The sequence below is a fragment of the Neopsephotus bourkii genome, unplaced genomic scaffold (assembly GCF_033783945.1).
Source record: "Neopsephotus bourkii isolate Nb327-2 ecotype Australia unplaced genomic scaffold, CSIRO-AGI_Nbou_v1 NB_485, whole genome shotgun sequence".
Lineage (NCBI taxonomy): Eukaryota > Metazoa > Chordata > Aves > Psittaciformes > Psittacidae > Neopsephotus > Neopsephotus bourkii.
Window position 1 is genome coordinate 102,897 of NW_026900986.1, and position 72,089 is coordinate 174,985.

Sequence of the window (72,089 nt, forward strand, 5' to 3'; positions counted from 1 at the left end):
TCTGGTGGTTGCTTCCACCATGGTAAGCACACGGCGCTTGCCTTGGCGGGTTGGTGGCAGTGTGATATAATCAATCTGCCAGGCCTCCCCATATTTATACTTCAGTCATCATCCTCCATACAAAGAGGCTTTAACTGCTTGGCTTGCTTAACTGCAGCACATGTTTCACACTCATGAATAACCTGGGCAATAGTGTTCACTGTTAAGCCCACCCCTCGATCCCGAGCCCATCTGTATGTTGCATCTCTGCCCTGATGGCCTGGAGTGTCATGGTCCCAGTGTGCCAAAAATAATTCACCCTGATGTTGCCAATCTAAGTCCATCTGAGGCACTTCAATCTTAGCAGCTTTATCCACTTGTTGGTTGTTCTGGTGTTCCTCAGTGGCCCGACTCTTGGGTACATGGGCATCTACATGACGTACCTTCACCACCAGGTTCTGCACCCAGGCAGCAATATCTTTCCACAGTGCAGCAGCCCAGATAGGTTTACCTCTGCGTTGCCAGTTGCTCTTCTTCCACTGCTGCAACCACCCCCACAGGGCATTTGCCACCATCCATGAGTCAGTATAAAGTACTGGCCACTTTTCTCATTCAGCAATGTCCAGGGCCAGCTGGATGGCTTTCACCTCAGCAAACTGACTCGATTCACCCTGTCCTTCAGCAGTTTCTGCAACTTGTCGTAGAGGATTCCATACAGCTGCCTTCCATCTCCGATGTTTGTGTAATTAGTGCAGCCCATTTACTCCATGTAGCATCAGTTGCATGATGTGTAGAGGAGACCCTGCCTTTGAACATCCAGCCCAGCACAGGCAAACAGGGTGCCAGGAGGACCTGTGCTTCAGTGCCAATCACTTCCGAAGCAGCTCGAACCCCTTCATAGGCTGCCAGTATCTCTTTCTCAGTTGGGGTATAGCTGGCCTCAGATCCTTTGTGTCCCAGACTCCAAAAGCCGAGGGGTCTACCTCGGGTCTCCCCTGCAGCTTTCTGCCAGAGGCTCCAGGGAGGACCATTGTCCCCAGCTGCAGTGTACAGTACATTTTTTACATCTGGCCTGGTCCGGACTGGTCCAAGGGCTACTGCATGAACTATCTCTCGTTTAATTTGTTCAAAGGCTTGTTGTTGCTCAGGGCCCTATTTGGAATCATTCTTCTTCTGGGTCATGTGATAGAGTGGGCTTACAATCAGACTGTAATTTGGGATGTGCATTCTTAGAACCTCACAACACCTAAGAAAGCTTGTGTTTCTTTCTTATTAGTTGTTGGAGACTTTGCTGTTATCTTGTTGATCACATCTGTGTGGGGATCTGGTCCATCTTGCCATTTTATTCCCAAAAAATTAATCTCCTGTGCAGGTCCCTTGACCTTACTCCATTTTATGGCAAAACCGGCTTTCAGCAGGATTTGGGTTATTTTCCTCCCTTTCTCAAAGACTTATTCCTCTGTATCACGCCACACGATTATGTCATCAATGTATTGATGGTGTTCTGCAGTTTGCCCTTGTTTCAGTGCAGTCTGGATCGGTCCATGGTAGAGTGGTGGATGTGGTCTACCTTGACTTCAGCAAAGCTTTTGACACGGTCTCCCACAGCATCCTTGCGGCTAAATTGAGGAAGTGTGGTCTGGATGATCGGGTAGTGAGGTGGACTGTGAACTGGCTGAAGGAGAGAAGCCAGAGAGTTGTAGTCTATGGGGCAGAGTCTAGTTGGAGGCCTGTAACTAGTGGAGTGCCTCAAGGGTCGGTTCTGGGACCAGTATTATTTAATATATTCATCAACGATCTAGATGAGGGTATTGAGTGTACTGTCAGCAAGTTTGCTGATGACACTAAGCTGGGAGGAGTGGCCGACACGCCAGAAGGCTGTGCTGCCATCCAGAGAGACCTGGACAGGCTGGAGGGTTGGGCGGGGAATAACTTGATGAAATATAACAAGGGAAAGTGTAGAGTCCTGCATCTGGGCAGGAACAACCCCAGGTTCCAGTATAGATTGGGGAACGACCTGTTAGAGAGCAGTGTAGGGGAGAGGGACCTGGGGGTCCTGGTGGATGACAGGGTGACCATGAGCCGACACTGTGCCCTTGTGGCCAAGAAGGCCAATGGCATCCTGGGGTGTATTAGAAGGGGGGTGGTTGGTAGGTCGAGAGAGGTCCTCCTTCCCCTCTACTCTGCCCTGGTGAGACCTCATCTGGAATACTGTGTCCAGTTCTGGGCCCCTCAGTTTAAGAAGGACAGGGACCTGCTGGAGAGAGTCCAGCGCAGGGCAACTAAGATGGAGCATCTCCCTTATGAGGAAAGACTGAGGGAGCTGGGTCTCTATAGTTTGGAGAAGAGCAGATTGAGGGGTGACCTTATTAGTGTATATAAATATATAAAGGGGGAGTGTCACGAGGATGGAGCCAGGCTCTTCTCAGTGGCAAACAATGAAAGGACAAGGGGAAATGGGTACAAACTGGAACACAAGAGGTTCCACTTAAACCTGAGAAGAAACTTCTTCTCAGTGAGGGTGACGGAACACTGGAACAGGCTGCCCAGGGAGGTTGTGGAATCTCCTTCTTTGGAGACATTCAAGACCCGCCTGGACACGTTCCTGTGTAACCTTATCTAGGTGTTCCTGCTCCGGCAGGGGGATTGGACTAGATGATCTTTTGAGGTCCCTTCCAATCTCTAACATACTGTGATACTGTGATATGGTAGGGCTGTGTTTCTAGCCCTGGGCAGTCGGTTCCAAGTTTACTGGACTCCCCTCCAAGTAAAAGCAAACTGTGGCCTGAACTCTGCTGTCAAAGGAATTGAGAAAAATGCATTGGCAATATCAATCGTGGCATCCCACTTGGATGCCTTTGACTCCAGTTCATATTGAAGTTCTAGCGTGTCCGGTACAGCAGCACTCAACGGTGGTGTGACTTCGCTCAGGTCACGATAGCCCACTGTTAATCTCCACTGTCCGTTAGACTTTCGCACTGGCTACACGGGGCTGTTCAAGGGTGACCGGGTCCTTCTGATCACTTCTTGTCTCTCCAGTCTACGGATTAGCTTATGGATGGGAATCAGGGATTCTCAGTTGGTGCGATATTACTTTCGGTGCACTGCTGTGGTCGCGATTGGCACTTGTTGTTCTTTGACCTTCAGCAACTCCACAACAGAAGGATCCTCTGAGAGACCAGGCAAGGTGGACAGCTGCTCAACTTCCTCTGTCTCCAAAGCAGCAATGCCAAAAGGCTATCAGTACCCTTTTGGGTCTTTGAAGTACCCTCTCCTGAGATAGTCTATGCCAAGGATGCATGGATCCTCTGGGCCAGTCACAATGGGGTGCTTTAGCTGTTTCCTCCCTGTCAGGCTGATTTCAGCCTCCAGTACAGTCAACTCTTGGGATCCTCCTGTCACTCCAGCAATAGAAATGGGTTCTACCATTTGGACAGCTTGATGGCATCAGGGTACGCTGTGCTCCGGTATCTACTAGAGCCTTATACTTCTGTGGGACTGATGTGCCAGGCCATCTGATCCACACAGTCCACTAAACCCAACTGTCCCTCACCCCCACCTGGCTGGAGGCAGGTCCCCTCTAATAGTGATCACAGCGTTGGTTACTTACATCTGGTAGACAGGGATTAGTCTTCTTTATCACAGGAGCTGGAGTAAAATCAGCTCTTCCGCTCCATCTGGGAACCTGCTCACCAGAGACTGAAGCTGCAGCTTTCATGGGAAGATCATCCTTGACCTTTGTTCTCTTCTTCAGTTCACGCACCTGTTCCTCCAGAGCTGAGGTAGGTTTTCCATCCCATTTCATCATGTTTTCTCTGTGATCCCGCAGGTAAAACCATAGGGTGTCTCGTTGCATGTACCTCCTTTATCTTCTCTCTCGAGCAGTAGGACGCCTTTTGTTAATAGCTGAGACGTGGGTTGGTACACGTGGGGAGCTGTATAGATCAGAGAGATCATCTCTCAATTGTTTGAACTCCTGGGACAGTTTTTCCACAGCTGAAATGATGGAAGGGGTGAGATTGTCTTCGAATTCGCGGAGTTGACCAATCAGTTCATCCACTTTTAGTGGTACGATGTCATTCCAGGTTACTATTGCCAATGAATGGGCATATGATGATGGTGCATTCCGTGTAAATTTCCATCACATGGGTCGTGTACATTCTACTTCATCTGGATCTATGGGTACATCCCCGTTATTTGGCTTGATGTGATAGACCATCTCTACAACGGCTGATTCCCTCAGAGACTGGATGCCTTTCTCTACAGTAGTCCACTTGGGAGAACAACTCATAACATCGTCCTTGTATGGAAACCTTTATTTCACTGCTGCCAAGAGCCGCTTCCAAAGGCTGAGGGACTGTTTCTCTCTTGCAATTACTTTGTCAGTTCCCCCTTCCCTAGCAAGTGATCCCAGCTGCTTGGATTCCCTACCTTCAAGTGCGTGACCGTCGGACCCATTGTCCCAGCATCGGAGCAACCAGGTGATGATGTGCTCCCCTGGTTGACAAGTAAAATCTTTTCACATATTCCGTAGCTCGCTTGAGGTCCAGGGTCTAGACATCACCTCTTCTTCCTCTTCTTCCTTTGATTCACATTCTAATAACTCCTGGTCAGATGCTGTCCCGGGTGGTGAGTACATTGTTTCTTCATCTTGCTTAATCTTTCTTGCCTCTTCTTTGCTTTTCCCTGTGCGTACATGGGAAACCGATATTGGCATGAATTGGTCCTTTGGTGTAGCTTCTGTACTTGGAGTTGGAATAGCTGCGCTGTCTGTTGCGGTCAGAGTTTGAGTAGCTGCTGTACTTGTCACTGGGGCTGGTGTAGCTGCTGTACTTGGAGTTGGAATAGCTGCGCTGTCTGTTGCGATCAAAGTTTGAGTAGCTGCTGTACTTGTCACTGGGGCTGGTGTAGCTGCTGTACTTGGAGTTGGAATAGCTGCGCTCTCTGTTGCGGTCAGAGTTTGAGTAGCTGCTGTACTTGTCACTGGGGCTGGTGTAGCTGCTGTACTTGGAGTTGGAATAGCTGCGCTGTCTGTTGAGATCAAAGTTTTAGTAGGTACTGTACTTGTCACTGGGGCTGGTGTAGCTGCTGTACTTGTAGTTGGAATAGCTGCGCTGTCTGTTGCGGTCAGAGTTTGAGTAGCTGCTGTACTTGTCACTGGGGCTGGTGTAGCTGCTGTACTTGGAGTTGGAATAGCTGCGCTCTCTGTTGCGGTCAGAGTTTGAGTAGCTGCTGTACTTGTCACTGGGGCTGGTGTAGCTGCTGTACTTGGAGTTGGAATAGCTGCGCTGTCTGTTGCGATCAAAGTTTTAGTAGGTACTGTACTTGTCACTAGGGTTGGTGTAGCTGATGTGCCTGGAGCTGGAGTAGCTGCGCTCTGTTGCTTTGCCATCAGATCCAGGGACATTTTTTTCCTTTTGAAGGTGCTGGATAGTGTTGAAGAGGGCTCTGTAAGCATAGGCCAAGCCCCATCACGTTGCCATGATTTGTCCCTCGCTGGTATGACCAGGACGACAACATACATCATTTAAGTGTTTTACTAATTTTTCTGGATTTTGCACTTGTTTAGTGGTGAAATTCCAAAGCACTGGAGGGGCCCACTGGACTAGATACTTGCCCATACTATCCCACACACCCTGCCACTCATGACTGCCTGGGCACGCTGCAGCCTCATGTTCAACCATCTGTCAGTCAGCACCCCCAGGTCTTTTTCTGCCAAGCATCTTTCCAACCACTCTTCCCCAAGCCTGTAGCATTGCATGGTGTTCTTGTGGCACAAGTGCAGGATCCAGCACTTAGCCTTGTTGAACCTCATGCCATTGGCCACAGCCCATTGATCCAGCCTGTCCAGATCCCTCTGCAGAGCCTTCCTATCCTCCATCAGATCGTCTAACAGTTTGATAGATTTGGCTTGGGATTTCACTGCATTTCCTAGAAATGTAAGATCTTACGTTGGTTGAAGTTTAGCTTCACATACAAAAATTTATTTAATTAAAAGAAAAAGCAACAAAAAACAACACAGCACGCAGTAGTCTGTGTTCTGTTTACATTTGTGCATATGGAAACTTTTGATATAATACGAATGAGAAATATATAAATTCAATTTTTATATATACAGTGATCACTGGATTAAGTGTTCCAGAAAAATTAATCGCAGCCATGAAGAAACTATGGAGAAAATCAGTGTGGTGAACCTTGATAAACTTTTGGGTAACATCTCAGAGATAGAAAAGGTAAGGGATGAAGGTCAAAAAAAAATGTCAAAACTGCAAACTATAAATATTTTGTGATATTTTAATAAGCTTTTCAAGTGTAAGTTTCTTCTACGTGGTATTGGCTGATTCATACTAATATATCTTGTAATACCAACTTTGGAAAGTGTTTGTATTGACTATCTCAGAGTAATATGAGTTACTTCTGTGGAGTCTGAGAAGCCTTTGTTTCTGTGCTATAATTTTAATGGTGCTGAGGCCAATTTTGGCTTCTCAGGAAAAGCATGGAAGTGTCTTTTTGTATCAGAAGCTGGTATTGGAGATAACAGTATTACACAGCTTTGCTGGACTATCCTTTCAAAAATTGTTCCTTGTTCTAGAAAAATGTCATTGCCATAGCAGGAGCATCTGTTCTTATATTTCATATGCATCGAGCTGTCTTTATTTTAGGTACACGTCAGATTGAGCCACTGAGGAAAATCAGTATTGTATTTCTTGTTAAACCTACATTGGCCGTCTTCCTGGTGATTGATACTGATCAGTAAACCCATACTAGAGAGAATATTAAAGGGGATCCTGAAGTAAATTTAGTGTTTCTCATGGAAAAAAAATAATATACCAGTTCCCATGCAAACCCATTACTCACCCATTACCCACCCTCCCTAGGGAAGTGGTCACAGAACAGTTGATGTTAATATCCACCTTACTTTAAGATATTTTTGAGTGCATGCAGTACCTATGAAAGAAAAACTTTCCCTTTGTATTTTCTTTTTTTTTTCCTCTTCATCTGTTTTCTTTTGATTGCCTATTGTAAAAATGAGTGAAAATCATGCTTTACAAATCTGTTTTTTTGTGGTTTGTTTTTGGTTTTTTTTACTTGATTTTATTTGGGGGGGGGACTTATCCTTATTTTATTAATTGCAACTTTGGAGAAGGATATTTTTGCAAGAATGACTTACAGATCTTATTAATTTAAATCTCACTGTCCTGGGTTCAGCAGTAGCAGCCATTTTTCTCCTTCTTAGCAGCTGCTGCAGTGCTGTGTTTTTTACTTTAGCCTGAGAACAACGCTGATAACACTGATGTTTTTAGTTGTTGTTAAGTAATGTCTACCCCAGTCAAGGACTTTTCAGTCTCATGCTCTGCCAGGGAGGAGGGGCATGGGAAGCAGGGAGGAAGCAGAGACAGGATGCATGACTCAAACTAGCTAAAGGGGTATTCCTTACCACAGCACGTCATGCCCAGTATATAAACTGGAAGAAGTTACCCAGAAGTCCCAGATCGCTGCTCAGGTTGGTCTGTGTATTGGTTGGTGGTTGGTGAGCAATTGTATTCTCTTCCCTTGTTATTTCCCCTTATCATTATTGTTATTGGTGGTAGCAGTAGTTGTTCTGTGTTATACCTTAGTTACTGGACTCTTCTTATCTCAACCTGTGGGAGTTACATTCCTTTGATTCCCCCCCCACCCCCCGGGAGCAGGGGGAGGAAGAACAGGGGGGAGTGAGTGAGCGGTTCTGAGTTGCCAGCTGGGCTTAAATCACGACACTCACTTTCACCACATAAATAAGATTAAAGATTTTTAGCCTTCTATTAGCAAACCATAAAACTTCAGAAAAAGAAGATTGGGCATTTAAATCAAGAATAATTTAAATTATGTCATATTTTAGATTTGGCTTATTTAGCAATGTTATTATCCCATGTTTCTACTTCAGGTAAGGTAATGGCATGCAAGAAGAAAGCCTGATGTATATTTTGTTAGTAGCAATTTAAACAGTTTGGTGTGTATAGGAATTATAGTTTATTTTTGAAAGATGCAGTGAACGCAGTGTATAGGACAGGGGTTTGAAAAATTATAATAAGCTAGTTATTATTGGATGGATCTGTGAGTTTCCAGATAATGTATTAGACTCTCTGGAAATCTCTGTTATACTCAGCAATCTATAAAGGGAGGAAGACTGCAGCACTAGGGAACTTTTCTATACAACACTATCTACAACTAAATGTTTTAATAAAGGAAATATAAAGGCAAAATAAATTACTTTCCTACTTTAAATGAGGATTTTCTGCTGCAATGTTTTAGTTCTTCAAGGTTGATGAAAATATCAGTGTGATGATAAACTTCCACAGCCTAAATGTTTAATTTATTAATATTTAACTAAATTTATTAAAATTTTTCCTACCTTAAAATATCTTCCTTTTGTAAATCCATTTGGATAGCTTACAGAAGCTGGCTAAATACTGTTTTTAAGCCTCTTTCACATTTAAGTTTTACACACAGTGAGTATTATAAATTGATAAAAATTGTATGAAGGCATGGAAAATAACAGTAAGTACTGAAAAAAATAAGCTTTGAATAATTGAATTCTACTACCTAAAGGTAGTAAAAATGAACATGAATAGAAAATCCATTATGGACTATGATAAATGGTGTTTTCCTAAAATGTCATTTGTCATTAGTTTTTACGTGTTTGTCCTCCTATAAATGAATGGCTGTTATTGCTAAAATATTTATTCTTCAGAGTAGGAACTTTTCAGATGTAAGTGGAGGAGATCCATCCTCTATCAAATATTTCTCTGACTTTCCCTCTGAAAATGTGGTAATTTCAAATTCAGTCAAGCTACTGACTTCAGAAAATTTCACTTTGTACATACTCCCTAGAAACTGTACAACTGGCTACTAAATTGTCAAGACTCACATCAACACCCCCAAAACTGATCAAGACTTCTATTGTATCTACAAAGATGTTGTGGTTTAAGTTCAAACAGCAGCTAAGCACCCTGCAGCTGCTCACTCACTGCCCCCTCCCCCTGGTGGGATGGGGAGGAGAATCAGAATGCTCCTTGAACTCTGACAGACTTGGTTCTGTGACTACTTCCCTAGGGAGCCTGTTCTGGTGACCACCCACCCTCTCAGTGAAGAACCTCTTCCTAATGTCCAATCTGAACTTCCCCAATACAGTTTCACTCCATTTCCTCATGTCCTATTGCTGGTCACCACAGAGAGAAGATAAGCACTTCCCCCTCCACTGTCCCCTTGAGTAAGTTATAGACTACAATGAGGTCACCCCTCAGCTTTCTCTTCTCCAAGCTGAACAAATCAAGTGACCTCAGCCACTCCTCATAAGTTTTGCCCTTGAGGTCTTTCACCATCTTGATTGCCATCTGGACACACTCTAATAGTTTGATGCCCTTCTTATACTGAGGCACCCAAAACTGGACACAGTACTTGAGGTGGGGCTGCACCAGTGCAGCATAGAGCCTCCCTTGACTGGCTAGCTATAGCGTATGTGATGCACCCTAGAAGCGTTGGAGTTGTCTAGGAGTTGACCCTTTTGGCTGCTAGGGCATACTGTTGACTCATATTAAACTTGCCATCAACCCAAAACCCCAAATCTCTTTCCACGGGCCTGCTCTCCAGCCTCTCATCCACCAATTTGTACATATAACCAGGATTACTCCATCCCAGGTGCAGAATTTGTCACTTGCTCTTGTTAAATTTCACACAGTTGGTGATTGCCCAGATCTTTATTCTATCCAGACCTCTCTGTAAGGCTTCCCTACCCTCAAGGGAGTCCACAGCTCCTCCTAGTTTAGTATCATTGGCAAACTTACATAATGTAAATTTGATTCCTGTCTCCATATCATTTATAAAAACATTGAAGAGCACTGGCCCTAACATTGAGCCCTGGGGAACCCCACTGGTGACTGGCAGCCAGCCTGATGTAACCCTGTTTACTATGTCTGTGAGCATGACCCTTCATCCAATTGCTCACCCAACACAGTGTCCAAAGAAGAGCAACATAGCAGGTCTAGAGCACAAGTGTTATGAGGAGCAGCTGACAGAACTGGATTGTTTCATCCAGAAAAAAGGAGGCTGAGGCAAGACCTTAACACTCTCTACAACTATCTGAAAGGAAGTTGTAGTGAGGTGGATGTCAGTCTCTTCTCCCAAGTAGCAATCCATAGAAGAAGAGGAACTGGCCTCATTGTGCCGTTTGCTTTTCCCGGAGGCTGGTGCATGACAGGGGATGTGATATACCCACTCAGTGCCGTGCTCTTTGGCCCAAGTGTCTATAAGTTTGTTCCAGAAATGAATCCCATTGTCTGACTAAATTCTCTCTGGGGTGCCGTGTCACCACATTTATTTCTCAAGTCCCAGGTTAGTGTTCCCGGCAGTGGTGTGGGGCACAGTGTATGTTTCCAGCCATCTGGTGGTTGCTTCCACCATGGTAAGCACATGGCTTACCATGTGCTTATATTTCTTAACCAAGAAATATAATTATTTATGTTGTCTTAGAGTACCAGTCCCACCAGTCTGACATGCCATTCCCAATTCCCAAATAATTTTAAAATTTCAGAAGGTGCCAAAATATGCATTCAAAAATGCATCTGGCTCATTTTTTTCAGTGGGCAAAACATTTCTGGTGATCAGGTGAGCCACAACATTTGTCATATTGATACCAGTGGAACAGCTCAGCTTGGGGCATGATAATCACAGTGCTGACCTTACTTTTCCCAAATGTTGACCTTATTGTTCTACACAGACATCTGAGCTGCTTATGGATTAAGCACTTTAAGTAAAACTACTGATGTTAATTTGTCAAAAAATGCTGTCTTTGTGAACTGGCAGTTCACTAGAAGCTCAAGAAGCCTGTATGGAAGGGCAAGGTAAACATTTGGGCACAAGAATGTCATTTCAGTGTCCCAAGCTTATCTGATCCTTTCCCTCCTTCCCTGACACCACATTGCTTCCTTGGAAAAGGAGATAATACAATCAAAAGAAAACAGATGAAGAGGAAGAAAAAAAAAAAAAGAAAATACAAAGGGAAAGTTTTTCTTTCATAGGTACTGCATGCACTCAAAAATATTTTAAAGTAAAGTGGATATTAACATCAACTGGAAAATAGTTACTTTAATGCAGTTCTCAAAATATATTTGGGGCTTACATGTATCTTGTTTATGCAAATGAGATGGATTCCATTAAATGACCCAAGATTAAGCATTACTGTTTTTCACACAGTATGTTACATCTTTGCTATTTTATTTTTGTATTTTATATGACTGAAAATAATGAAAATATTTCTTAGAACTTTCTGAATACAAGCAAAAAAATGCTATTTTTAAAAAATAACCTTCATTTACTGATTCCTCTTTTGATTGGCTTAAATGTTAACAACCTGATATATTTTTCTAGCTGAAGAACCAGTAGGATATTTGCTTCATTAATTTCTGATATTTTCTAGAAAATTTTAAAGATTGAAGATGTACTAATATCTTTTGATCCAAGTTTTACATCTTGAGTTTTAAATTGATATAAAAATTAATATTTTCACAATGCTGCAGTCACAAACCTGTATTATTTGCCATTCCATTATAGAGAAGAACAGTGCTTCACCTGAGACCCTGTGCTGTTGAAAGTTTACTCTGTAGAACTAAGAATGCTGATTTACATCACTAGTTATAAATCAGTTTCTTCTCAGTTCTGTAGTCCACAATCTGGGTCAATCCTCAACAAGGTTCTTTCTACTGCTTTGCATAAGAGGCTGTCAGTGCCCTTGCTCAGCACCAACATGAGTAATGGGTTTGCATGGGAACTGGTATATTATTTTTTTTCCATGAGAAACACTAAATTTACTTCAGGATCCCCTTTAATATTCTCTCTAGTATGGGTTTACTGATCAGTATCAATCACCAGGAAGACGGCCAATGTAGGTTTAACAAGAAATACAATACTGATTTTCCTCAGTGGCTCAATCTGACGTGTACCTAAAATAAAGACAGCTCGATGCATATGAAATATAAGAACAGATGCTCCTGCTATGGCAATGACATTTTTCTAGAACAAGGAACAATTTTTGAAAGGATAGTCCAGCAAAGCTGTGTAATACTGTTATCTCCAATACCAGCTTCTGATACAAAAAGACACTTCCATGCTTTTCCTGAGAAGCCAAAATTGGCCTCAGCACCATTAAAATTATAGCACAGAAACAAAGGCTTCTCAGACTCCACAGAAGTAACTCATATTACTCTGAGATAGTCAATACAAACACTTTCCAAAGTTGGTATTACAAGATATATTAGTATGAATCAGCCAATACCACGTAGAAGAAACTTACACTTGAAAAGCTTATTAAAATATCACAAAATATTTATAGTTTGCAGTTTTGACATTTTTTTTTGACCTTCATCCCTTACCTTTTCTATCTCTGAGATGTTACCCAAAAGTTTATCAAGGTTCACCACACTGATTTTCTCCATAGTTTCTTCATGGCTGCGATTAATTTTTCTGGAACACTTAATCCAGTGATCACTGTATATATAAAAATTGAATTTATATATTTCTCATTCGTATTATATCAAAAGTTTCCATATGCACAAATGTAAACAGAACACAGACTACTGCGTGCTGTGTTGTTTTTTGTTGCTTTTTCTTTTAATTAAATAAATTTTTGTATGTGAAGCTAAACTTCAACCAACGTAAGATCTTACATTTCTAGGAAATGCAGTGAAATCCCAAGCCAAATCTATCAAACTGTTAGACGATCTGATGGAGGATAGGAAGGCTCTGCAGAGGGATCTGGACAGGCTGGATCAATGGGCTGTGGCCAATGGCATGAGGTTCAACAAGGCTAAGTGCTGGATCCTGCACTTGTGCCACAAGAACACCATGCAATGCTACAGGCTTGGGGAAGAGTGGTTGGAAAGATGCTTGGCAGAAAAAGACCTGGGGGTGCTGACTGACAGATGGTTGAACATGAGGCTGCAGCGTGCCCAGGCAGTCATGAGTGGCAGGGTGTGTGGGATAGTATGGGCAAGTATCTAGTCCAGTGGGCCCCTCCAGTGCTTTGGAATTTCACCACTAAACAAGTGCAAAATCCAGAAAAATTAGTAAAACACTTAAATGATGTATGTTGTCGTCCTGGTCATACCAGCGAGGGACAAATCATGGCAACGTGATGGGGCTTGGCCTATGCTTACAGAGCCCTCTTCAACACTATCCAGCACCTTCAAAAGGAAAAAAATGTCCCTGGATCTGATGGCAAAGCAACAGAGCGCAGCTACTCCAGCTCCAGGCACATCAGCTACACCAACCCTAGTGACAAGTACAGTACCTACTAAAACTTTGATCGCAACAGACAGCGCAGCTATTCCAACTCCAAGTACAGCAGCTACACCAGCCCCAGTGACAAGTACAGCAGCTACTCAAACTCTGACCGCAACAGAGAGCGCAGCTATTCCAACTCCAAGTACAGCAGCTACACCAGCCCCAGTGACAAGTACAGCAGCTACTCAAACTCTGACCGCAACAGACAGCGCAGCTATTCCAACTACAAGTACAGCAGCTACACCAGCCCCAGTGACAAGTACAGTACCTACTAAAACTTTGATCTCAACAGACAGCGCAGCTATTCCAACTCCAAGTACAGCAGCTACACCAGCCCCAGTGACAAGTACAGCAGCTACTCAAACTCTGACCGCAACAGAGAGCGCAGCTATTCCAACTCCAAGTACAGCAGCTACACCAGCCCCAGTGACAAGTACAGCAGCTACTCAAACTTTGATCGCAACAGACAGCGCAGCTATTCCAACTCCAAGTACAGCAGCTACACCAGCCCCAGTGACAAGTACAGCAGCTACTCAAACTCTGACCGCAACAGACAGCGCAGCTATTCCAACTCCAAGTACAGAAGCTACACCAAAGGACCAATTCATGCCAATATCGGTTTCCCATGTACGCACAGGGAAAAGCAAAGAAGAGGCAAGAAAGATTAAGCAAGATGAAGAAACAATGTACTCACCACCCGGGACAGCATCTGACCAGGAGTTATTAGAATGTGAATCAAAGGAAGAAGAGGAAGAAGAGGTGATGTCTAGACCCTGGACCTCAAGCGAGCTACGGAATATGTGAAAAGATTTTACTTGTCAACCAGGGGAGCACATCATCACCTGGTTGCTCCGATGCTGGGACAATGGGTCCGACGGTCACGCACTTGAAGGTAGGGAATCCAAGCAGCTGGGATCACTTGCTAGGGAAGGGGGAACTGACAAAGTAATTGCAAGAGAGAAACAGTCCCTCAGCCTTTGGAAGCGGCTCTTGGCAGCAGTGAAATAAAGGTTTCCATACAAGGACGATGTTATGAGTTGTTCTCCCAAGTGGACTACTGTAGAGAAAGGCATCCAGTCTCTGAGGGAATCAGCCGTTGTAGAGATGGTCTATCACATCAAGCCAAATAACGGGGATGTACCCATAGATCCAGATGAAGTAGAATGTACACGACCCATGTGATGGAAATTTACACGGAATGCACCATCATCATATGCCCATTCATTGGCAATAGTAACCTGGAATGACATCGTACCACTAAAAGTGGATGAACTGATTGGTCAACTCCGCGAATTCGAAGACAATCTCACCCCTTCCATCATTTCAGCTGTGGAAAAACTGTCCCAGGAGTTCAAACAATTGAGAGATGATCTCTCTGATCTATACAGCTCCCCACGTGTACCAACCCACGTCTCAGCTATTAACAAAAGGCGTCCTACTGCTCGAGAGAGAAGATAAAGGAGGTACATGCAACGAGACACCCTATGGTTTTACCTGCGGGATCACAGAGAAAACATGATGAAATGGGATGGAAAACCTACCTCAGCTCTGGAGGAACAGGTGCGTGAACTGAAGAAGAGAACAAAGGTCAAGGATGATCTTCCCATGAAAGCTGCAGCTTCAGTCTCTGGTGAGCAGGTTCCCAGATGGAGCGGAAGAGCTGATTTTACTCCAGCTCCTGTGATAAAGAAGACTAATCCCTGTCTACCAGATGTAAGTAACCAACGCTGTGATCACTATTAGAGGGGACCTGCCTCCAGCCAGGTGGGGGTGAGGGACAGTTGGGTTTAGTGGACTGTGTGGATCAGATGGCCTGGCACATCAGTCCCACAGAAGTATAAGGCTCTAGTAGATACCGGAGCACAGCGTACCCTGATGCCATCAAGCTGTCCAAATGGTAGAACCCATTTCTATTGCTGGAGTGACAGGAGGATCCCAAGAGTTGACTGTACTGGAGGCTGAAATCAGCCTGACAGGGAGGAAACAGCTAAAGCACCCCATTGTGACTGGCCCAGAGGATCCATGCATCCTTGGCATAGACTATCTCAGGAGAGGGTACTTCAAAGACCCAAAAGGGTACTGATAGCCTTTTGGCATTGCTGCTTTGGAGACAGAGGAAGTTGAGCAGCTGTCCACCTTGCCTGGTCTCTCAGAGGATCCTTCTGTTGTGGAGTTGCTGAAGGTCAAAGAACAACAAGTGCCAATCGCGACCACAGCAGTGCACCGAAAGTAATATCGCACCAACTGAGAATCCCTGATTCCCATCCATAAGCTAATCCGTAGACTGGAGAGACAAGAAGTGATCAGAAGGACCCGGTCACCCTTGAACAGCCCCGTGTAGCCAGTGCGAAAGTCTAACGGACAGTGGAGATTAACAGTGGGCTATCGTGACCTGAGCGAAGTCACACCACCGTTGAGTGCTGCTGTACCGGACACGCTAGAACTTCAATATGAACTGGAGTCAAAGGCATCCAAGTGGGATGCCACGATTGATATTGCCAATGCATTTTTCTCAATTCCTTTGACAGCAGAGTTCAGGCCACAGTTTGCTTTTACTTGGAGGGGAGTCCAGTAAACTTGGAACCGACTGCCCAGGGCTAGAAACACAGCCCTACCATATCACAGTATCACAGTATGTTAGAGATTGGAAGGGACCTCAAAAGATCATCTAGTCCAATCCCCCTGCCGGAGCAGGAACACCTAGATAAGGTTACACAGGAACGTGTCCAGGCGGGTCTTGAATGTCTCCAAAGAAGGAGATTCCACAACCTCCCTGGGCAGCCTGTTCCAGTGTTCCGTCACCCTCACTGAGAAGAAGTTTCTTCTCAGGTTTAAGTGGAACCTCTTGTGTTCCAGTTTGTACCCATTTCCCCTTGTCCTTTCATTGTTTGCCACTGAGAAGAGCCTGGCTCCATCCTCGTGACACTCCCCCTTTATATATTTATATACACTAATAAGGTCACCCCTCAATCTGCTCTTCTCCAAACTATAGAGACCCAGCTCCCTCAGTCTTTCCTCATAAGGGAGATGCTCCATCTTAGTTGCCCTGCGCTGGACTCTCTCCAGCAGGTCCCTGTCCTTCTTAAACTGAGGGGCCCAGAACTGGACACAGTATTCCAGATGAGGTCTCACCAGGGCAGAGTAGAGGGGAAGGAGGACCTCTCTCGACCTACCAACCACCCCCCTTCTAATACACCCCAGGATGCCATTGGCCTTCTTGGCCACAAGGGCACAGTGTCGGCTCATGGTCACCCTGTCATCCACCAGGACCCCCAGGTCCCTCTCCCCTACACTGCTCTCTAACAGGTCGTTCCCCAATCTATACTGGAACCTGGGGTTGTTCCTGCCCAGATGCAGGACTCTACACTTTCCCTTGTTATATTTCATCAAGTTATTCCCCGCCCAACCCTCCAGCCTGTCCAGGTCTCTCTGGATGGCAGCACAGCCTTCTGGCGTGTCGGCCACTCCTCCCAGCTTAGTGTCATCAGCAAACTTGCTGACAGTACACTCAATACCCTCATCTAGATCGTTGATGAATATATTAAATAATACTGGTCCCAGAACCGACCCTTGAGGCACTCCACTAGTTACAGGCCTCCAACTAGACTCTGCCCCATAGACTACAACTCTCTGGCTTCTCTCCTTCAGCCAGTTCACAGTCCACCTCACTACCCGATCATCCAGACCACACTTCCTCAATTTAGCCGCAAGGATGCTGTGGGAGACCGTGTCAAAAGCTTTGCTGAAGTCAAGGTAGACCACATCCACCACTCTACCATGGACCGATCCAGACTGCACTGAAACAAGGGCAAACTGCAGAACACCATCAATACATTGATGACATAATCGTGTGGCGTGATACAGAGGAATAAGTCTTTGAGAAAGGGAGGAAAATAACCCAAATCCTGCTGAAAGCCGGTTTTGCCATAAAATGGAGTAAGGTCAAGGGACCTGCACAGGAGATTAATTTTTTGGGAATAAAATGGCAAGATGGACCAGATCCCCACACAGATGTGATCAACAAGATAACAGCAAAGTCTCCAACAACTAATAAGAAAGAAACACAAGCTTTCTTAGGTGTTGTGAGGTTCTAAGAATGCACATCCCAAATTACAGTCTGATTGTAAGCCCACTCTATCACATGACCCAGAAGAAGAATGATTCCAAATAGGGCCCTGAGCAACAACAAGCCTTTGAACAAATTAAACGAGAGATAGTTCATGCAGTAGCCCTTGGACCAGTCCGGACCAGGCCAGATGTAAAAAATGTACTGTACACTGCAGCTGGGGACAATGGTCCTCCCTGGAGCCTCTGGCAGAAAGCTGCAGGGGAGACCCGAGGTAGACCCCTCGGCTTTTGGAGTCTGGGACACAAAGGATCTGAGGCCAGCTATACCCCAACTGAGAAAGAGATACTGGCAGCCTATGAAGGGGTTCGAGCTGCTTCGGAAGTGATTGGCACTGAAGCACAGGTCCTCCTGGCACCCTGTTTGCCTGTGCTGGGCTGGATGTTCAAAGGCAGGGTCTCCTCTACACATCATGCAACTGATGCTACATGGAGTAAATGGGCTGCACTAATTACACAAACATCGGAGATGGAAGGCAGCTGTATGGAATCCTCTACGACAAGTTGCAGAAACTGCTGAAGGACAGGGTGAATCGAGTCAGTTTGCTGAGGTGAAAGCCATCCAGCTGGCCCTGGACATTGCTGAATGAGAAAAGTGGCCAGTACTTTATACTGACTCATGGATGGTGGCAAATGCCCTGTGGGGGTGGTTGCAGCAGTGGAAGAAGAGCAACTGGCAACGCAGAGGTAAACCTATCTGGGCTGCTGCACTGTGGAAAGATATTGCTGCCTGGGTGCAGAACCTGGTGGTGAAGGTACGTCATGTAGATGCCCATGTACCCAAGAGTCGGGCCACTGAGGAACACCAGAACAACCAACAAGTGGATAAAGCTGCTAAGATTGAAGTGCCTCAGATGGACTTAGATTGGCAACATCAGGGTGAATTATTTTTGGCACACTGGGACCATGACACTCCAGGCCATCAGGGCAGAGATGCAACATACAGATGGGCTCGGGATCGAGGGGTGGGCTTAACAGTGAACACTATTGCCCAGGTTATTCATGAGTGTGAAACATGTGCTGCAGTTAAGCAAGCCAAGCAGTTAAAGCCTCTTTGTATGGAGGATGATGACTGAAGTATAAATATGGGGAGGCCTGGCAGATTGATTATATCACACTGCCACCAACCCGCCAAGGCAAGCGCCGTGTGCTTACCATGGTGGAAGCAACCACCAGATGGCTGGAAATGTACGCTGTTCTCCACGCCAGTGCCCGAAACACTATCCTGGGCATTGAGAAACAAATCTTGTGACACGGCACCCCAGAGACCTTTATAGGGATTGGTCCATGCACTAAGGAATTCTCTCTCTCTCTCTCTGTGTGTATGTATATATATGTATATATATGAGGTAAGAGTGATGGTATATTGAAAATGTGGGATCTGAGCATGACGTGAATGATATGGAATAAGGGGTGGATACTGTCCTGGGTTCAGCAGTAGCGGGCATTTTCTCCTTCTTAGTAGCTGGTGCAGTGCTGTGTTTTTGACTTTCAACCTGGGTACAGTGCTGATAACACTGATATTTTTAGTTGCTGCTTTAGTAATGTTTACTCTGACCAAGGTCTTTCTCAGTCTCATTCTCTGCCAGGGAGGAGGGGAAGCCAGGATGAAGCAGAGAAAGGACACCTGACTCAAACTAGCCAAAGAGCTATTCCATACCACAGCATTTTATGCCCTCTATATAAACTGGGGGAGTTACCAGGAAGGGTTAGATCACTGCTTTTTTTTTTTTTTTTTTTTTTTTTTTGTGCTGTACCTTAGCTCCTGGACTGTTCTTATCTCCACTCATGGGAGTTACATTCTTTCGATTCGCCTCCCCAACCCTCTGGGAGCTGAGGGGAGGAAGGGGGGGAGGGGGGAGTGAGCCAGCGTCTGTGTGGCTGACTGGGCTTAAACCACAACAATACCACAGCACATCCACATACCACAGTGAGGGGGATGTAGGGAGAGAGTGAGCGAGCACCTGCATGATTCTGAGTTACCTGCTGGTCTTAAACCACGACTGGAGTAGAGGTAGCGAATCACCTCTCTTGACCTTCCAGTCACACTTCTGATGCTGCCCCGCATACGGTTGGCTTTCTGCACTGCAAGGGCACACTGCCAGCTCATAATCACTTCAGCATCCCCGAGTACCCACACAGCTCAATCCACTCATCTCTCAGGCTGTATTTGTGCTTGGGATTGCCCCAACCCTGGTGCATAACCTTGCACTTGGCCTTGTTGAACTTCATGAGGTTGGCATTGGGCCACCTCTCAAGCCTGTCAAGGTCCCTCTGGATGGCATCCCTTCCCTCCAGCGTGTCGACTGTACTGCACAGCTTGGTGTCATCAACAAACTTTCTGAGGGTGCACTCAATCCCACTGTTTATGTCACTGAGAAAGATGTTGGACAGTGCTGGTGCCAATACTGACCCCTGAGGAACACCACTGGTCACTGGTCTCCACAAGGACATCAAGCCATTGACTGCAACTCTTGAGTGTGACCATATTCTGGTTTTGGCTGGGATAGTTAATTTTCTTCTCAGTAGCTGGTACAGTGCTGTGTTTTTTTGTTTTAGTCTGAGAATAACACTGATAACACACTGATGTTTTAGTTGTTACTAAGTAGTGCTTACTCTAAATGAAGGACTTTTCATTTTCTTATGTCCTGACAATGAGGAGATGCACTAGAACCTTGGATGGAGTGTAGCCAGGACAGCTGACCTTAACTAGCCAAAGGGGTATTCTATACCATAGAATATCATGCTCAGTATATAAACTGGGGGAATGGTTTGGGAGCTATCATTTGCTGCTTGGGATGGGCTGGGTACTGGTCAGCAGGTGGTGAACATTTTTATTGTCTGTCACTTCTGCTTTGTCAATTTTTATTTCTCTTTTTTTTCCATTGTTCCCTGTTATCATCATTGTTATTGTTATTGTTGTTATTATTCTATTATTATTATATTTTACTGAATTTCAATTATTAAACTGTTCTTATCTTAAGCCGTAGGTTTTACCTTCTTCTGATTCTTCTGAAGGGGGGTGGGGAAGGGGGTAGGAGTGAGTGGCTTCATGGTACTTGATCTGCCAGCTGGGTTTAAACTGCAGCAGTCCTTTGTGGCACACAATGTGGGACATGAAAGGTTGAGATAACGATGTATCTGACCAGAGCGTGTTAAAACAAATTTGTTGTAAGCGTTGATTGTACTGTAATAGTAATTTGTCATGATGTTTCTTCATTTGTTTTCAGAGTTCATGAGTGTGTGCTCATAGACACGCTATGTAATACTATTCTTGTTTTACGTGCTCCCTATGGTAATGTTTTTCCATGGGGCTTGGGATAAGGTTATCATTTCCTTGAACAACATTTCGTTGTTCGGTGCTGGGTTATGTTACGATAGAATCATGTCAAGAATCTAATTTGGTATGCGCACTCAGTATCATCGTCACTTTTTTCCCTCGGGAGCCATGTGGTGAAAACTATTAATAATTACAACTTTGGCCTTTTCTCCTCGAGAGCCAACCTGTAACAGAAACATCTTCCTACAGCTGCCTGCCTGCCTATATCCTCCTCCTCCTCCAGGATAATTACAGTAGTATATAAGAATTTTAATACCCTTTAGATACCCTTGAAATCAGCCTGGTTCTTTTGCTAGGAACCAGCGTGGTTTTGAATATGGTTCAGATCTTGCTTAGGGTTAAACAGCTACCTGTGGCTACTCCAACCACTTTGAGAAACACTGTGGCTCAAAGGAGAAGGACTCAAAGTGTTGCTACTCAAACTCCAGCAACAAGGATTGCAGCTACATCAACCCTTGTGACATGCACTATAGTTACTCTAACCCCAGCAACAAACAAAGGGTTAATGCAAAAGTGCAGTTGCCGGCAGGTAGAAGCAGGCAGGCAGCTGTAGCTGCTGCTGAGCAAGCAGGCGTTCATGTCTGTTGCCGGCCGGAGTTTTTTCGCTGTGCAAAGCAGGGTGAGTGACCTCGGGGGGGGGGGGGGGGGCAAAGAAAGAAAGTTTGATAAGAGCTCAGTCCCCATGTTCAAAAGAAGCTGCCGTCCAATCCGGCTCCTGGTGCACCACAAAAAAAAATCAAAAAACAAACAAAAAAACCCACAAACCCCCCCCCCAAAAAAAAAAAAAACAACAAAAAAACAACCAAAAAAAAAAAAAAACAACCTCCAAACAACAAGATACCTCTCAATCTATTGAGGTATTGAGGCAATTTGTAGAGACGTCACAGACAAAGCCTAAAGAGCACCTGCAACACAGTGGGTGCATGGTAGGAGCCTTGCTTAGTATGTTTAAAGTAACCTGGGGGTGAATCCAAGACTTGGAGGAACAGATCAGTTGAAACAAGAACTGATAACTGAAAAAGCGAGAGGGGTAGTGCAAACACAAGCTTTATGATCCATCACCTAAGCAGCATCAGGGTGGCAGGAAAAAAAAAAAAAAAAGGGAGCAACAAATTCCTCATTTAACCTGTCTGCTTCTCAAGAACTGATAATCTGGAGGAGGGGGTATATTTGTGTCCTCCTGCCTACAGGTCCATGGCGACTGCCTGCAAAGTTTGTCAAGCCTTGCCATGAGCTGGACAGATGAATGGAGGAACCTGATGCCTCAGCTACAGGAGCTGACTGTGAATACCCCAAGCAGAATGAGATAGATGAAGAGAAAAACCAATGATTGTTAAACATCGTTTGGGGGCAACTGAAAAGTAACAGCTTGAATATGTGTGCTTGTAAAGCAGCTATTATTAGAGGCTTTGATTTTGTGTATAAAACCACCTGTATTTACTAGCCAGTTGCTAATAAGAAACTACACCTTGTATTGTATAGATTTGTCACTTGTAAAAGAGATGTTAGAGTATGGAAATTTGCAGTAGCTGTTAAAAAATGCTAAGGCAAAAGCTAGAAATATTCTAATACAATGGTAGCGTTATAAAGCAGGTAATGGAACAAATTAAGAGGGTGAGAGAGCACCACTGGTAAGAAATTTCTTTGGCTAGTTACTCTGCTAATATAAATTTGTGTGTGCCTTGCCATAGTAACGACTTGTTACTGGATGAAGGAGGTGAAACTCTGCATTGACAACAAGGTGCAAGGACTGAGGCTGACCAAATGCCTGCTACCACAATCAAGGGCAAGACTGGGTTGGCCTCTGTGTTTGCCACCAAGAAGAACCTTGAGCTCTGCTGATGGCTGCAACCCAGCAGGCGTGGAGCGGTGGGGACACATGCCATGCCAGACCTTGATGTGAGGATGGCCTCCCCTGTTATCAGAGAGCCATGCAGGAGAAAAAGGGACAGGCCCAGCAGCCTGTAGTTGGCATATGTTGAAAATATGATCTAGCCCAAATCCCCTGCTCAAGTAGTGTCATCCAAAATATATATAAAACAAAAAGGGGTAGATGTAGAGACAGTGTTCTCACGGGAGAATGGATAATTGGTACATAAACTCTGAATAATCCTGAAAGATACAGCAAGGCTGTGAGAGTCCTGAGGAAGCTTAAGCAAGCAAGATAAGAAGCAGCTGTAATTCACTGAGTTAATGAGAACTGTGGTCTGTTGATAAGCTTTCCAGGTCAAGTTCTCACACCTGTGCTTAACCAATTATGTGTTAGTAGCTAAGGGTCTTCAAGACATGTAGGAGAAGGACTCAAACTCCAGTGAACAGCACTGTTGCTACTCAAACTCCAGCAACAAGCATTGCAGCTATTGAAAGCTCCATAACAAGCACCGTAGCTACTCAAAGTCCAGCAACAGGCACTGCAGCTACTTTAATTCCTGTGACAAACACTCCAGCTACTCAAACCCTAGTGACAAGCATGACAACCACTCAGACCCTGGCAATAGGTGATACAAATGAACCAGAAAACCAACCTGTGTTAGTATCAGTTGCCCCTATATACAAGAAGAAATGGACATGAAAGCTCATTTAGTGAAGGAGGATGAAACAGGGCCATAATCAGAACAGGAGGGGAGGCAGAACAAGAGGTAACCTCTCAGTCCCTATCCTTGACTGAGCTGCAGGATATGTGAAAAGATTTCAGCTGTCATCCAGTTGAGCACATTATCACCTGGCTGCTCCCATGCTGGAACAATGGGGCAAACAGTTTCAAATTAGAGGGTAGGGAAGCTAAGCAGCTGGGTTCATTTGCTAGGGAAAGGGGAATTGACAAGGCGATTGCAAGAGGGACACAAGTCCTCTGGAGGCAACTTCTGTTAAGTGTGAAGGAAAGGTATCCCTTCAAGGAAGACGTTATGTGTTGCAGAGTCAAGTTGACAGCAAGGGAGAGAGGTATCCAGCACCTGAGGGAAGTGGCCATTCTAGAGATGATCTATCATAAGTCAAACACTGAGCAGTCACACACAGATCTAGATGAAGTCCGATGTACACAACCCATGCAGCAGAAATTTGTACAGGGTGTGCTGTCATCATGTGCCAAATCATTGGCAGTAATGAGCTGGATAGACAAAGCGGGACTGACAGTGGATGAAGTGATTCATCAGCTCCAGTTGTACAAAGACAGTGTTTCCCCTTCCATCATTTCAGCTGTGGAGAAACTGTCTGGGACTTCCAGCAGTTCAGAGAGAATATGTCTTGCTCCCCATTTGTACTGACCCACATCTCAGCTATTAACAGTAAGCACCCTGTTGCTTGAGAGGGAGGATAGAGTAGGTAACACCACAGGATACCCTGTGGTTTTATCTCCTGGACCACAGAGAGGACATAAGGAAGTGAAAACCTACCTCGACCTACAGGAACAGATATATGAATTGCAAGAAAAAGCAACTGTGAATGGGGATCCTCCCAGGACAGTTGCTGCTCCAATCTCCAGTGGGCAGTTTCTCACATAGAGTGGAAAAGCTGATTTGACTTCAACTCCTATAAAAAGTAATTCTAAATCCCTTTTTACAAGAACTAAATGATGAATCTTATGATTAGGATTAGAGGGGTCCTGCCTCCAGCCAGGTGGAGGAGAGAGACAACTTGGGTTTACTGGACTATGTAGGGGGCTCACACATCAGACACTGTCTTGGGTTCAGCTGTAGAAGTTATTTTTCTCCTTCCTAGTGAAGTGCTGTTTTTTTTTTACTTTAGTCTGAGAACAGTGCTGATAACACACGGATGTTTTTAGCTGTTGCTAAGTAATTTTTACCCCAATCAAGGACTTTTTCAGTCTCATGCTCTGCCAGGGAGGAGTGGAAGCCAGGAGGAAGCAGAGACAGGACACCTGACCCAAACTAATCAAAGGGGTATTCCATACCACAGCATGTCATGCCCAGTACATAAACTGGGGGGAGTTACCCAGAAGGCCCAGATCACTACTTGGGTCAGACTGAGTATTGGTCATCATGTAGTGAGCAATTGCACTGTGCATCACTTGTATTTGTTTTCCCCTTTTATTTTTACATTCTCTCCCCTTGTTATTTCCCCTATCATTATTATTATTATTGGTGGTAGTCATAGTAGTACTGTATTATACCGTAGTTATTGCACTGTTCTTATGTCAACCTGTGGAATTTATATTCTTTCAATTCTCCTCCCCATCCCTCTTGGAGCAATGGGGAAGAAGGGGGGGGGGGGGGGGCGGGGGAGTGAGTGAGTGTCTGTGTAGTTCTGAGTTACCAGCTGGGCTTAAACCCAACAGTTCCTTTTGGCGCCCAATGTGGGGCACGAAGGACTGAGGTACCAAAAATCTGACCAGACTCCCTTTGATCGTATTTGTGATAAGCATTCACAACGTTGATTTATTTGCTCTCAGAGTTGTTGATCTTGGTCTTGGAGTTTCAGCATGTTGTGCCTTTCTTACAGCCAGTATTTGCTGTTTTAGTGTTTATCAGCTGGGATGCCTGGGCTAAGGTTATTGTTTCACTGTACTTTATGGTAAAGACATGTAATAGAGCCACTGAATTCAATTGTATGCTGTTGCCTACTATGTAGCACTTTCATAGCCCACCAACTAGATGTCTTCAGGTAACCAGTGACTGGCCCTGACTTGCCTCCGACCATCACCCCAACAAGGAATAAAATTTGATGAAACCAGATGAGCTCAACAGTGACCAGACGAGTTCCAAGGTATCATCAGCAGGCAAGAATCAAAGAATCATAGAATAGTTAGGGTTGGAAAGGACCTTAAGATTATCGAGTTCCAACTCCCCTGCCATGGGCAGGGACACCTCCCACTAAACCATGTCATCCAAGGCTCTGTCCAACGCAGCCCAGGATGGGGCATTCAGAACTTCCTTGGGCAACACATTCCAGTGCCTTGCCACCCTCACAGTAAATAACTTCTTCCTTATATCCAGTCTAAACTTCCACTGTTTAAGTTTAACCCAGCCACTGCAGTCTCTAATGAACAGTCACTCCCTAGCATCCTTGTAGTTCCCCTTCAGATACTGCAAGGCTGCTATGAGGTTTCCACACAGCCTTCTCTTCTGCAGGCTGAACAGCCCCAACTTTCTCAGCCTGTCTTCATACAGGAGGTTCTCCAGCCCCCTGATCATCCTCGTGGCTGGACATGATCCAACAGTTCCACGTCCTTTTTATGTTGAGGACACCAGAACTGCACATAGTACTTCAAGTGAGGTCTCACGGGAGCAGAGTAGAGGAGTAGCTTTGCAAAGGTGAACGCACCTGGTACTTGCCAGCAGCAATGTGTTTAGCATACTAATGCATATTCATAGCTCTTTCCCCTCCACTCCATTAAATAATTTACATATTCATGAAATTTACATGACCCAAATATAATATTTTCATTCTAATTACACATGCGCTTTCTTCCAGAGTGGGGATTTCTGGTGGTTGCCAACAGTCTTCCTCACTGTGTTTACTGAATGACCTCAGTGCTTGTGCCTGCTCACAAGGTCCTAGTGCTGAGTTAGTGGTTGGTATGTCCTTGCTTCTCTTCTGGTCCAGTCTCGCTCCACGTTTGGTGCCACTCTGCTGTCTTGAAGGCTGACATCTTTGGTCTTTTTTACTGTCTCCTTAGTTGTTATCAGCCCCATGATGTTCCTTCCCCATCAGCCAAACATTCCTTTCTTGCAATGTGGTAGCAAGTTAGAACAGGTTGCTGTATTTTACTGTCCAGGAGGCAGAGATTTTGGAGCATTGCCTGAAGAGGTGACTCATGTCCAAGAGATGCCACCATATATTGAATTATCAGGAGGTGAAAGGCAGTATGCTCTGTTTACCTAGAGATCTTGTCATGTTGTAGGAAACCATCAGAAGTAGAAGACAATGACACCACAAGTTGCTGAAGCTGTCGAAGGAGAAGGTGATTTGAGTGAGTTTGCAGAAGTGAAAGCCATCCAGCTGGTCTTAGAGATTGCTGAATGAGAAAAGTGGCCATTACACTTTCTATATACAGACTCGTGGATGGTGGCAAATGCCCTGTGGGGCTGGCTACAGCAATGGAAAAAGACCACCTGGCAGCACAGAGGTAAATCCATGTGGGCTGCTGCAATGCGGCAAGATATCGCTGCTCAGCTAGAGAAACTTACTGTAAAAGCACATCATGTAGATGCTCATTTGCCCAACAACCGTGTCACTGAAGAACATCAAAACAACAAGTACATAAGCCAGGCTGCTAGAATTTGTGTGGCTCAGGTGAACCTGGACTGGGAAAGTAAGGGATAGCTCAGAGTGCCCATGATGCATCAGGACATCTAGGGAGAGATGCAACACACAGATGGGCTTGTGATCAAAGGGTGGACCTGACTATTGAGGCCATCACACAAGTCAGCCGTGAATGCAAAACATGTACCGCAATAAAATGAGCCACACGAGTAAAATGTCCCTGAAGTAGTGAGCGATGGCTAGGATTTTGATATGGTGAGGCCTGGTAGATTTACTATACTGCCACTAACTTGCCAAGTCAAGTGCTGCATGGAAACAACAACTGGGTGGCTAGAAGCATACCCTGTAAACCATGCCACTGCTCAAAACACCATCCTGGGCCTTGAAAGGCCAGTTCTGTGGCAACAGGACATCCCAGAAAGAATTGAATTGGACAGTGGGACTCATTTCTGAAACAACTGCATAGACTCCTGGGCCAAGAAAAATTGTCATTGACTGAGTGTATCACATCTATCACCCACAAACCTCAGGAAAGATTGAACAATATAATGGCCAAGGAATAGAATCACCGGGATGTAAAATTAGCAGAAGCCGCTTGTCTGGTTAACACCAGAGGATCTGATAACTGACCTGGTCCTGCCCAAACACAGCCCCTATGTACTGTGGGAGGAGATAAGGTCCCCATAGTGCACATAGCTGAGAAAGGCAGTGTGTGTTGCTCCTCCCTTGGGAAAAGGCAAACCCATTTGTAGGATTTTGCTCAAGGACCCTGGTGTACTTGGTGGGTAATGTAGAAGGATGGTGTCGTGGTTTAACCCCAACCAGACAACTTGTGCACTTACTCCCAGTGTGTGGTGCCAGGCTGGATGCAATCGAGGCCCACGTTAGTCGCCCACCTTCCCCAGGGGCTGCCCCCCCCTTCCCCGCTCCCAGAGGGATGGGGAGGAGAATCGAAAGAATGCAACTCCCACGGGCTGAGATAAGAACAGTCTAGCAACTAATGTACAATACAAATCACCACCGCTACCACCAATGACAACAATGATAAGAGAAAATAGCAAGGGAAAGGAGTACAATACCACGCGCCGAACAACGAGTCCGACCCGGCAGACCCCCTGTCCTTCCGGGTAACTCCCAGTTCCCCCCTGGGCATGACGTGCTGTGGTATGGAATACCTCTTTGGTCAGTTTGGGTCAGGTGTCCTGTCTCTGCTTCCTCCCGGCTTCCCCTCCTCCCTGGCAGAGCATGAGGCTCACAAAGTCCCTGGCCAAACCAAAACATCATTTTTATCAGCTTTGTTCCCAGCCCAAAAGTCAAAACACAGCACTGAACCAGCTACCAAGAAGGAGAAAAAATGACTGCTGCTGCTAAACCCAGGACATTATCCACCCCTTATTCCATACCATTCACGTCATGCTCAGATCCTACATTTTCAATATACCATCACTCTGATCTCAGTGCACTTCTATCTTAGTGCATGGACTAGTCCCTATAAAGCTGCTGAGTCCATCTGGTCCATGATGTCAGGCTCCATCTCTTGTAACGGTCTTTCAGAACAGGAGAGGCTGCATGCAGTATTGGGTCGTTGCCTGCTGATGCTAATCATTCCCTTACTCTAGAACTTGTCTGGTTCTGTCAAAGTTCATTCGCTGTTGGGATGATGGTTGAAGGGAAGTCAGGGCTAGTCGCTGGTGGCCTGAAGACATCTGGTTGATGGGCCATTAAAGTATTACACAGCAGGCAACAACATACAGTTAAGTTCACTGGCTGTTTTCCCCTAAAATTAAATCCCCTTGAGGTACACATCGGACTTCCCCATCATCCCGCATTACCCACCAAGTGTATCCAGGTCCCTGAGCAAAAGCAATCCCACGAGTGGGTTTGCCTTTACTTGAAGCAGGAATAACCCAGACTGTCTTCCCCAGCAAATTCTTCATATGCACCACAGGAACTTTGTCCCCCTCTACAATATGTAAAAGTTCCGATTGGGCTGGGCCAGCCCTGTTGGCAGATCCTCTTGTGTTGACCAACCAGGTGGCCTTTGGTAAGTGTGTATCCCAATGCTTGAAAGTTCCCCCACCCATTGCTCTCAGTGTAGTTTTTAACAGCCCATTGTACCTTTCGATTTTCCCAGAGGCTGGTGCATGCTAGGGGAAGTGATATACCCACTCAATGCCGTGCTCTTTGGCCCAAGTGTCTATAAGGTTATTCCGGAAATGAGTCCCGTTGTCTGACTCAATTCTCTCTGGGGTGCCGTGTCGCCACAAAATGTGTTTCTCAAGGCCCAGGATAGTGTTCCGGGCAGTGGCGTGGGGCACAGCGTACGTTTCCAGCCATCCGGTGGTTGCTTCCACCATGGTAAGCACATGACGCTTACCTTGGCAGGTTGGTGGCAGTGTGATATAGTCAATCTGCCAGGCCTCCCCATATTTATACTTCAGCCATCGTCCTCCGTACCAAAGAGGTTTTAACCGTTTGGCTTGTTTAATTGCAGCACATGTTTCACACTCATGAACAACCTGGGCAATAGTGTCCATTGTTAAGTCCACCCCTCGATCACGGGCCCATCTATATGTTGCATCTCTGCCCTGATGGCCTGAAGTGTCATGGGCCCACCGGGCCAAAAATAATTCACTTTTATGTTGCCAATCTAAGTCCATCTGAGGCACTTCAATCTTAGCAGCTTTATCCACTTGTTGGTTGTTCTGGTGTTCCTCAGTGGCCCGACTCTTGGGTACATGGGCATCTACATGACGTACCTTCACCACCAGGTTCTGCACCCAGGCAGCAATATCTTTCCACAGTGAAGCAGCCCAGATAGGTTTACCTCTACGTTGCCAGTTGCTCTGCTTCCATTGCTGCAACCACACCCACAGGGCATTTGCCACCATCCATGAGTCAGTATAGAGATAAAGTACTGGCCACTTTTCTCATTCAGCAATGTCCAGGGCCAGCTGGATGGCTTTCATCTCAGCAAACTGACTCGATTCACCCTCTCCTTCAGCAGTTTCTGCAACTTGTTGTTGAGGATTCCATACACTTTTCACTTTCTGACAGTTTCTTATATGGTGGGGTCTCTTAAGCACACATCACCTCCTCCTCTGGTGACATTCCAAAATCTTTGCCCTCTGGCCAGGCCATAATGACTTCTAGAACTCCTGGATGCCTGGGACTTCCTAGTTGAGATCATTCTATAATTAATGCATACCACTTACTCCATTTAACGTCGGATATGTAAAGAATACGAGAATGATTTGTGTCAAGAACATAGGAATCATTGTTACCAATGCACCTGTGACCAGTGTACCATGTATAATAAATGTTGTTATCAATGTAATGATGGGAAAGAAGAAACAAGGGAATAGACTAGTCCCCTCTTTAATCATTTTGACTGTTAAATAATAAGGGTCCTTTATGGTTTTGTTTTACTGTTTGAGTGCTTTAAGGAAGGGGTTGGGTAAAAGTTTCTCAACCGGAGACAAGACCCCAGCAACCAAGGAAGAACAATAGAAAGGAGCCACGTTGACGTAAAGGAGAAGACAGGATTGGCTGAGACTGAGGACCACAAAGTGTAAAAGACTGAACCCCAAAGACCCCGGTGTGCATCGCTGGTGGAGCGGAGACTCCCTGGCGCACCCAGCGCTGCTTGCTTATTGCCTCTTGATATTAATCAACTGTAATAAAATAATTAAACCACATCATGGCTAAGACGAATTTTTATAACAAAATTGGTGACCCTGACTGCTTGGCACTGTAACTCTTATGAGGAGGCGCCCACAATTTGTGGCTGGGGAGTTCTAGTCCCAGGCAGTCTCGCGAGAACAATGAACAGAGAGGCAATAACCAAGGAATTTGAGCTCCCTGAAAACTGCAATATAAATTACCTGTAATTCTTGTGCACAAAGATCCAGACGAGAACAGCGGACTGTAAGTATCGTTTGGTTGGGTGGGAAGGCCGGTGTGTGTGTGTGTGTAAGACGCAACAAGGTTCTGTGGTTTTCCTCTAACCGCGGTTTCAGTGAAGAAACCAGTTGGTGAAGAGACAGAGTGTATGGCGAGACACGGACCGGGTACTCTGAATCTGTGAAAGCACAGGTCAGGATATCAGGATCTGTGAAGCGAGTCTGGACCTCTTCTAAGCGCGTTTCCGACTTGGCCGCTGAAGGAGGAAAGTGATAGTGATTGATTGAGAGGAGACACACCCGGCGGAAAACTGGTCAGAGTAGGAGTCGTAACTCTAACCCAGGAAGGGGCCCACGGAGAGGTCCCAGGGAGGGGCCCACGGAGAGGTCCCAGGAATAAGGCAGGGAGCTAATTACCGGGTATACCCCCAGACATTCCCTAGGGTTAATACTCAAGTATTGGGGCTCTTGGCCGCCCCAGGAGGAAAAGAGTAAGGAAAAAAAAGGTCCATTACTGTATGGAAGTGTGGACCAAAGAGGAAATTAGGCCTGACCATTTATATTGGCCAATATTTGGGTCTTTTGATGATTGTATTTGTCAGGCTTTAAATCTATATGTAAATTGTAAGGAACCTTTCAATCAAGAGGAATCTCTATTTTGTGGCTTGTTATAGTGATGATTTTGGTCTTGTGATTTTGGTATTGGTGACAGATTTTTATAACTGTTAATTGGTAGTTTGATACAGTTTTTGTCTCTGTCTCAAGTGCTATAACTGTGTGGAGTGTGTCCGTGGGATCCCTTGTGTGTGTGTGAATGTGAGACTGATAATGGGAAATTGGCAGTGAAGAGATCTTGAAAAAGAGTCCTTTAGGGTACATTTTGGCACATTGGAAAGAACTGGGAGGGTTTCCTGGGGGCTCGGTAAACAAGAAACTGTTGATAAAATATTGTAACCAATGGTGGCCTTTATATACTTTGGAAGATCAGGAGAAATAGCCTAAAAATGGAACTCTGAATTATAACACAATGAAAGTCAGTTTTGAGGTGGCCAGGAAAATGGGATGAAGTGATGTATGCAGATATGTGTATCACTTTAAGAAACCATCTGGAGTGGCACACAGAATGTGAAATTGATATGCTCTAATTTTGGCTTTGGAAAAGGACAGGGAAAAACAGAAACCTAAGCTGGAGAGATATTGTTCAGCTGTGATATTGGGGAAATGATGTTTAAAAGTTAAAAAAAAAAAACAAAAACAAACCAAACAAACAAACAAAAAAAAACCCCACAAAATGGTAATCAGGAAAATAAATCAGAAAGTGATAATATCACAGGTACCTCCAAGAGGTGCATCCTCTATATCTGTCCTATCAGATATTGATAAGGAGGATATTGCTGTCACTGGCAACAAGCGGCACATTCACATTCAGAGTTAAGAAAGGGTTAAACCAGAAGTGCTGTTGCAGAGGCAGGCATCTGCAGCCCCTGCAGAGCAGGGTGGGCAACCGTGAAGGAAAAAAAAAAAAAGGAGGAAAACCAAGGGAGTGTGCTCCTCTTCTGTGGAGCCGGATCGGTGTGCGTTTTCTGAGGAGTTTGGACCCTGGAAGTGAAACTACCCTGGGGGGGAATACCATGGGGTGGCTCCAGTGACTGAATTGGAACCAGACTGACAGGGACCTGGGGAATCTTCCTTAGCAGGTCCACTGATTAATTAAAATGAGGAACTAGAGGAAATAAAGTGGAATTTTAAGTGGGTACAGGAGCAATTTATCTGACGTTAAATCAGAGGAATCCAAGGGGATTTTCATACCCCTTGGCATCCCCAGAGTTCTGGGAGAGTAGAAAGGATGAATCAAACCTTAAAACATCAGTTATCAAAATTAATGATTGAAACTAAAATGTCATGGATCAAATGTCTTCCCCTAGCCTTACTAAATATTAGGACTATGACAAATTCGACTACTGGAATTTCACCTTTTGAAATGTTAAATGGGATGCCATATACCCAGGGACTACCAATAGGTCACCCCAAGTTGGAGGATGTCACTATTCAACGTTATATCATTACTCTGAATAAGAACATACAAGAACTTGGGGCCAAGGGAATACTAGCACAAAGCACCCCCTTGGGATTTTCAATACATAAAATTCAACCAGGGGACAAGGTACTAATAAAAAGCTGGAGAGAAGAAAGTTTATCCCCTCATTGGGAAGGACCATTTCTTGTTCTTTTAACTACAGAAATGGCGATAAGAACTGCTAAAAAGAGGTGGACACACGTGTCACAAGTGAAAGGACCCATAAGAGAATGGAAAGTTGTGACTGAACCTGGAGACACCAAGCTAACCCTCAAGAGGACTTAAGTAACTAAGGGAATTCATATTGACTCCTGTAGATATGATATGGGAAAAGCAGGCACAACTGAAATCATTTTAATAAGCAATAGAATAAGGGCAAATACCAATCCATATCCTATCTGTAAACCTGCAACCTATATATTAGGGCAAAATGCCCCAATTGTTCAAAATATATTATTACTCATAGAGGAGACCAAGAACAATTTCTGAGAAATCAATTACAGTTCTTTTACATTCGGTGTGAAACTATAACCCCGTTGGAACAGTTGTTGTGGATCAAATATTATTGTTGTAATAGCCGACGGGAAATATAACTCTGACCTGCCAGAGAGGGCAAGACCGGAGGGAATCAGTGCTGCAGCTGGAAGAGTCTGCTGAGGGCTGCAACCCCTGGGGCTGTGACCGCTGAGCACTATGATCCTGACCGGACCTCTTTTGGTGGTGGTCCTGATAAAACCCATATGGGAAACTGCTGCAGCTGATAAAAGTGACAACTGTAATGAATGCATTACCACAACTAGACGAGGGAGAGTAACCTCTCAAACACTAGTCTATCACACCATGTATGAGTGTAAAGGAACAATAACTGGCAATTGTGTACACAACCAAACCCAATACAGACTTTGTAAAGAAAGAGAAAATAAAACGGTTTGTTTTAATTCAAAAGAATTCCCTTATCAATACTGGATAGAGATAAGAACAAACTCAGCAGAAGGAAGACTAATGGCAACAAGCCAAATAATAACTAATCTAAGCCAACCTGTATGACTTATATTCAAATTGAGAGAATATGAAAAATACATTTGCCCCCGACCAAAAGAGATATCATATTTACCTACAGGTTGTTATGCAGATTGAGATTATGATAGTCAGTCAGAAAGAAGTTATCATTTTTGTGGACATAGTGAATGGAGTTGTGCCTGTTGGAGTACAACTCCTACCTGGGAATGGCCCCAGGAATGCAAGGGAACCCAATTGAGGGCAGAGATTAAACAGGGAATAACTTTTCCCAACTGTACAGCCCATTCTTGTAACCCTGTCAATCTAACTACCTTGAATCCAGAGCAATGGAAACAAGAAGAGGTAAAAATTGGGCTTTTGATTTATGGACCTGGAGAAGATCCAGGGGTGATTTTACAAATAATAATTAAAGAAAAATCTAGAGAGTCAGTACAACACCACTTATTATTCAATTCCTTCTATCATGAAATTGAAATTCCCACAGTTGCTAAAAATCTCTTTGTAAATCTTGCCGAAAATATAGCTAAAGCATTGAATGTAACTAACTGCTATGTTTGTGGGGGAACTAACCAGGGAGGGAGATGGTCCTGGGAGGCAATGGAAAGTAATATAAGTGATTCTACAATTTGGAAAAATCGAGAAGGGAACAATAGGCAACAGCAATGGATTTTACAAACGAATATAGTAGGAAAAAGTTGTTGGCAAAACTTAGAAAAGGGTGGAAAACCGGTAGGAAATTTACTTTGTGAAGGGGACTATATATGGAACAAAACAAAGAAAAACTGGGAAAAATGGGGAAATCCTATAGAAATGAATCAGCAATTTAGTAAGTGGACTAATGGAACTAATATACCAAATGGGTGGCCCACTCCAGATGAACATTATTGGATTTGTGGTAAAATAGCCTTTGCATTTTTACCTCAAAACTGGACAGGATTGTGTATATTGGGAACAATCAGACCTAGTTTTTTCTTATTACCTATAAGCAGAGGAGAATGCTTAGGAGTCCAGTTATACACAGAGACCAATGAACTAAGGAGAAAACAATATAAAAGAGAACTGCAAATTGGTAATTGGAAGGACAATGACTGGCCACCTGAACGAATAATCTCATACTAAGATCGGGCAACTTCAGCTGAAAATGGGTCCTGGGGATACAGGACTCCTATATATATGCTGAACAGGATTATAAGGTTACAAGCTGTAGTGGAAATAGTGGTAAATAAAACAGGAGATGCATTAGGATTAGTTGCAAAATAGAATACCAAGATGAGAACCGCAATATGTCAGAACCGTCTACCTTTAGATTATTTGTTAATTCAGGAAGGAGGGGTCTGTGGAAAATTTAATCTTAGTAATTGTTGTCTAGAAATAGATGATGAAGGAAAAGCCATAAATGAATTAATAAGGGAAATGAAAACACCCATGTTCCAGTCAAACCTGGAATGGAATCAATTTTGGAGGACTGTTAATTATTCCATGTATAATCCTGTGATTTACCAAATTGATACATACAGTTGTCCAGAACATGCAATTAACTGCTATACCACTGGAATCTGAAAAGACAAATCAAGGAGGAATTCACTCATTGATGATATTAAAAAAAAGGGCGACTCCAATATTATCTGCGGCTCGGAAAGCAGTCGTTAGGTTAGAAGCCAAACCACGAATCAATAAGTTCCATAAAAACAAATGGAATTGTAAAGAATACGAGAATGATTTGTGTCAAGAACATAGTAATCATTGTTACCAATGCACCTGTGACCAGTGTACCATGTATAATAAATGTTGCTATCAATGTAATGATGTAAAAGAAGAAAAAACAAGGGAATAGACTAGTCTCCTCTTTAATCATTTTGACTGTTAAAATAATAAGGGTGCTTTATGGCTTTGTTTTACTGCTTGAGTGCTTTAAGGAAGGGTAAAAATTTCTCAACCGGAGACAAGACCCCAGCAACCAAGGAAGAATAATAGAAAGGAGCCACGTCGACGTAAAGGAGAAGACAGGATTGGATGGGACCCAGGACCACAAAGTATAAAAGACTGAACCCCAAAGACCCCGGTGTGCGTCGTTGGTGGAGCGGAGACTCCCTGGCGCACCCAGCGCTGCTTGCTTATTGCCTCTTGATATTAATCAACTGCAATAAAATAATTAAACCAGATCATGGCTAAGATGAATTTTTATAACAGTTGCATGATGTGTAGAGGAGACCCTGCCTTTGAACATCCAGCCCAGCACAGGCAACCAGGGAGCCAGGAGGATCTGTGCTTCAGGGCAATCACTTCTGAAGCAGCTTGAACCCCTTTATAGGCTGTTGGTATTTCTTTTTCACATGGGGTATAACCTGCCTCATATCCTCTGTATCCCTGACTCCGAAAGCCAAGAGGTCGACCTCAAGTCTCTCCTGGAGCTTTCTGCCAGAGGCTCCAGGTAGGACCATCCTCCCCAGCTGTGGTGTAGAGCACATTTTTTACATCTGGCCTGGTCCAGACTGGTCCAAGAGCTACTACATGAACTGTCCCTCGTTTAATTTGTTCAAAGGCTTGTTGTTGCTCAGGGCCCCATTTGAAAGCATTCTTCTTCAGGGTCACATGATTGATAGAGACGGCTTACAATCAAACTGTAAATCGGGATGCGCATTCTCCAGAACACCACAACACCTAAGAAAGCTTGTGTTTCTTTCTTATTAGTTGGTGGAGGCATTGCTCTTATCTTGTTGATCACATTTGTGGGGATCTGGAGATGTCCATCTTGCCATTTTATTCCCAATAATCAAATCTCCTGTGCAGGTCCCTTGACCTACTCCATTTTATTGCAAAGCCAGCTTTTAGCAGGATTTGGATTATTTTCCTCCCTTTCTCAAAAACTTCTTCTGATGTATCACCCCACACGATCATGTCATCATTTTTGCATATTCCGTAGCTCGGTTGAGAAGTCACCTCTTCTTCTTCCTCTTCCTCTGATCTACATAATAATAACTCTTGATCAGATGCTGTCCCATGTAGTAAGTGCATTGGTTCTTCATCTTTCTTCACTCTACAGGTTGGTTTTTGTTCCTCTTGTTTGCTTTTCCCCTTGCGCACAGGGGAAACCGATATTGGCATGAATTGGTTTAGCTGCAGTGATTATCATTGTGGTTGCAGTGGCTGCAGTATCTGTTGTTGGGGTTGGTGTAGCCGCTGTGCTTGGGGGTTGAGTAGCACCAGCAGCTGCTCTGTCTGCTGTTCTTGGGGTTTGAGTAGCTGCTGTACTTGTCACTGGGGTTGGTGTAGCTGCTGTAATTGCAGTTGGAGTATCTGCATTGCCTGTTGTCAGAGTTTGAGTAGCTGCTGTACTTGTCTCTGGGGTTGGTGTAGCTGCTGTACCTGGAGTTCGAGTAGGTGTGTTGTCTGTTGCTTTGCCATCAGATCTAGAGACTTTCCCTTTGAAGGAACTGGATAGTGTTGATCAGGGCTCTCTAGGCATAGGCCAAGCCCCAACATGCTGCTATGATTTGTCCCTCTCTGGTATGACCAGGATGACAACACACCTCATGTGTTTTACTAGGTTTTCTGTATTTTGCACTTGCTCAATGGTGAAGTTCTAAAGCACTGGTGGGGCCCACTAGCTGAGATACTTGCCCATACTATCCCACACACCCTGCCAGTCATGACTGTCCAGCCTCGGGGAAAATCTCTTGGTCCTCCTATATTGTCATCTAACCCTAGAAAAGACCCAAACCTGACTCTGCTTAACTTTCTAGATCAGACAAAATGGTCATGGGTAAAACACACTCTGTATGTGTGCCAACATGCTGATCCCCATCACAATCAGCAGGCAGGTCTCAAGGGTACCCAAAGGCCATTTAAAACCTTCATAACTCTCAAATAATGCTGTAAATAATCTGGTGGGGGAGCTGGAAGTGTAAGGGAATGTCTCCTTCATAGGTTGACCACCCGAGGAGGAAAAAAAATGTGTAATTGCTAAACACTTCCATTATATACCTCCCAAAGTATAGAGGTGATGACCACATTGGAAACACAAGCCAGATCAGTTTCATGATCAATAAGTCTATTGTATTACAAGTCATTACCATAAAGTACAGTGAAACAAGAACCTTAGCCCAAGCCCCCCAGCCAATAAACGCTAAGCCAGCAAATACCGGCTGCAAGTAAGGTATGGCATGCTGAAACTCTGAGATCAAGAGCAACAACTTTGAGAGCGAATAAATCAGCATTGTGACAAGTGACTATTAATCCGAAACAATGAATGCTTATCACAAATACGTTTAGACACACTCTGGTCAGATCTGTCATTTTCTCAAGCCTTCGTGCCCCACGTTGGGTACCACAAAGAACTGTCATGGTATAAGCCCGTCCAGTAACTCAGAACCACACAGCTGCTCACTCACTCCCCCACCCCCCTTAAAAAAACCCCCAAACAAACAAAAAAATAAAACAAAAAAAAACTTTAGTAAAACAAAAAAGGGGGAATGATAGGGGAGACCCCAAATGCACGAATCAATAAAGCAATGTTTGTCTTAAATTTTCTAACGTTATCCAGTTCTGATTTACACACAGTAACGAATGCCCCCCCAGTGATTAGGCATTTTTCTGCACTAACACATGTAGGTCCAGGTCTGATACCAGGGAAAGAACCCTTTATGGTAATGGTAGTCTTTGGAAAATCATAACTGGGAAGGCCCTTTTAGGTTAATAACTTAGGGAAGAGGCTATGCTTGTGTCTTTACAGAACGAGGACCTCAATGGACCCCGCGCGATGTACTCTTCCGTTCATACAGGCGATGGCTGCCAATGAAGATAGATGCCAATTCATTGCTGTTTTGAAGTTAACCCGTGGGAACTGTACAAAGTTAACTAGTCTCTTTTTGGAGAACCAGTCAACAGAGCGTATCTGTGTGGGAGCATATCTCAACTGGACTTTCCAGCCACTAGTAATAGACTGGGAACATTTAAGCCCGGAAAGGGTACCACTGGACAACAGGGTTGCTTTTAGACGTTGATTCTGTGAGGCACGCCTCACTACAGGACAGAACGGCTATTGATTTTTATTGTTAGCTCAAGACCATGGGTGCGAAGATTTTGCTGGTATGTGCTGCAAAAATTTATCAGATCATCCATAAAATCATTCCGAACTTAATAACAGGGACAGCACACCTTCAGGAAGATGAGGGACTGAATTGGTTGAACAAAGTGTTTTCTGGCTTGAGCATTACAGAATGGCTATATTTTAATCATTTTGTTAGCCTTTTAGATTTTCTAATCTGTGTGCCTTAGTCTTTTTAGGTATTCTAACTTGTGTGCCTTGTTGGGATTAATCATTCTGTTAGTCTTTTTAGGTATTTTTAATTTGTGTGCTGTGCTTGCAACAACTTATTGATACATCTATAGAGACTGTCTTTTAGTAAAACAAAAAGAGGGAGATGTGGGTGGCGGATAGAAATAGTTAATGAAATGGATCCAGGCGTTGTCACCCTGGCCTGGCTTAAGCCTTGGGAATGGTAAAGAAAATACCAGGTGCTGTTGCCCTGGGGCTCAAGCCTTGGGAACCATGAAGAAAACACCAGGTGTTAATGTCCTGCTGGGGCCTAAGCCTTGGGAACTGTAAAGAGAACTATGAAGGGTAAAGATCCGGTAGCAAAACAAAGCAGGCGGTTTGCTAGAGAAAGAAGGGTGTGCATCTCAAAGACAGACCAAACAGTGTGAATATTTGTAACCTTTAGTAGTGTTGCTAAATCGGGATGATAAGGGAGTAAAAGAGGGGAAAGTTACTGCTTAGTACATTCATCAAAGAATGTGTGATTGCGTGTAAAGGAAGTAGAATGATATAAATATGTGCTTGTCACACAATAAAGGGAATTATGCTGGATTCACATTGGATCGGGCATAGTCCATTTCTTCCCTCATAACCCCACCTATGATTTTCGAAAGCCAATACATTTATGTGTTTATCGCACCCAGTATCTTCCTTTATCTTCCCCCACTGTTTCCTCTTTTTCCACCTTCCCCCAAGGCCTCTGCCTTTTTTCCTCCTTCCCCAGTCTCTTCTTTTATCTTCCCCCCATGTTCCATCTTTATCCACCTTCCCCCCACGTCTCCCATTTTCCTCCTTCCCATCTCACTTTTTCCTCCTTCTGTCCCATGTGCCCTCCTTTTTTCCTCCTTCCCACCATGTCTCCTCCTGTTTTCCTCTTTCCCCCCACATTTCCTCCTCTTTTCCTTCTCCTCCACCTCTCCTCCTTTATTACTCCTTCCCCAATCTCCTTTTTTTCCTCCTTCCCCCCATGTTTCCTCTTTTTTCCTCCTTCCACCCACCTCTCTTCCTTTGCCCTTATCTCTTCCTTTTTTCTTTATGTTGTGGTTTAAACCCAAACAGACAGCTTGTTACCCACTCCCCCCCTTTTTGCCCTCCCCCTACTCCTGGAGGGACGGAGAGGAGAATCGAAAAGAATGCAACTCCCACGGGTTGAGATAAGAACAGTTTAGTAACTAAGGTATAACACAAATCACTACTGCTACCACCAATAATAGTAATGATAAAGGAAATAACAAGGGAAGAGAATACAACACCCCATCACCAGGCGATCAATAACTTGCACCCCAAGCCCGATCAAGCACCAACTGATACCTCCTCCAACCCTGCAGTCCCTTCTCTAGCCCCCTTCCGGGTCACTCTCCCAGTTACATCCCGGGCATGACATGCTGTGGTATGGAATACCTCTTTGGTCAGTTTGGGTCAGGTGTCCTGTCTCTGCTTCCGCCCGGCTCCCCCTCCTCACTGGCAGAGCATGAGGCTCACAAAGTCCTTGGCCAAACCAAAACATCATTGCTTTTCAGCTCTGTTCCCAGCTGTAAGTCAAAGCACAGCACTGCACCAGCTACCAAGAAGGAGAAAAAATGACTGCTGCTGCTAAACCCAGGACATTATCCACCCCTTATTCCATACCATTCACGTCATGCTCAGATCCTACATTTTCAATATACCATCACTCTGATCTCAGTGCACTTCTATCTTAGTGCATGGACTAGTCCCTACAAAGCTGCTGAGTCCATCTCGTCCATGATGCCAGGCTCCATCTCTTGTAACAGAAGAGGCTGTGTGCAGTGTTCACACTTGTGAATAACCTGGGCAATAGTGTCCATTGCTAAGTCCACCCCTCGATCATGAGTCCATCTCTATGTTGCATCTCTGCTCTGTTGGCCTGAAATGCCATGGGCCCACCAGGCTCAAAATAATTCACTGTCCCCTTCAGCAGTTTCTGCAGCTTGTTGCTGGGTACTCCATACAGCTGAGTCAGAGAGAGTTCAAGGCTGTCTCACTCGGCTCTAATCCTGGGTTGTGCAGGCCCTCGTGAGAATAACCATTGCTCCACAATTCCCCCGTTTTTCTTTTGCACAACCCAGGATGCTTTCTGTCACACAAGGAAAATTTTGCTAAGTGATCTACTAAGTAAGCTTTGCAAACATTGTAATAAGCAAGGTACCAATACAGGCACATCCCGTTTTCTAACCTCCTTATTCCTCCCTTCAAGATGCTCGTTAACTACAAGGTCAGTTTTACCCCCCTGCACAGCTGGTGTTTTTTACCGAGCTGGGTTTCTCACTGACTTTTACAAAACTGGTCCCTGGCCAAGTTCAGCCATGGGAACGTAACCCTTGCCTGCCAACCACGCTTCCACAATTCCCCCTTTTTCTTTTTCAAGCATATTTGTTACAATTTTCATAAGGCTTTGCTGAATACATTGAATAATACAAGGCAAACAAATCAAGATAAGCAAAAGTAAGATACATACAGGCAAAAAATGACTTAAAATACTGCTTAGCCAGGATCCTAGTCCCAGTGATCTTAACCAAGAGGTGAGGTCCCAAAAGTCACCTTCTTTTAATTTGTGCAAGTTGTCTTTGAGTTGTTGCAGCTCCTTGTGTATAGAGCTACTATGGCCTGAGAGATTCATGCAACACGTATGGCTCTCTGGTAACAGGGGAGGCCATCCTTCACATCAAGGTCTGGCATGGCATGTGTCCCCACCGCTCCACACCTGCTGGGTTGCAGCCAGCAGTGGAGCTAAAGGTTCTTCTTGGTGGCAGGCACAGAGGCGAACCCAGCCTTGCCCTTGATTGTGGTAGCAGGCATTTGGTCAGCCTCAGTCCTTGCATCTTGTTGTCAATGCAGTTTCACCTGCTTCATCCAATACCAAGTTGTTATTATGGCAAGGCACACACACAGATTTACATTAGCAGAGTAACTATTACAGGGTGCAGCAGCATGTTGAAGATGCTGATGCCAGCAAGGGACTAGCCAAAGAAATTTCTTACCAGTGGAATTCTCTCACCCTCTTAATTTGTTCCATTACCTGTTTTATAACACTACCATTGTATTAGAATATTTCTATCTTTTGCTTTAGCATTTTCTAGCAGCTACTACAAATTTGCATACTCTAACATCTCTTTTACAAGTGACAAATCCGTATAATACAAGGTGTAGTTTCTTATTAGCATTTGACTAGTAAATACAGGTGGTTTCATACACAAAATCAAAGCTTCTAACAATAGCTACTTTACAAGCACACATATTCAAGCTGTTACTTTTCAGTTGCTTCCAAATAATGTTTAGCAATCATTGGTTTTTCTCTTCCTCTATCTCATTCTGCTTGGGGTATTCACATTCAGCTCCTGCAGCTGAGGCATCAGGTTCCTCCATTTGTCTGTCCAGCTCATGGCAAGGCTTGACAAACTTTGCAGGCATTTGCCATGGACCTGTAGGCAGGAGGACACAAATATATCCACTTTTCGAGGTTGTCAGTTCTTGAGAAGTAGATAGGTTCTGTATCTGCCACCGTGATGCGGCTTAGGTGACGGCTCGTAAGGCTTGTGGTTGCACTACCCCTCTCGCAGTTCTTGTTTCAACCGACCTATCTGTTCCTCCAAGTCTTGGATTCATCCCCAGGTTACTTTAAACATATTAAGCTTGGTTTTGTTTTATTTTTTTGTTTGTTTGTTTTTTCTCCTCAGCTCCGGTGTCCATCCTGGTCTTTCCACCGGTGGAGCACTGGGAGCCGAATCGGAGGGCAGCTTCTTTTGAACATGGGGACTAAACTCTTATCAAATAACCTTTTTTTTTTTTTTGTAGTTGCTCACCCTGCTTTGCACGGCTACAAACGCCTGCCTGCTCGGCAGCAGCTACAGCTGCCTGCCTGCTTCAGCAGCAACCATAAATATCTGCCGGCAACCACACTTTTGCATTAACCCTTTCTTGTCTGAAATGTTAAACTACTATCTATTAGAAACTTTTACATGAACCCAACAACAAAAAATACACAGAACACCGTCTGCCCTCAACACACACACACACACATATGGGATCCCACAAGCACAGTCCACACAACTACAATATTTGAAGCACAAAATCCCAACAATCATTACTTCCACTACACAATCCCACGTACAGAACGTGGCACAAGGACCCTGTGGAGACTAACAAGAAAACCAGCTCCAAGAAGCATCATTGCAGTGTGAGGTGGCAGGCTCAACCTTAGCAGGCGCCCCCGCAGAGGCTCTGCCTCCCCCACATCTCATGAGGCTTGGGCTTTTATACTGACCAAAATGCACACTCATTCCGACACAGGTGGCCAGCCTATGTTGGAAGAAGTAGCCAGCAGTATTTATAAAGGTCTCCAAAGGTCGATAGAAACCTGGACATACCTATTTTTACCAGCTTCTAGTACATGAGTATCACAGAGAGAATGTATTAAATGAGTTGTATATGGGGTCATAAGTCCTCAGTCCATCACAGTCTGCCCGATACTCCTGATAAGAGCATACGAGAGACCTTCCCACTGCAGGTCTTGATGCAGAACTTTAACGTAAAAAAGGTTGCTCCCTTCACTTTAAGAAGGACTGAAAACATCCATAAAACGGATGTCCTAAGATCAAATTTCAATTCATTCAATCACTGACAAGGGGGGTGTCCTGGGGCAGTAATTTGTCACATCTAACACATTTATCTGCAAAACCAGTAACCCCACCGTGGGGGGGGGGCGGGGGGAGGGGTTGCTGAACTAATTTTCTTTACAGTACACTGTTTCTTTTTACAATGTCCCATCCGTCCACAATTATAACATCTCATACCTTTAGTACCCCCACAATCGCCCTAACCTTATTGTAGAAGGGGTTTAACAGCAGTGGCAAAGGCAGTAGCCATGTATCCAGCCTTTTCTTCTGCTGTGATCACTTTAAATCATATCTGGAGGTGGGGAGTAAGCAACAATTGAGCTATCGTACAGATATCATATGGTGCTAGGATATATGCAGAAAAAATATGTGCAGTAACTGCCTAGGTATACAATGATTTTAACCTGTAGGATGCTACCGGTTCAGGTGCCTCCTTTACTGCCTTTAAATCCAATGCCTCCCACTCCTTTCCCCCCTGTGGAGTGTTAAACACCAGGAATGCCGAGGGACCCATAGCCGAATATTCCCCCATAACAATTGCATCTTTGATCATCCCAGGCCAACCTTTAGCAGGGTTATTACTGTAATCCCCTACCCGTGCCCAACACCCCCCTCCCACTCCCCTTTCTTTACTACTGGATTGTAGGAGGGTGGGGCAGAGGGTTCAGAGGTTTCTTTTGTCTCCAATGCTTTAATTTCTTCAGCAGCTGTTGCAGTTGACCATCACTGAGGCTGGTTCGCATCTGCCGACGAGCCAAACTGTCTAAACCCTCTGAGTCAGGATCAGGAAGGGGAGGGTACAAGTCCAGTTCTGCCAGAGTCTCTGGGTCTGGTTCCAATTCCAATTCAGGGTCTTCTTCCTCTAGGTCGAAGGTGACCGCGTTTGCACTTTCTACTTGTACTTTTGGATGTGAGTGCTGTTTCACTTTATCTTCTCCCTTATGCTGAGGAGGCTTCTGTGATGCCGTGCCAGGCACAACGGGGGGCTTCCCTCTCTGCCCTCATTTCTTTTAAGGTCTCTAGGACAGAGTTCCTTTGGTGTTGTACCACTTTAACCTCCTTTTCATCCTTACTATCACCTTCCACAGTTTTTGCCACATGGTTCCCCCAAAGTCTCGCCATTCCGATAGGGAAAATATCAGACAAATGTCCTCAACATGTCCCCATTTCTGGCTTAACTTAATTAATCGTATCAGCCGCTTCACCGGCGCTTCTTTCCCTCTCTTGGAGAGGATTGCGGCGAGCAAGTTGGCTGCAGCTCCTGATCCATAGCTGCACCTGGGGGTTAGAGAGCTACTCTAACGCCGGCTTTCCACATCTGCCTGGACCTCTTGTCCCCGGCAGGGCTTCCCCAGCCGATTCTTCCCACTCCGATCCTCCTCTTGCTGCTTACCACAGTCTCGGAGATCTTTGGTCGGGAACCATCCTCTGCTACCAGATGTCGGAGTGGGAGTCGGGCCCGGAGTAAAGACGCAACCTCAATATGAGTATGATCGTTCTCTATTGTCTGCATACACAGTGTTTATATAAGATTCTAAATAAGCCATGCTCCTAAAGCAAAACTATCATTGGTCCCCAACAACTGTTCACATGCCTGTCTATACGTTGCTATTGGCTAAGCTAAGTTTTACACACATATCTCTGCAACAGCAGGTTGCATGCCTTGTGATAAGCGGTGCATTCCTTGTGGCCAGCAAGCTCCTGTTTCAGCGTTCTGCTTACATTTCTTTGACTCCAGGCCTCCTCGGCTCAGATGAGTCAGAAAGAGTTCAAGGCTGTCTCGCTCGGCTCTAATCCTGGGTTGTGCAGGCCCTCGTGAGAATAACCATTGCTCCACAAGGTAGTGAAACAAAAAGTGATTTACCTGGGCTATGAAGTTAGTGCTGGACAACGAACTTTGGGACAAGATTGTAAGGAAGCAATATGCCAAACCCCCAAACCCCGAACAATAAAAGAACTGCGGACCTTCCTGGGTATGACAGGATGGTGCAGGTTGTGGATTTACAACTATGGATTGCTCGTAAAGCCTCTGTATGAAATCATTGCTAATGGAAACAGAGACCTCTAGTGGATAAAGGAGGCCACACGGGCCTTCAACCAGATAAAGAATGTTCTCATGTCAGCTCCAGCTCTAGGACTTCCAGACGTGAGTAAACCATTCTTTCTATTCTCCCATGAGAAACAAGCGACTGCTTTGGGAATACTGGCACAGAACTTGGGTCCATACTGTGGAACAATGGTTATTCTCACGAGGGCCTGCACAACCCAGGATTAGAGCCGAGTGAGACAGCCTTGAACTCTTTCTGACTCAGCTGAGCCGGGGAGGCCTGGAGTCGAAGAAATGTAAGCAGAACGCTGAAACAGGAGCTTGCTGGCCACAAGGAATGCACCGCTTATCACAAGGCATGCACCCTGCTGTTGCAGAGATATGTGTGTAAAACTTAGCTTAGCCAATAGCAATGTATAGACAGGCGTGTGAACAGGTTTATGTAGCCAATGAAAGATGTACAGCTGTCACGTAAACTATCACCAATGGTATAAATTAGGTGAGCCTGTGCAATAAATCGAACAAGAAGCGTAACTCATATTGGGATTGTCTTCTTGATTCGGGTCGCTCCTCCGACATTTGGCGCCCAACGGGGACCTCGAGGTTGGACTCGGACTTCTCCAAACTGTGTCCGTCCGTTGCAGCAAAGGCACAGACGGGGGAAGCGGAGGAGCTGGCAGTGCAGGAAGCGTCTACTCGCAAAAGCAGCGCAGCTCGGCTACTGGCAAAAGCAGTGAAGCTCGGCTACTGGCAAAAGCGGCGCAGCTCGGCTACTAGCAAAAGCAGTGAAGCTCGGCTAGGAGGGACAGCTGATGTGGCCTGCGCCCCCACACTTGCACGGGTAAGACCGCGCTCTAAAATCCACCATGGATCGAGAGGCGGCACTCACACTTTTAGAACAATTACTTGCTAAGCGAGAGGCTAGTGTGAGAACAAAAAAGCTCAGAGAGCTATGTCCGTGGGCGAAGGAGAAAGGACATCTTAAGGATCCACAGCTAATGTTCAGCATTGCTGAATGGAGGGAAACTGGGGACTCTTTGTGGGACGCTACCATAGGAGAGAATAAGTCTGCTAAAGACCTGGGGGTCACCTGGAGGGAGGTCATAAATCAGCTGCAGCAGATTTGCCCCCCCCTCGTTGTGTCTGGCACAGCACCTCAGAAGCCTCCTCGGTATAAGGGGGAAGATAAAGTGAAACGGCGGTCGAATCCGAAAGTACAAGTAGAAAGTGCAAACGCGGTCACCTTCGACCTAGAGGAAGAAGACCCCAAATTGGAATTGGAACCAGACCCAGAGTCTCCGTCAGAACCAGACTTGTACCCTTCCCTTCCTGACCCCAACTCAGACTCAGACAATTCAGACAGTTCGGTTCATCGGCAGATGCGATCCAGCCTCAGTGATGGTCAACTGTGACAGCTGCTGAAGAAATTAAAGTATTGGAGACAAAAGAAACCTCCGAACCCTCTGCCCCACCCTCCTACAATCCAGTAGTAAAGAAAGGGGAATGGGAGGGGGGTGTTGGGCACGGGGATTACAGTAATAACCCTGGTAAACGTTATCATCAAAGATGCAATTGTTATGGGGGAATTTTCGGCTATGGGTCCCTTGGCATTCCCGGTGTTTAACACTCCACAGGGGGGAAAGAAGTGGGAGGCATTGTATTTAAAGGATGTAAAAGAGGCGCGTCAACCGGTAACATCCTACAGGTTAAAATCATCGTATACTCGGCCAATTATCGCACATATTTTTTTCTGCATATATCCTAGCACCATATGATATCCATATGATAGCTCAATTATTGCTTACTCCCCACCTTCAGATATGATTTAAAGTGAGCACAGGAGAGGAAAAGGTTGGATACAAGGCTACTGCCTTTGCTGCTGCTGTTAAACCCCTTTTACAATAAGGTTAGAGCGATCGCGGGGGTACTAAAGATATGAGATGTTATAATTGTAGACGAACGGAACATTTTAAAAAGAAACAGTGTACTGTAAAGAAAATTAGTTCAGCAGCCCGCCGCCCCGCCTTGTCAGTGATTGAATGAATTGAAATTTGATCTTAGGACATCCGTTTTATGGATGTTTTCAGTCCTTAAAGTGAAGGGAGTAACCTTTTTTACATTAAAGTAAAAGTTCTGCATCAAGACCTGCAGTGGAAAGGTCTGTGATGAACTGTGGACTTATGACCCCATATACAACTCATTTAATACATTCTCTCTGTGATACTCATGTACTAGAAGTTGGTAAAAATAAGTATGTCCAGGTTTCTATCAACCTTTGGAGACCTTTATAAATACTGCTGGCTACTTCTTCCAACATAGGCTGGCCACCTGTGTCGGAATGAGTGTGCATTTTGGCCAGTAAAAAAGCCCAAGCCTCATGCGATGTGGGGGAGGCAGAGCCTCTGCGGGGACGCCTGCTAAGGTTGGGCCTGCCACCTCGCACTGCGATGATGCTTCTCGGAGCTGGTTTTCTTGTTAGTCTCCACAGGGTCCTTGTTCCATGTTCTGTACGTGGGATTGTGTAGTGGAAATAATGATTGTCTGGATTTTGTGCTTCAAATATTGTAGTTGTGTGGAGTGTGCTTGTGGGATCCCATATGTGTGTGTGTGTGTGTGTGTTAAGGGCAGACGGTGTTCTGTGTATTTTTGTTGTTGGGTTCATGTAAAAGTTTCTAATAGATAGTAGTTTAACATTTCAGACAAGAAAGGGTTAATGCAAAAGTGTGGTTGCCGGCAGATATTTATGGTTGCTGCTGAAGCAGGCAGGCAGCTGTAGCCGTGCACAACCCAGGATTAGAGCTGAGTGAGACAGCCTTGAACTCTCTCTGACTCAGCTGAGCCGAGGAGGCCTGGAGTCGAAGAAATGTAAGCAGAACGCTGAAACAGGAGCTTGCTGGCCGCAAGGAATGCACCGCTTATCACAAGGCATGCACCCTGCTGTTGCAGAGATATGTGTGTAAAACTTAGCTTAGCCAATAGCAATGTATAGACAGGCGTGTGAACAGGTTTATGTAGCCAATGAAAGATGTACAGCTGTCACGTAAACTATCACCAATGGTATAAATTAGGTGAGCCTGTGCAATAAATCAAACAAGAAGCATAACTCATATTGGGATTGTCTTCTTGATTTGGGTCGCTCCTCCGACACATACCAACGATCAGTTGCTTATTTTTCTAAGCAGTTAGACGCAACATCCAAAGGGTGGCCCGGATGTCTTAGAGCCGTCGCAGCAGTTGTGCTAAATATCCAAGAAGCACGCAAATTCACCTTGGGCCAGAAAATAACTGTGCTAGTATCCCATACAGTGTCTGCAGTGCGGGAAATGAAAGACGAACACTGGCTTTCCCCTCAAAGGTTCCTGAAATATCAAGCTGTCATAGTGGAACAAGATAACATAGAGATTGCGGTAACTAACACTGTCAACCCAGATTCCTTCCTCAGTGGAAATGAAGGAGAACCAGTACACCACGATTGCCTAGAAACCACTGAGCCCACATACTCCAGTCGTCCAGACCTGAAGGACACCCCTTTGGACAACGCAGAAACCTCATTCACTGATGAGAGCAGCTATGTCATCAGTGGAAGATGACATGCTGGATATGCAGTTACCTCTAGCAGAGAGGTAATAGAATCTGGACCTTTTCCAATAAGCACCTCTGCACAAAAGGTGGAGCTAATTGCTCTAACTAGAGCCTTAGAAATAGCAAGAGAAAAAAAATGTAAACATCTATACAGACTCAAGATATGCATTCGGGGTTGTACATGCACATGGAGCCATCTGGAAAGAAAGACTGTTGAACTCACAAAGAAAAAACAGCAAACATGCACAGAAAATAATGTGACTTTTGGAAGCGGTCCAACTACCTGAGAAGGTAGCAATTATGCAGATCAAGGCACACCAGAAGGTGAGCTCAGAATTGGAGGGAAATGAGCTGGCAGACAGAAAGGCAAAAGAAGCGGCAAAAGCTGAGATGACAATAGAAGGGGCCCTAATTCCGGACGGGAAAATTTCCCTGGAAGGTAAGCCAAATTATAATAAGGAAGATCAGAAATTAATTACAGGTCAAGGTGGAACCTTCAATGAGGAAGGGTGGGCTAGCACAGCACAGGGAAAAATAATAGCCCCCTCTTCCCTGTTATGGTCCCTAACAAGGAATGAACATCAAAAAACGCACTGGGGGGTGGATGCCATACATAAATATCTAATAAGAAAAATTATGGCTAGAAACCTGTATACCACTATCCAACAAATAACTCATCAATGTGATCTTTGCCTCCAAACAAATTCCAAAAACAGCCATAGGCCAAAAATAGGCCAAACTGGGAGAGGTAATAGACCAGGACAACAATGGCAGATTGACTTCACGGAACTGCCAAGAAAAGGGGGGTATAGATATTTGTTGGTGTTAACAGATACCTTTTCAGGTTGGCCAGAAGCCTTTCCAACTAGAACTGCAAAGGCCCGAGAAGTAACAAAAGCACTGTTACAAGAAATAACACCACGCTTAGGAGTCCCAGCCACTATGTCTTCTGACAGGGGACCACACTTCATTTCAAATGTGGTACAACAAATTAATAAACATTTGGGTATTGATTAACTTCATACTCCTTACCACCCCCAATCAAGTGGTCAAGTGAAGAAAATGAATCATCTAATTAAACAGCAAATTGTAAAATTAATCAAGGAAGTCAGCCTACCCTGGCCCCAGGCACTCCCACTGGCCTTATTAAGAATTAGAACTAAACCAAGAGTCTTGCATTATGCGAGAACAACAAGGGTTTATTTGTGAAGGTAACACAATTGATGCTGACGACATATGCCTTGATGTGGAGCAAGGCATCTGTCATTTTGAAGTTTATCTAGATATTACTCAAAAAACTTTAATTATATATATTGGCAAAGGCTGCATATGCCTAAGAACTGCTTATACTTTTGTAAGGATAGATAATAATAACATAACTGCTAAAAATCATTCCAATATTTGCATTTGTAACTTTGTTAAAATTATTGTATGTGACTTCACGTATTTATCACCAGTTGTATCCCACCAGTTACTAAAATCTAATTATACTACATATCACAAATTATTGGCTACACCCATTGGGATGAATCTCACATTAGTAAGACAACTAATGAAACACCAGGACTTGATTAATATTTTAAAGGAGGTCCAAGAAATTGAAAAAAAAAATCTTAATTACTGTACATCATGAGACAGAGAAAATAAATAAGGCAAGACACAAATCATCACTGGTGGGATGTACTTTTTGGATGATCACCCACCACAACTGGCGTTCTAAATACATTACTTCACCCTATCATTGTTCTTTTAATGTTAGCTGGTATAAGCTTCATATTCTCTATTGTATTATTTGTTTAGAATTGGAGAATGTTGCAACGAGTAACAGCTCTGACTTCATTGTCAAAGGTACATAGTAAAGCGCTAAGAGATACCTTTCATATAAGTTCACTAGGAGAAAAATCTATGTATTAGTAAAAGAATTGACTAACTTTATGGAAAAGGGGGGACTGATGCAGAGGGTTAACAAATGTACAGGGGGGTTAGGGTTGAGCCACTTGCTTAACAATGCTACTGCTTTCTCATGCTTATCGTACGTGGTATTTGCAATGTACAAGGGCTCAATGTACAAGGATCAGGACGCTTGCTTAACGATATCATTGATCACTCATGGTTATGCTAGGACAAGATATAATGACATAGTTATTGTTAAGAAATAGGGACCGTGACTTGATTCCAGTCCTTTGGATGCCTAGGCTGGCTGAAATTGGCTCTGTGCTTTCGACAAAGACCAAGCCTCCAGGGAGCATGTGTAACAACCAGAGGTGAAAATTTCAGGCTCGAGGAAGACTCATTTACTTCACCTCGAGACCCTCGCTTACGACCACTAGGAGGCACTGCGCAGGCACAAAGGACTTCTTAGCTCATTATAATATGAAGTGGGAATAGGACATGAATATGTATAGGTATGTTGTTCAACCTCATGCATATGTATAACTTTAGAGAATAAATGTAAAGGGGAAACGAAGCTGAGATGCGCATGCTTTTGGAGGAGTGCCGCAGAAAATATATGGACCCATTCAGAGATCAATATGATCAGACAAAAGCCCTTCCGGGCTCACAAGGCTCTGTTCGGAGGCATCTACCTCCCAGTCCTGGTCCTGCAGATAGAACCCAGCTGACGTCCCTGCGGCTCCGCGTTTTCCACTTTCTTCAGTGCCACGCACTTTGATTCTTTCACTTTCAATACGAAAAATAGGGGTGGTCCCTGTTTGGGTGCCATTTGCCACAGAAAATATATGGACCCAGTCAGAGATCAATATGATCAGACAAAAGCTGTTTATTACAAAGCCATAATCCCTTATATACTATTTTTTACAGGCACTTACAGTGATTTGGCATATTATGATTGGATACATGTCTTGAAGACCCTTAGTAACTAACACATAATTGGTTAAGCACAGGTGTGAGAACTTGACCTCGAAAACTTGCCAACAGTTCACAGTTCTCGTTAACTTCGTTAATTCCAGGTTCTTCTTATCTTGCTTGTTTAGGTTTCCTTGGGCCTCTCATGGCCTTGCTGTATCTTTCAGGATTTCTGTACCAATTATCCATTCTCCTGTGAGAACACTGTCTCCACATCTCCCCCTTTTTGTTTTATATATCTTTTTGGACAACCCCACTTAAGCAGGGGATTTGGGCTAGATCATATTTCCAACATATTGACAACTATAGGCTGCTGGGCCTGCCCCTTTTTTCTGCTGTATGGCTCTCTGGTAACAGAGGAGGCCATTCTTTACATCAAGGTCTGGCATGGCATGTGTCCCCACCGCTCCACGCCTGCTGGGTTGCAGCCAGCAGCGGAGCTAAAGGTTCTTCTTGGTGGCAAACACAGAGGCCAACCCAGTCTTGCCCTTGATTGTGGTAGCAGGCATTTGGTCAGCCTCAGTCCTTGAACCTTGTTGTCAATGCAGTTCCACCTGCTTCATCCAATAACAAGTCGTTATTATGGCAAGGCACACACACAGATTTACATTATCAGAGTAACTATTACAGGGTGCAGCAGCATGTTGAAGATGCTGATGCCAGCAAGGGACTAGCCAAAGAAATTTCTTACCAGTGGAATTCTCCCACCCTCTTAATTTGTTCCATTACCTGCTTTATAACACTACCATTGTATTAGAATATTTCTATCTTTTGCCTTAGCATTTTCTAGCAGCTACTACAAATTTGCATACTCTAACATCTCTTTTACAAGTGACAAATCTATACAATACAAGGTGTAGTTTCTTATTAGCAACTGGCTAGTAAATACAGGTGGTTTCATACACAAAATCACAGCATCTAACAATAGCTACTTTACAAGCACACATATTCAAGCTGTTACTTTTCAGTTGCCCCCAAATGATGTTTAGCAATCATTGGTTTTTCTCTTCCTCTATCTCATTCTGCTTGGGGTATTCACATTCAGCTCCTGTAGCTGAGGCATCAGGTTCCTCCATTCGTCTGTCCAGCTCATGGCAAGGCTTGACAAACTTTGCAGGCAGTCGCCATGGACCTGTAGGCAGGAGGACACAAATACACCCCCTCCTCCAGGTTATCAGTTCTTGAGAAGCAGACAGGTTAAACAGGGAGTTTGCCGCATAATTGTCCCTTTTTTTTTTTTTCTGCCACCCTGATGCTGCTTAGGTGACGGCTCACACAGCTTGTGGTTGCAATACCCCTCTTGCTTTTTCAGTTAGCAGTTCTTGTTTCAACCGATCTGTCTGTTCCTTCAAGTCTTCAATTCACCCCCAGGTTGCTTTAAACATACTAAGCTTTGTTTTGTTTTGTTTTGTTTTTTCACTCCTCGGCTCTGGTGTCCATCCTGGCCGTTCCACCAGTGGAGTACCAGGAGCCGAACTGGGGGCAGCTTCTTTTGAACAGGGGTACCGAACTCTCATCAAATATTTGTGGGTTTTTTGGGTTTTCTTTTCAGAGTTGCTCACCCTGCTTTGCACAGTTACAAATGCCGGCCTGCCTGGCAGCAGCTATAAACGCTTGCGTGCTCGGCAGCAGCTACAGCTGCCTACCTGCTTCAGCAGCAACCATAAATACCTGCTGGCAACCACACTTTTGCATTAACCCTTTCTTGCTCAAAATGTTAAACTGCTACCTGTTAAAAATTTTTACATGAACCCAACACGAAAAAAAATACACAGAACATCGTCTGCCCTCAACACACACACACACACATGTATGGAATCCCACAAGCCCACTCCACACAACTACAATATTTAAGGCACAAAATCCAGACAAATCATTACTCCCACGACACAATCCCATGTACAGAACATAGCACAAGGTCCCTGTGGAGACTAACGACACAATCGCACGTACAGAACGTGGCACATGGACCCTGTGGAGACTAACAGGAAAACCAGCTCCAAAAAGCATCATCACAGTGCAAGGTGGCAGGCTCAACCTTAGCAGGCGTCCCCGCAGAGGCTCTGCCTCCCCCACATCGCATGAGGCTTGGGCTTTTATACTGACCAAAATGCACACTCATTCTGACACAGGTGGCCAGCCTATGTTGGAACAAGTGGCCAGCAATATCTATAAAGGTCTCCAAAGGTCGATAGAAACCTGGACATACTTATATTTACCAACTTCTAGTACATGAGTATCACAGAGAGACTGTATTAAACAAGTTGTATAAGGGGTCCCAAGTCCATGGTCCATCACAGTCTGCCCGATACCCCTGATAAACACATTCAAGAGACCTTCCCACCACCAGTAAAGCACGCAATAAATCCGTATCCCGTGTTGGTCTTGCTTCTTTGGAGGTTTCGGGGGGGGGGGTGGTGGGGGTGCTGTTTTTTTGTTGCTGCTGGTTGTTTTTTTGGGTTTTTTTTTTTGTTTGTTTGTTTTCTTGTTGTTTGGTTGTTTTGTTTTTTTTGTTTTTACTTTAATGTCAAAGAGGTTGCTCCCTTCATTTTAAGAAGGACTGAATCCATAAAATGGATGTCCTAAGCTCAAATTTCAATTCATTTAATCACTGACAAGGGGGATGTCCTGGGGCAGTGCAGACTCTTTTCAGGGTTTCACCCATCGAGCTGGCACCCACCGCAGACCAGAATCTGTAATTACACACATATAACCTCGACGCATTAGTTTTACTTCTGCAGGGCCTTTCCAAATGCCAGTTTCCAAATCCTCATGCTGGACCAGAATACCCAGAGTTTTAGTTATATAACCTGAACCTAATACCTGACCATGTATTATAGCAGAGGGGTCATTAAAGTCTCCTGTGAATCGCAAAAAAAATCATAACATATACAGCTTTCTGTATCCTTGCTATTCGTGTAATTCCTTCTTCCCGTTTTTTGTTTTTCCAACAACTGTTTGAAAGTTTGATGTGTTCATTCGATAATAGCTTGTCCTGTAGGAGAATGAGGAATACCAGTGATATGAGAAATACCCCAAGTATTCAAAAATCTAGAAAGTATAACTAGATGCATTGTCTGTTTTTAGCTGTAAAGGTACTCCCATAGCTGCAAAACAACTACGTAGATGCATGATTACATGGCGCGCAATCTCACCAGCCAGGGGAGTGGCCCAGACAAAGTGAGAAAAAGTGTCAAGAGTAACCTGGAAATATTTCAATTTCCTGAAAGAGGGTACATGAGTTACATCCATTTGCCAAAGCTGAAGAGGCTGGAGGCCTCGAGGGTTGACACCAAGGCCTATACCTACTGCTTGGCCTTGACAATCGGGACAAGATTGCACAATGCCTCGGGTATCTGTTAGGGACAGTCCAAACTGTCAAACTAACATCTTTGCTGATTGATGGAAGAAGGCATGGGATGCTCGAGCTTGTTGAAAGATATCTACAGAGGGTCCTGCCCATGCTGGGGCAACTAAATTATCCACTTTGTTATTGCCTTCACTAATGCTTCCTGGAAGGCCTGAATGACTGCGAATATGCATAATAAAATATGTACATTTACGAATATTCACAAGATGCAATGAGGTTTTTAACAAGATCCACAACCTGTGATTAGTGACTTCTTGTAAAATTGCCCTTTCTATACACTGAACAATGCCTACAGCATATAAAGAATCGCAGACAATATTAAGAAGAGTGTCAGGCCATCGTTGAAATACTTCAATAACAGCACTTAGCTCTACTGTTTGTAGCAAATCAGAAAAATGACCAAGTATCTTCTGCTCTTTCCAACCATCGTCCGTTTGCCAAACATATCCAGCTGTGTGATTGATTTTGCTTGCATCTGTAAAGGCAGTCAATCCTACAACAGGTTATTAGGATAAAAGGTAACATCTTCAAACTGATTATTCTTTAGCACTGTAAACATCTTATGAGGTGGAAAATGTATATAAAGAGGACCAACAAAACCTATCAGAGCAAACTGAAAAGCAGAGCTAGATTGTTATGCCCAGTCTAACCATACCCTGGTAAGTGGCAAACAAATTGGGAATGGTTCACAGCCCATAATTTCCTGACAACGTGAACAACCTTGTACAATCCAAAGAGCAAATACTTCTAACCGAGTAGTTACAGTTTTACGTAATCTATAAGGCAGGAAAATCCACTCTAAAATGCATAAAAGATCAGTCTTTTGAGGATCCCACAGTGCTAGTAGACTAAATGGATAATGCTCACTATTGACAATAAACAGAATAACCTGTAAATCTGGATTCCGTTGAGAAGCATAAGAGGTAGTGATTTTTGTCATTATGTCATCTAAGGCCTCACACTGAGCTTTTGATAGAACTTTTTTTTTTTTTTTTGCCTTTGATTCACCCTTTTAAAAGGGACATGAAATCAGTCAGATCATCATTTGTGATTCCACACAAAGGGCAGATCTATTGAATATCACCCAATACAAGGTGTAGTTTCTTATTTGTAACTGGCTAGTAAATACAGGTAGTTTCATACACAAAATCAAAGCCTCTAACAATAACTACTTTACAAACACACATATTCAAGTTGTTACTTTCCAGTTGCTCCCAAATGATGTTTAGCAATCATTGGTTTTTCTCTTCTTCTGTCTCATTCTGCTTGGGGTATTCACATTCAGCTCCTGCAGCTGAAGCATCTCGGCTTCCTCCATTCGTCCGTCCAGCTCATGGCAAGGGTTGAAAAACTTTGCAGGCATTCGCCATGGACCTGTAGGCAGGAGGACACAAATATACCCCCTTTTCCAGGTTATCAGTTCTTGAGAAGTAGATAAGTTCTGTATCTGCCACCCTGATGCTGCTTAGGTGATGGCTCATAAGGCTTGTGGTTGCACTACCCCTCTCGCTTTTTCAGTTATCAGTTCTTGTTTCAACCCATCTATCTGTTCCTCCAAGTCTTGGATTGATCCCCAGGTTACTTTAAACATATTAAGCTTGGTTTTGTTTTATTTGGTTTTGTTTTATTTGGTTTTGTTTTTTCTCTTCTCGGCTCTGGTGTCCATCCTGGTCCTTCCACCAGTGGAGCACCGGGAGCCGAATCGGAGTGCAGCTGTTTTTACACATGGGGACTAAACTCTTATCAAATAACCTTTTTTTTTTTCTGAAGTTGCTCACCCTGCTTTGCACGACTACAAATGCGTGCCTGCCCGGCAGCAGCTACAGCTGACTGCCTGCTTCAGCAGCAACCATAAATATCTGCCGGCAACCTCACTTTTGCATTAACCCTTTCTTGTCTGAAATGTTAAACTATTATCTATTAGAAACTTTTACATGAACCCAACAACAAAAAATACACAGAACACCGTCTGTCCTCAACACACACACACATACACACACACACACACACATATGGGATCCCACAAGCACAGTCCACACAACTACAATATTTGAAGCACAAAATCCCAACAATCATTACTTCCACTACACAATCCCACATACAGAACGTGGCACATGGACCCTGTGGAGACTAACAGGAAAACCAGCTCCAAAAAGACCTCCACTGCAGGTCTTGATGCAGAACTTTTACTTTAACGTAAAAAAGGTTGCTCCCTTCACCTTAAGAAGGACTGAAAACATCCATAAAACGGATGTCCTAAGATCAAATTTCAATTCATTCAATCACTGACAAGGCGGGGCGGCGGGCTGCTGAACTAATTTTCTTTACAGTACACTGTTTCCTTTTAAAATGTCCTGTCCTTCCACAATTATAACATCTCATACCTTTAGTACCCCCACAATCGCCCTAACCTGATTGTAGAAGGGGTTTAACAGCAGCAGCAAAGGCAGTAGCCTTGTATCTAGCCTTTTCCTCTGCTTTGCTCACTTTAAATCATATCTGAAGTTGGGGAGTAAGCAACAATTGAGCTATCATACGGATATCATATGGTGCTAAGATATATGCAGAAAAAATATGTGCGATAATTGGCCGAGTATACAATGATTTTAACCCGTAGGATGTTACCGGTTGACGCGCCTCCTTTACTGCCTTTAAATCCAGTGCCTCCCACTTCTTTCCCCCCTGTGGAGTGTTAAACACCGGGAATGCCAAGGGACCCATAGCCGAAAATTCCCCCATAACAATTGCATTTTTGATCATCCCACACCAACATTTAGCAGGGTTATTACCGTAATCCCCCCACCCCGTGCCCAACACCCCCCTCCCACTCCCCTTTCTTTACTACTGGATTGTAGGAGGGTGGGGCAGAGGGTTCGAAGGTTTCTTTTGTCTCCAATACTCTAATTTCTTCAGCAGCTGTCACAGTTGACCATCACTGAGGCTGGTTCGCATCTGCCGACGAGCCGAACTGTCTGAATCATCTGAATCTGAGTCGGGATCAGGAAGGGGAGGGTACAAGTTCGGTTCTGCCAGAGACTCTGGGTCTGGTTCCAATTCCGATTCGGGGTTTTCTTCCTCTAGGTCGAAGGTGACTGCATTTGCACTTTCTACTTGTGCTTTCGGACGCGAGCACTGTTTCACTTTATCTTCTCCCTTATGCTGAGGAGGCTTCTGCGGTGCATAATCGAGAAGGGCAGTAAACTCTTTCCCTAAGTCTATTTCTTTCTCTATACCTCGCTTCTCTAAGAAGCATTTAAATAAATCATAGGTTGACTGTCTTTCCACATCCATTTTTATATTCCTCACAAATTACACAGCTTCTTATATTCTTACACAGCTTGCTATTCTTCGCAAGTTACACAGCTTTACACAGCTTTACACAGTTTTACAGAGCTCTTTATATAAATTATGAAGACTGGAAAAGGAATGAAATTAAGCACCAAGTAGAAACAGGAAACTATTTCAAAAAGACTTTTGATGGTAATGGTAATATATAGAAAAGAAAAAAGAGTGGCAAAAGAATTTGCAAAAGGATAGAAAAAGGGGGGAAGTTGAGACAAGGGACACAAAATTACAAGATGGGATATAGAAATCTTTAGAAGTAGCTTTAAGTAATGTTAAGTTTGATGGCTTTGTAACAGTAGCAATGGAAAATTCCTGAGGTGCAGGATACATAGAGAAAAATATAGAGTGCAGCTAGAGAACATACTGAGAATTCTCACAAGATAAATCGTTATAGTTGACATAGCTTTAAGAAAAAAACAGCCTAGAAAAACAGGACACAGGGATAAGGGGTATCTGGGAACTGCAGGTGTCCAGGATGGGCTACAGTTAAACTAACTGATAAGTAGGAGGATAGGAGGATTATTATGTCTCTGGTGCTAACGAACCAATTAAGCTGGTATGAGCATCTACTGTGCCTGCTTCAAAGGCTGCCAGAAGTGATGAAGACTGTTGGAAGAAGTAAACGACCCTCAGAGACCACCACCACAATTCTGTACGCATGCAGGGAACTCTCTGGAAAATGATGTAATCCATATGTAGCCTCATGAATATGTATGTATGCCCAGAGACTATATAAGGGTGGCTTGTATAGCAATACGGGGACACATGTTAGGAGGAGTTATCCCCCATGTCTCCCAGCGCCGCAATAAAGAATACCTGCTTGTCAGCTTGAAAACTTTGTTGGCAAGTGTGTTCCTGGAGTTTTCTCCAAATCAAAAGGTTGAAAGAAAGTCTGGGTTCCTGCCCACCCTGTGGCACCAATGCCTGATGCTGTTTGTTTGCTTAATTACCCTTTACAAGGATTTATAACAGAATAAGTAGCTTCTGTTTCTTCAAGAAATTGTACCTTATCATTCCCCAACCTAACTGTAACCAGGGGTTCTGCTGTGTAGGATTTCAAATTTTCCCCCAGTCCTCCTCAGCCCTCATCTAAAGTCATAATTTTCTCTGCCTGTCCTGACATTCCACTAAATCTCTGGCGTTTGTTTTGATTCTGAGGGCATTCTCTCTTCCAATGCAACCTGTGGAGTCAGTTCACAAACCTTTTCATGTAATCCTTCTTGATGACCCTTTTCTCCTGGGCTGCTCCCCCTCTTCCTGGTTTATTGTGTGATAACATCATCACCTCTACTCCCTTTACACGAAGTCACAAAGGTGGTTTGTGTGGAAGGGGTTCAGTAGCTCAGTAGGCCTCCGAAATAAGCTCAGTCAGTAAGAAAGGGTTCTAGGGTGGTATCCTCTTAGCAGAAATCAAGGAAAACTAAGTTCTTTCTGCTGGCCAGGAAGGATGTGGAAACCCAGAGATCCTTCATAAGCATCTAGCTGTGGAGGTGTCTGGCTGTAGTGAGTGCCAGGGCCTATTGATGATGTTTGATGGTGGCTGTGCAAGATGTCAGCAGGTTAATGATTTGCTCTGCATGGTGGCAGAGATATGGAAAGGGGTAGAATGGCTAAGGAGCATAAGGGAATCTGAGGAGATCGACTGGTGGACCTGCACTCTACCATCTCTGAGAGAAGCAAGCCAGCCACCTGAAACAGAAGAACTTAAGGATCGCCTACCTTCTTGCCATGAGGAAGTGACCTAGGAGACAGGGGAGGTTGGAAATGGGTTAGTCCTTGGAGTAGATGGCATATTACCCCCCAGCTCATATCAGCTTCCCAAGTACCCTTTTACAATAGATTTGAGCCCTGGTACATGAGGATCAGGAAAGTGAGCAAGATGATGATAAGGGATTATCCAGGTCAGAAGAGTTCCCACAGAAGGCTCTGAGAGCATATTGTGTAACAAACAGCTGTGCTAGAAAAAGAGTGGTGGTTGTTGTGGTTTAAGCCCAGACGGCAACCCAGAACCACACAGCTGCTTGCTCACTCCCCCCGCTTCCTCCACCTGCTCCCAGAGGGATGGGGAGGAGAATCGAAAGAATGCAACTCCCACAGGTTGAGATAAGAACAGTCCAGTAACTAAGGTATAACACAAACCACTGCTGCTACTACCAATGATAATAATGATAAGGGAAATAACAAGGGAAGAGAATGCAAATGCTCACCACCCACTGACTGATACCCAGCCCAACCCCAGCAGTGATCTAGCCCTTTCGGGTAACTGCCCCCAGTTTATATACTGGGCATGATGTGCTGTGGTATGGAATACCCCTTTGGCTAGTTTGGGTCCATTGTCCTGTCTCTGCTTCCTTCCAGCTTCCCCTCCTCCCTGGCAGAGCATGAGACTCAGAAAGTCCTTGGTCAGAGTAAACATTACTGAGCAACAACTTTATCAGTGTTGTTCTCAGGCTGAGAGTCAAAAACACTGCACTGCACCAGGAGAAAAATGACTGCTACTGCTGAACCCAGGACAGTGGTGATTGGTGACTCCATCCTTAGGAGAACAGGGCCCCATATGTTGGGTGACCAGACACAGAGAAATCTGCTGCCTCCCTGGGGCTAGGGTAAGGGACTTCACCAGAAAATTCACTTGTCTGGTAAGGCCTAATGATTACTACACTTTATTAGTCTTCCAGGGTGGGCAATGAGGAAATCTCTTCAAGAAGCCTGAGGGAATTCAAGAAGGACTTCAGGGCCTTGGGGTGACTGGTTCAGGGTTCGGAAGCCCAAGTACTGTTCTCATCAATCCTGCCAGTCGTAAACAATGACAATGGTAACATCAGAAAAGTCTCATTAATTCCTGGCTCTGTGACTGGTGTCAGCGCCAGAATTTTGGGTTTTTTTGACCATGGGTCAGTCTACACAGCACCAAGCCTGGTGGCAGCAAATGAGGCAAGCCTGTCCCAAAGGTGGAAAAGGATTCTAGCCCAGGAGCTACCAGGGCTTATAGAGAGGGCTTTAAACTAGGTTTGAAGAGGAAAGGGGATATCACCAGGCTTGCTACACATGAGCCACAGGGTAACATGATGCTGTTCGAGTCCAGATCCACAGGGTAACTTAAATGCATTTATGTCAATGCCCGCAGCATGGACAACAAACAGGAGGAGCTTGAAGACATTGCGCAGCAGGGAAATCATGACATAATCGCTGTCAGAGAAATGTAGTGGAATGATTTGCATGATTGAAGTACTGCAGTTGATGGCTACAGGCTCTTCAGAAGGGAAAGGCAAGGAAAAGGTGGTGGAGTTGTGTTGTATGTCAGAGTTCAGGCCATGAACTCAGTGTTGTAAGTGAGAATGTTGAATGTTTGTGGGTAAAGATCAGGGGGAAGGATAACCAAGCAGATAACCTGGCAGGAGTCTGTTATAGACCACCTAGCCAGGATGAAGCTACAGATCAAGTGTTATTCAAACAACTGGGAGAAGTTTCAGGATCATTAACCCTTGTTCTTGTGAGGGACTTCAACCTACCTGATGTCCCCTGGAAGTACAACACAGTGGAGAAGAAACAATCCAGGTGGTTCTTGGAGGGTATGGAAAATAATTTCCTGACACAGCTGGTGAGTGAGCCAACTAGAGGAGATGCCTGGCTAGATTTGTTGTTCACAAACAGAGAAGCACTGGTGGGTGATGTGATGGTTGGAGGCCATCTTGGGCAAAGCAGTCACTAAATGATTGAATTTTCAGTCCTTGGAGAAGTTGGGAATAAGGCTGGCAAAACCTCCACCTTAGACTTCCGGAGGTCTGACTTTGTCCTGTTTAGGATGCTGGTTGACAGAATTCCTTAGGAAACATTACTAAAGGACAAAGGTGTCCAGGAAGGCTGGATGCTCTTCAAGAATGAAATCCTTAAGGCGCAAGAGCAGGCAGTCCCTATGTGCCAAAAATCAAACTGTTGGGGAAGTGACCACCCTGGCTGAACAGGGAGATCTTGCTTGAACTGAACTGGGGGGAGGGGGGGGAAGAATTTATCACCTGTGGAAGAAGAGACTGTCACCCCATGAAAAGTACAAGGATGTTGTTAGGTGAAGGCACAGCTGGAACTTAATATAGCCACTGCCATAAAATGTAATTAAAAGTATGTTTTCAAATATATTAGCAATAAAAGGAGGGCCAAGGAGAACCAGCATCCTCTACTGGATACTAGGGGAAACCTAGTGACTGAGGATGAGGAAAAGGCTGAGGTACTTAATGCCGCCTTTACCTCAGTCTTTAATAGTTACACCAGGCAGCCTCAGGGTACTCAGTCCCCTGAATTGGATGTCAGAGATGGGGAGCTGGTTGAAGTCCCCATAATTCAGGAAGAGATGGTTAGCAACCTCCTGCTTCACTTAGATATACACAAGTCTATGGGCCAGATGGGTTATACCCAAGAGTGCTGAAGGAGCTGTCAGAGGAGCTTGCTAAACCACTCTTCATCATATATCAGCAGTCCTGGTCTAGTGGGCAGGTCCCAGAGGACTGGAGGTTGGCCAGCGGGACGCCTCTCTAAAAAAAGGGCAGAAAGGAAGACCCTGGAAGCTACAGGCCTGTCAGCCTGACCTCAGTGCTGGGGAAGATCATGGAGTTGATGATCCTAAGTGAGGTCATAAAGCACGTGCGGGGAAAATGGAGAGATCAGGCCCAGTCACCATAGGGTTATGAAGGGTTACGGTTCATGAGGGAAAGGCTGTGGACATCGTGTATTTGGACTTTAATAAAGCATTTGACGCTGTCTCCCAAAGTATTCTCCTGGAGAAATTGGCTGCTTATGGCTGAGGGAACTGGGATTATTTAACCTGGAGAAGGCTAAGGGGGAACCTTATCGCTCTCTACAACGACCTGAAAGGAGGTTGTAGTAAGGTGGAGGCTCGTCTTTTCTCCCAGGTAACAAGTGGGAGGACAAGAGGTAACAGCCTCAAGCTGTGCCAGGGGAGGTTTAGATTGGATATTAGGAAAAATTTCCTCACAGAGAGGGTTATCAGGTATTGGAACACGCTTCCTAGGGAAGTGGTGGAATTTCTGTCCCTGGAAGTGTTCAAAAACCATGTAGATGAGGCATCAGTGATATGGTTTAGTGTTGGTCTTGGCAGTCCTGGGGTAATGGTTCCACTTGATGATCTTAAAGATATTTTCCAACCTAGTTGATTCTATGATCAAGCCTCCCTTTTTTTTTTTTTTTTAACACAGATCAGGTGTGTTGGGTTTATTTGCTACATTTTTTCTCAAGACTCTGAGTAACACTGAAAACGTCTGGCCTTTTCATGTATACTGGTGAAATGGTACTGCAAAAACATATCTGACGCAGTATCCAGTGAAATTCAGCTTACAAATTTAGGTCTCCCTGATGCTATTATACCTGGGAGTGTCAATGAAATCCAGGAAAATAAACTCTCCAACTAGAGTGACAGGTTAGAAAGCTGATATTACTTTATTATGGTACCGGGTGCACGGAGGATTGCTCTGCATATCATGCACACCAAGAAGAGACAGTTTACAGGTTATATACCTTCATTATCTACATATTTATTATAATTCTGTGAAATGCCCACCCAATTCCCGTTACTCATTGCATATGGTAATCTGGGTAGACAAGGCTGTGGCGCAGGCACTGTGAATTTTGAGGACTGGTCTTTGAGGGTCATGGTGGTCATTTGGGGAGAAATACCCCCACTCACTTTATCCTTTAATGAAAATCCATTAGTTAAGGACACTGGAATGCATGTTTAGTCTTTCCAATTAACTACATGTTCTTGTTTGGTTTAATTTACAGCCCTGAAGGGCTCCTCAAGTTGTTTCCTTTCACAGCTGTTTACTCAGGCCTTATCAATAGGAGGAAGGCCTACCTTGGTTTGAGAGATCTGTTTTTTCTGTTGCATGCCTTCCTTATCTTTAAAATCCTTGTAGCCTCTATACACAGTGAAATAGTAGTTTAAGAATCCTTGTAGACCTGCCTAAGTCTCTATATTCAGTGAAATACTAGTTTAATTTGGTATTAATTATACAGGGAAATTGTAATTTAATTTGGTATTGGGACCATTGAAGCCTACATTTCTGGGTAGTGTGCAGAGGTTTTGTTGCCTGTTTAGTAAAACTTTAGAGACTGAGATAACAAACTGACAGGTTCCACATGATAGAGATGTGTGTTTGTGATTTTTTATATTGGGATGATATCAAAGATACCTGTATGCTAATTTCAGGTCTGAAATAATTCCCATTGTGGCATTGGATGAGTTACTTATAAGGTCTCATTTACAAGTACGAAGCACTTGCAAAGGGAGTTGAAATAACGAAGAGTTGCTTAATCCTGATGCTTTCTAGTTTCAGCATTTTATTTCTTCACATGTTAGAAATACTTCGAAAGAAAAAATCTCACACTTGAATACCAACAAATCAGTTGTCCTGGGTTTAGCAGTAGCAGTCATTTTTCTTTTTCTTGGTAGCTGGTGCAGTGCTGTGTTTTTGACTTTCAGCTGGTAACAAAGCTGATAAAAATGATGTTTTGGTTTGGCCAAGGACTTTGTGAGCCTCATGCTCTGCCAGAGAGGAGGGGAGGCCGGGAGGAAGCAGAGACAGGACACCTGACCCAAACTGACCAAAGAGGTATTCCATACCACAGCACGTCATGCCCAGGGGGGAACTGGGAGTGAGCCAGAAGGGTGAGGTGGACTGCAGGGTTGGAGGAGGTATCGGTCGGTGCTTGGTCGGGCAAGTTACTGGTCGCCTGGTGATGGGGTGTTGTATTCTCTTCCCTTGTTATTTCCTTTATCATTACTATTATTGGTGGTAGCAGCAGTGATTTATGTTATACCTTAGTTACTAAACTGTTCTTATCTCAACCCGTGGGAGTTGCATTCTTTCTGATTCTCTTCTCCATCCCTCCAGGAGTAGGGGGAGGGCAAGAAAGGGGGGGAGTGAGTGAGTGAAAGCTGTCCGGTTGGGTTTAAACCACGACAGTACTTTTTGGCGCCCAACGTGGGGCTCGAGGGGTTGAGATAACGACAGATCTGACTGGATTGATAGTCACTCGTCACAATGCTGATTTATTGGCTCTCAGAGCTGTTCCTCTTGATCTCAGAGCTTCAGAATGTTGTCACTTACTTGGAGCCGGTATTTGCTGTGTTAGTGTTTATCAAGTGTGGGGCTTGGGCTAAGGTTCCTGTCTCAATGTACTTTATGGCAATCACTTGTAATATGGGTAGGCTCCAGCAGCAGGGCGGGACGGACGTGGCCGTGGACTGCTCCTCACTGTCCTGGCCCTCGCCCTCGCCTCCATCTGCGTGAGGCTCTGGGAAGTCGACAGGGAGCGGCCCCAGGAGCCAGCGGCTGCTGAAGTGGCCCTGGAGAGCGGCCCCGGGCACCAAGAGGGAGCAGGACCGGAGGCCGGCAGGGAGCGGCTGCCGGTGGAGGAGTTCGGGGTGATCGAGGAGCGGAAGGAGGCGGCTGCCGAGCAGCGGGAGAAGGCGGCGGAGGAGCCGAGCCCCACGGCCGAGCCCAGCCCCCCGATGGCCAAGAGCATTCCCTGGAAGCCGCCCGCCGAGCCCCAGGAGGATGCAGGAGACCCCGCAGCATTTCCCAGCAAGGCAGAGGAGGAAGAGCTGGAGTCAGGAAAAGAGAAGCTGGTGGTGAGAGAGCCGGCAAGCACAGCAGCTACACCAGCCCCAGTGACAAGTACAGCAGCATCGTTTGAGAGTTCTGAAGGTTTTGGATGGCCTTTGGGTAGCCTTGGGACCTGCCTGCTGATTGTGATGGTGTTCACCATGTTAGCACACACACAGAGTGTGTTTTACCCACCACCATTTTTTCTGATCCCGAAATTTAAGCAGAGTCAGGTCTGGGTCTTGTCTGGGGTTAGACGACGATATGGGAGGACCAAGAGGTTTCCCCCAAGGCTGGACAGTCATGAGTGGCAGGGTGTGTGGGACAGTATGGGCGAGTATCTAGTCCACTGGGCCCCTCCAGTGCTTTGGAAACATTGGAAATGGAAGGCAGCTGTATGGAGTCCCCAGCAACAAGCTGCAGAAACTGCTGAAGGGGACACTGAATTATTTGAGCCTGGTGGGCCCATGACCCTTAAGGCCATCAGAGCAGAGATGCAACATCGAGATGGACTCATGATCGAGGGGTGGACTTAGCAAAGGACACTATTGCTCAGGTTATTCACAAGTGTTAACACTGCACATGGCCTCTCCTGCTCTGGAAGACTGTTACAAGAGATGGAGCCTGACATCATGGACCAGATGGACTCAGCAGCTTTATAGGGACTGGTCCATGCACTACGATGAGAATGCACTTAGATAAGAGTGATGATATATTGAAAATGTGGGATCTGAGCATGACGTGAATGGTATGGAATAAGGGGTGGATAATGTCCTGGGTTTAGCAGTAGCAGTCATTTTTCTTTTTCTTGGTAGCTGGTGCAGTGCTGTGTTTTTGACTTTCAGCTGGTAACAGAGCTGATAAAAATGATGTTTTGGTTTGGCCAAGGACTTTGTGAGCCTCATGCTCTGCCAGGGAGGAGGGGAGGCCAGGAGGAAGCAGAGACAGGACACCTGACCCAAACTGACCAAAGAGGTATTCCATACCACAGCATGTCATGCCCAGGGGGGAACTGGGAGTGAGCCAGAAGGGTGAGGTGGACTGCAGGGTTGGAGGAGGTGTCGGTCGGTGGTTGATCGGGCTGGGGGGGCAAGTTATCGGTCACCTGGTGATGGGGTATTCTATTCTCTTCCCTTGTTATTTCCTTTATCATTACTATTAGTGGTGGTAGCAGCAGTGATTTATGTTATACCTTAGTTACTAAACTGTTCTTATCTCAACCCGTGGGAGTTGCATTCTTTCTGATTCTCCTCTCCATCCCTCCAGGAGTAGGGGGAGGGCAAGAAAGGGGGGGAGTGAGTGAGTGAAAGGTGTCTGGTTGGGGTTAAACCACAACACCAGTATACTTGTAATATTTTTAATTCTATCAAATTGTGAATAATATTTTGTTCATAAATACATAAAACCCCTTTAATGTGTTAGTTAAAGGATATAATATTTTTTATTACTTTAAAAAGTTCAGTTTCTATAACAAAATAAAGTTTTCTCCTGTCCTGGGTTCAGCTCTAACAGGTGGGGTTTTTTAGGTTGTGGTGTTTGAGGTCTTTTTCTGTTGTTTTTTTTTTTTCTTCCTTCCTAGTACCTGGTGCAGTGCTGTGTTTTCAGCTTCAGGTCGAGAACAGTGCTGACAAAAAAACAACATTTCAGTTGTTGCTATGTAATGCTTACCCCGATCAAGTACTTTGCAGTGTCTCATGCTCTGCCAGTGAGGAGGGGCACAAGAAGCCGGGAGGAAGCAGAGACAGGACACCTGAGACAAATTAGCTGAAGGGGTATTCCATACAACAGGACATCATGCCCAGTATATAACCTGGGGGGAGTCACATGGAAAAGGGAGACCACTGCTCAGGTCGGGCTGGTGAGCAGGAACCACTCACCCATTAATAGCCCCATATTGCCAGTGCAAAAGTCTAATGGAGAGTCGAGACTAACAGTAGATTATCTTGGCCTGAATGAAGTCACACCACCACTGAGTGCTGCCATACCGGACATGCTAGAACTTCAATATGAACTAGAGTCAAAGGCAGCCAAGTGGGATGCCACAATTGATATCGCCAATGAATTTTTCTCAATTACTTTGGCAGCAGAGTGCAGGCCACAGTTTGCTTTTACTTGGAAGGGCATCCAGGGCACTTGGAACTGACTGCCCCAGAGGTGGAAACACCATTTGCCATGTACTGATCCAGACTGCACTGGAACAGGGGCAAGCTCCAGAGCACCTGCAAGACATTGATGACATTATCGTGTGGGGCAATACAGTGGAAGAGTTTTTGAGAAAGGGAAGAAAATAATCCAAATCCTGCTGAAAGCCGGTTTTGCCATAAAACGGAGTAAGGTCAAGGAACCTGCAAAGGAGATACAATTTTTGGGAATAAAATGATAAGATGGATGTCACCAGATCCCCAAAGATGTGATCAACAAGATAACAGCAATGTCTCCACCAACTAATGAGAAATAAACACAAGCTTTCTTAGGTGTTGGGGGGTTTTGGAGGATGGACATCCCAAGTTACATTTTGATTGTAAGCACCTTCTATCGGGTGACCCTGAAGAAGAATGATTTCAAATAGGGCCCTGAGCAAAAATAATCCTTTGAAGAAATTATCTGACAGTTCATGCAGCAGCCCTTGGACCAGCTCGGACAGGGATAGATGTGAGAAATGTGCTTTACACTGCAGCGAGGGAGAATGGCAAAAAGCTCCAGGAGAGTCTTGAAGTCAACCCCTCGGCTTTTGAAGTTGGGGATACAGAGGATCATAGGCTGGCTATACCCCAACTGAAAAAGAGATATTGGCAGCCTATGAATGGGTTTGAGCCACTTCAGAAGTGACTGGCACTGAAGCACAGCTCCTCTTGCACCCTGATTGCCCGTGTTGGGATGGATGTTCAAAGTGGAAGACAGCTGTATGGAGTCCTCGATGACAAGTTGCAGAAACTGATGAAGGAGAGGGTAAATCAAGTCAATTTGCTGAGGTAAAAGCCATCCAGCTGGCCTTGGACATTGCTGAATGTAAAAAGTGGCCAGTACTTTATCTCTATACTGACTCATGGGTGGTGGCAAATGTCCTGTGGGAGTGGTTGCAGCAATGGAAGAAGAGCAACTGGCAACGCAGAGGTAAACCCATGTGGGCTGCTGCACGGTGGCAAGATATCATTGCCCGGGTGCAAAACCTGGTGGTGAAGGTATGCCATGCAGATGCTCATGTACCCAATACTTGGGCCACTGAGGAACACCAGAACAACCAACAAGTGGATCAAGCTGCTAAGACTGAAGTGGCTCAGATGGACTTAGATTGGCAACATCAGGGTGAATTATTTTTAGGCCGGTGGGTCCATGATACTTCAGGCCATCAGGGGAGAGATGCAACATACAGATGGGATTGTAATCGAGAAGTAGACTTAATAATGTACACTGTTGCTGGAATTAACCAAGCCAAGTGGTTAAAGTCTTTCAGGTATGGAGGATGATGGCTCAAGTACAAATATGGGGAAGCTTGGCAGATTGACTATATCATAGAATCATAGAATCATAGAATAGTTAGGGTTGGAAAGGACCTTAAGATCATCAAGTTCCAACCCCCCTGCCATGGGCAGGGACACCTTGCTCTAAACCATAGAATCATATTCACAGTATCACAGTATGTTAGAGATTGGAAGGGACCTCAAAAGATCATCTAGTCCAATCCCCCTGCCGGAGCAGGAACACCTAGATAAGGTTACACAGGAACGTGTCCAGGCGGGTTTTGAATGTCTCCAAAGAAGGAGATTCCACAACCTCCCTGGGCAGCCTGTTCCAGTGTTCTGTCACCCTCACTGAGAAGAAGTTTCTTCTCAGGTTTAAGTGGAACCTCTTGTGCTCCAATTTGTACCCATTACCCCTTGTCCTTTCATTGTTTGCCACTGAGAAGAGCCTGGCTCCATCCTCGTGACACTCCCCCTTTATATATTTATATACACTAATAAGGTCACCCCTCAATCTCCTCTTCTCCAAACTATAGAGACCCAGCTCCCTCAGTCTTTCCTCATAAGGGAGATGCTCCACTCCCTTAATCATCTTAGTTGCCCTGCGCTGGACTCTCTCCAGCAGGTCCCTGTCCTTCTTAAACTGAGGGGCCCAGAACTGGACACAATATTCCAGATGAGGTCTCACCAGGGCTGAGTAGAGGGGAAGGAGGACCTCTCTCGACCTACTAACCACCCCCCTTCTAATACACCCCAGGATGCCATTGGCCTTCTTGGCCACAAGGGCACAGTGTCGGCTCATGGTCACCCTGTCGTCCACCAGGACCCCCAGGTCCCTCTCCCCTACACTGCTCTCTAACAGGTCGTTCCCCAATCTATACTGGAACCTGGGGTTGTTCCTGCCCAGATGCAGGACTCTACACTTTCCCTTGTTATATTTCATCAAGTTATTCCCCGCCCAACTCTCCAGCCTGTCCAGGTCTCGCTGGATGGCAGCACAGCCTTCTGGCGTGTCGGCCACTCCTCCCAGCTTAGTGTCATCAGCAAACTTGCTGATAGTACACTCAATTCCCTCATCTAAATCGTTGATGAATATATTAAATAATACTGGTCCCAGAACCGACCCTTGAGGCACTCCACTAGTTACAGGCCTCCAACTAGACTCTGCCCCATAGACTACAACTCTCTGGCTTCTCTCCTTCAGCCAGTTCACAGTCCACCTCACTACCCGATCATCCAGACCACACTTCCTCAATTTAGCCGCAAGGATGCTGTGGGAGACCGTGTCAAAAGCTTTGCTGAAGTCAAGGTAGACCACATCCACCACTCTACCATGGACCGATCCAGACTGCACTGAAACAAGGGCAAACTGCAGAACACCATCAATACATTGATGACATAATCGTGTGGCGTGATACAGAGGAATAAGTCTTTGAGAAAGGGAGGAAAATAACCCAAATCCTGCTGAAAGCCGGTTTTGCCATAAAATGGAGTAAGGTCAAGGGACCTGCACAGGAGATTAATTTTTTGGGAATAAAATGGCAAGATGGACCAGATCCCCACACAGATGTGATCAACAAGATAACAGCAAAGTCTCCAACAACTACAATTTGGCTGCAAGGATGCTGTGGGAGACCGTGTCAAACGCTTTGCTGAAGTCAAGGTAGACCACATCCACCGCTCTGCCATCATCCATCCACCGTGTTATTTCCTCATAAAAGGCTACGAAATTGGTCAAGCACGACTTCCCCTTGGTGAAGCCATGTTGACTGCCCCTCATAACCCTCTTATCCTTGATATGCCTTAAGATGGCACCAAGGATAAGGTGTTCCATCACTTTCCCAGGAATGGAGGTGAGGCTAAC

The 72,089-nt window shown here is 44.8% G+C and overlaps 1 protein-coding gene and 1 long non-coding RNA gene across 3 annotated transcripts; both read right to left on the minus strand.

Annotated features, from left to right (window-relative positions):
• Window positions 1-3,435: 3,435 nt before the first annotated feature.
• LOC133210718 (uncharacterized) lies at window positions 3,436-38,376 on the minus strand. 2 transcript variants are annotated; one of them, XM_061350387.1, is made up of 2 exons: window positions 37,640-38,376; window positions 3,436-5,628 (listed from the first exon to the last, which is right to left on the minus strand). In XM_061350387.1, the coding sequence occupies exon 2, from the start codon at window positions 5,504-5,506 to the stop codon at window positions 4,499-4,501; it is 1,008 nt and encodes a 335-aa protein (XP_061206371.1). In that variant the 5' UTR covers window positions 5,507-5,628; window positions 37,640-38,376; the 3' UTR covers window positions 3,436-4,498. The 2 variants fall into 2 exon arrangements, with proteins under 2 accessions (XP_061206371.1, XP_061206370.1); XM_061350386.1 differs by having other exon boundaries at window positions 3,436-5,641.
• A 28,675-nt stretch (window positions 38,377-67,051) lies between these two features.
• LOC133210722 (uncharacterized) lies at window positions 67,052-70,148 on the minus strand. Its single transcript, XR_009724994.1, has 2 exons — window positions 70,033-70,148; window positions 67,052-67,190 (listed from the first exon to the last, which is right to left on the minus strand). It is a non-coding gene; the product is annotated as an uncharacterized LOC133210722 (long non-coding RNA).
• Between the last annotated feature and the right edge of the window lie 1,941 nt (window positions 70,149-72,089).

Coding starts and splice junctions, on each gene's coding strand:
- LOC133210718 (XM_061350387.1), bottom strand. CDS start 5,506: ATGATGTATGTTGTCGTCCTGGTCATACCAGCGAGGGACAAATCATGG.